Genomic DNA, 69,918 nt, shown 5'->3' with positions numbered 1-69,918 from the left:
CAGATAGCCAATTACCAAACACTCATTAAGTAACCTGCTAGCCGTCTTTGAACGACGGGCCCCCTCCACATCATTACCAGATTCTCGACTCTCGTCTGATTCCTCGGTCGTGCCCTCGGGTCCATTTCCCCCCCCCCCCCCCCCCCCCCCCCCCCCCGCTTTCTTTAGCGTTAGCTTGTGAGAAGAGGTCACGTCAAAATAATCACATTTCCCCTTGGATAGGATTGTGAGGGGAAAATTAGCATGCAAGGAAAGGCCGGGTGTTTTGACTGTGTCACATAGGGGAGGGAGTGGGTTTGTTTGTTTGGGGGGGGGGGGGGGGGGGGGGGGGGGGGGAAGGAAAAAGGAAATTCATGTTAAGTGAATGCTAACAAACCCAGCAGAAGTACATTGATAAACATTAGCAAATTAGCATGTGTGAATCTGGGTTAAGAGACGTTGTTTGAGTTCTCGGTGACAGACCAGCAGCTGGGCTCCCCAGTATGAGGTTGAGAAGCAGGAGAGCTGGCGGGGGAGCTGGGTGGATGGGTGGGGAGGGAGGGAGGTGGGGGAGAGCCAAGCGAGGGAGGAGTTAGGAGGACAGCGAGGAGAGCTTGCTGGGGGGCCTATGAGGGGGGAGGGGGGTATTATGGGAACTCCCACAGTTCACCAGGGGGCAAGGCATAGGAAGATATGCGGTTTGGGGGGGGGGACCTGCATTCACCATCACCGTGTTGACTAACCTTGACTGCATTCACCTCCTAGCTTTCCGCCACACGGCTCCAGCCTCCTAACAAGCACTACACAACCACCCTCTGGGGGAAACAGACAAACGACAGAACAGAAAAGAAAAAAAAACATGGATGAGGAACAAATGTGGAAAATGAGATGACAGTACAGTAGCATGACAGCGCAGGTGGGCAAAAAACGGACACTGACAGATGAGGATTTCCTAGCTTCACAATGACAAACTACATGATCTGTTCATTCATACAAGTGAAAAAAATGTATGTACTTTAAATGGCCAACCCAGTGACTTGACTAACCAAACCAATAAGATATTCTAAATCTTCACCCTCCCCCATAACACATCGCATACAACATTCATCCAGACACTTACAATACAGAAACACACACACGCGCACACACACACACACACAAGCCCCCGCACCAGCCCCATTATCCCAAGAGTCCTCTCTCTTCTCCGCCTCGCTCGGAGAAAGCTCTGAAATAAAAACATCACAGGTCTGCCTCACAGCACCTGTTCAATAACGTTGACATTTCACATTCAGCATCCACAGAAGGGGAAGAGACACCCCACTTGTGCTGCCTTACAGCCAGACGTGGAGCCTGCCTGGGCCACCCTCACAGACGCCATCAATCCCCCGCACGTCACCATCACAACCGCAGCGTGTCTAGTACGCGCGTGTCTGGAGCGCGAGCGTGCGTGCCGTATTTTCACACGGCGTTTGAATGTCGAGATTGGGGTTTACCTCTCCGGAACATTGAAGCATGCGTTGTTGCCTGCGCTTTCTGCCAAACTGCGCTCCCTGTCACCAGGTGCACTCACACTTCACCGCCTCACAAGGGACATCTGTTTGACGCCATTAAGCCTCGGGAGCGACTCAAAAATCTGAGATTAAACGCTATTAAATCTGTGGATTATATCACAGTGTGAAAACAGGGATTCCGCGTGCCTTCCAAAACCTGCGTTCTGTCTTCATGAGACAGCGTGGGATTGGAGACGCAGACTTGAGGTGGAGGTCATTACCGTCACAGGGTAAAAGGCGGCGGCAAACTTGTTGAGTCCAACTGCACAATTACAAGCTTAAACAGTCACATGATCAACTGTAAAACGTCTACCCGACCAGACTTCCTAATGTTCCATTGTAACTAAGGAACTTCCTAATGTTCCATCGTTACTAAGGGACAGAGTAGCTGATATGTCCTCGTCTCCGTACCACGTCGCTACCAAACCAGGTGGAGCTGCATCTCTCGACACTACTTGCGCTTAGTCTGGGTAATGAGCTCTCCAAGTGAACATTAAAGGCTGGAAACACCAGCCACATTACTATCACAGAGGTACACAGTTCCACTAACTCTGAGTGTGTGTGTGTGTGGGGGGGGGGGGTCTCTCTCTCTAATAATGCTCTTCGTGAAATGAGAGTGATTAGATCTAAGGAGCACATGGTACTGTGGATGATGACTGACTCAGTCCGGGCCTTTTTCTTCCTCAGTGGGCCTCAATCGTATTAGGCAAAGAGGGCTAACAACACACACACACACACACCAACCTCCTTGACACCGCAGCCCAGACTTCCCGTGCTGAAACCCTAATCCCCCTGACCACCACTGCCCTCAGTGGCTCACTGACATCAAAGCCGAGCGGCCAGCTTTCATGACTAAGCCTGCTTCTCAGCCTGCCATGTGCCCTTTACAGAGTCGCTGCTCTGAGAGGCGGCTAACGCCGACAGCTTTAAACACCTCGTCATATAAGCTACACCATTAGCCTGGGCTCTTTGTTTTAGTGCTGCATCATTTCGGACAGAGTCAGATGCAGCAGGCCGGGTGTTTAGGGCGGTTGAGGTCTGTGCGACGGAGAGGACGGTGGAAATACGAGCGATTCAATCTAATCTATTCCACCGTCAGACGCTAGGTTTTGTGAGGTAAACACAGTTGGGGTGAAAACGCTGCTCACTTTCATGTTCTTTTCAGCCTTGTTCAGTCCATTTGATCAGCATTTTTTGGTAACAAGGCGGCGCCTGGTTCCACCTGCCCCCAAATTGGAAGGCGTGGCCATCATGGCTGACCTTAGCTGCGTGTCAACCTAAAGGAAAGCGATTACCTGGTGATTAGTGTGCGTTATGAGGCAGCTCAATTAACCTTTGGAGAGAGACGGAGAGCGGAGGAGACTCCGTGGTTAGCAGAGCGTGCAGCCTCTCTCTTTACCACCTCAGAACAGAGAAAGGTGGGCGAGAGAGAGCGAGGGTGAGCAGAGAGCAGAGGGAGAGAGAGCAGAGAGAGAGAGAGCAGAGAGAGAGGGGAGGCAGAGGGAGAGAGAGCAGAGAGAAAGAGAGGGGGGGCAGAGAGAGAGGGGGGGCAGAGGAAGAGAGAGCAGAGAGAAAGAGAGGGGGGGTAGAGGGAGAGAGAGCAGAGAGAAAGAGAGGGGGGGCAGAGAGAGAGAGAGAGAGAGGGCTAGAGAAAGAGAGAGGGCTAGAGAAAGAGAGAGAGAGAGAGAGAGAGAGAGAGGAGGGGGAGGGCTAGAGAAAGAGAGAGAGAGAGAGAGAGAGAGAGGAGGGGGAGGGCTAGAGAAAGAGAGAGAACTGCAGTGGTGTGACATGAGCAGGTCCCATTAGGTAAGCACATTGAGCCGTCAGACCGGCACTTTATCAACACACTCCACACTACTAGTCTGCAGTCCACTCTCCACTCCAATGGGCTGTTAACTGCAACGAGGACGGAGGGAAGAGGGGAGACTGGAGATAAGAAGGGAGGGTAATTACTAAGCACATTCATGCACAGGCCACATCTCCCTTGTGTTAACTGTGCGAACCTTTAGTGCAAGGGTCAGGGGGTTTTAGTAGCATTTCAGCTGCCCTTTTAGCTGGCCATGAAGTGTCATCATTTACTCAATACTGCAATAGTCTGGGCCAAGGCAGCATTAGGCGAAGATCAATTGATTGTCCATTTGCATGTACTGGGCTAACTGTAATCTTGTCAATCTGCAGAGAGAATCGAATCTATTGCAGGATGGAGGGAGATAGAGGGAGATGGGGACAGAGAGGGAGATAGAGGGAGACTGTGGTGTTGTGAGAGGCAGCCAGATAGACAGCACAGCTATATTTGCCATGTGAGCCCTGATCAGATCTGACAGTGAGAGTGCAGCTCTCTCCAGTCCCCTCAGTGTCAGGCACATCCAGCCCTAGCCTGGTCTAACTACTCCTAACCACACCCATCATAGAGATGGACATGTTTACAGTTGCTCTAATGTAGATAACATGCTTTGACAGGCTACAACTTGCCATGCAGACTGGACTCTAAAGAGCACAATCAGTGCGTCTCTAATCATGGTCAGTAAAGAGTCTGCATAATTTTCCTTTAATAGCACTGGGAGCTCTGAAAAACAGAAATAGGCGTTTGAAAACAATGGGTAAACTAACAACTGCATATTTATGCATAACGTAATCTGTCCACCTACATGCCAAAAATAAAAACGTAAAACGTGATTATAGTGATACATGTATTCCGAACCTTCCCATCAAAATGGTTCCTTGGCCAAAAACAACATCACTCTGGTGTCACTCATTTTCAGATAGCCTATTTAGTTATTGACGCGAAACTACTTTGGACTCGGCTTTGTGAACGAAAGACCCAACATGAAGCAGTGGGCTATCATAACATTACATTTTCCCCCTCGATAGTCACAGCAAAATGAACATAAAATGCTACTACCCATTTCTTCCCACTCCACAGGCTACAGGCTAATGTAGGTAGAATAGACTCGGAGGACTTTTGACGGTTGACACTCGGCTCCCCCGACTTTCTCAGCGGCAAGCGGGCGAGAAATGAACCTTGTTATGTCTCCTGACACCAGCGCCCCGCAACCCCGGCAAATAAAAACATGGCTCTCACTTACTGGCTGCCGGCGCCCAGAGCCCATACATCAGCATTATAGAGGCCCCAACCAAGGTCAGCTCAATTTCCTCCTCCCGTTATGGAGTATCAAAATCACACAGAGGAAGAGGACCGGGACGGGCACCGGTGGGAGATGTAAAGAAATGATTTGGAGAGGGAGGAAGGATCTAGGGTGTGAAGGAGAGGAGGATTGCGACCCCAAAAAAACGACTCAAGCAATAGCGACTTCGCTTTTGCTTGTTTGAGTCATTTTCCACCTGAGTCCTAGAGAAAATGCAGTTACAACTGCGCTTGTGGGCCTACGTAATGAGACTATTATTCACTTACAAGTGATTATCACTATATCGTGTGGAAGAATGAAATCTATGCTGCTAATTAAATGCTGCTTTTTCATATGTTCTCTGTCTCTGTTGAATAAAAGACAATCAATACTTTAGCTATACAAAATGTGTAATGACAATGCTGAACATATATTCCAAATATAATCAATACTTCAGATAGAATAAGTAATGATAATGATGAACATAAATGTATGATTATGCACCAAGATGTGACTGCATCTGTGAAAGTGAGAAGAGGGCCGTGCTCAGGAGACTGTATCCTTTACTGAGAAGAGGAATGCAATAAGTCAGCTTACTGGCAGGGAGGGCTGTACGGGTTGATATGATTTGCTGCAGAGCATGTGGACGTCAAGGCCGGTGAGGGGTACCGGATGGGGGGTGGCCACACTACAGGACAAGGAGAGGGTACAATGAGGATCACAACTCTTCAGAGTGAGAGTCAACACCAGAAGATAAGAAGATTCATTAGACCGTGGAGAATGTATCCTTTTGCATCTGGACATTATCAGACCTTTGGGTCCCCCCCCCCCTTCCCATGAATGGCCTGGTCTGACCCCCCCACCCGTTTGGACTGCCCACAAACTCCTTTTGAGACCCAATAGGATGAGGACATCCTCTCCCCATTGTCTTCTGACCAATCACCTGACAAACACCTCTCAGGAGGTGTACAAGACCCGTGTGCCCTGCACAGGTCAGGCAGAATTGAACTGGGCAGAGCTCTCTCTCTCTGACTTCTGTCAAGACTTTTCTCACGAGGGCCTTTGTTTACTCTACTCTGTGAAGCCAGACTGGTAACATCGACTGGTATCGCCAATCTAGATTGAGACACCATGGTGTATTGTAGTCTTTGTTTGATTGAATCATTTCTTATCTTATTAAACGATAAAGAACTTGGTCTGGCATTTAACCTTGTGTTCTTCTCCACCCAAATTAGAACATACACGACAATCGTCGTAAACAACCGAAATGGGCATTTCAAGGTGTTCCGTTAGACGCTCTTGAGAGCTGCTTGTAATTTCATGTTATTTCATTAATCGAAATAATCAAATAAACTATTTGATAAATGACAATTAGCCTACACAAAGGTTTGTGTCCGGGTGAGTAGGTATGGCTGTTTGTGTATGTAGGACTAAGCTATTTGTGTAGGAAGTCATTTCAGGCAGTTTTACCAGCCTCACATCTCAAGCTAGAGACTCTCACTGGTAGAGAGCGTGCCAGGGGAAATAACATTTAGACTGCAGCAAATTAATTTAATAGCACCACATCTCCACTTCTTCATACAAGGGAACTGCTTGAGGAGGCGCTACAAAATGGTAGCGTCTTGCTCTCCAGCCCATCTCCTCTGTCCGGTTGCCGTGTGGGTAAACAGCAGACACAGATCCGTCCTCCGCCCCAGTCAGAGGTTCAGCTGTCATTTGCTGCAAACTCTGACCTATAGCGACAAGCCAGGCTGACACTGATACTAAGCTTTTTACAGTGACAAAGCACTCCGGTGTGTGTGTGCGCGTGTGTACATGAAACTGTGTGTGTGTGTGTGTGTGTGTGTGTGTGTGCGCGTGTGTACATGAAACTGTGTGTGTGTGTGTGTGTGTGTGTGGGTGTGTGTGTGGGTGTGTGTGTGTGTGTGTGTTTGAGAGCACAACGAGGCAGCAGTGAGGGAGCGTAAACAGCCATGTGACAAACACTGCACAGCTCCTGGACAGCACCTCCAGCTAACGGCAGGACTGGGCACAGACACAGACCTCAGGGCTGCTTGAAGAGGCCCTGACCCCCAGCATGGCCGGCTCAATGACTTCCCTGTCCGAGGATCAGGACGAGCCAGGCGGATACAGACACCACTAACTCCTCTCAATCACAACGCTCAATACTTAGCCAGTAGCGCTACACTGTCTCCATTCACCAGTTGCCATAAAACACGTTTTTTTTTTTCTTCCGGTGCACACTCTATGCAAGTGAATGCTTCAGACGATCGCTTTCTTGAGACAGTTCAAAAGGAGCAATTTAATTAAAGCAACCTGAAAATTCAATGAATCAAGCCAGTAGGTCCACAATGTAGAGTGTTGTCTAGTCAATAGGGTGAGGGATGAGCTCATGAGTGATGAAGGAAAGAGAGAGACACGCACACACACCCACACACACTATGACTTTCTCTTCCTCTCTGGCACATCATTAAGTCGGTGCAAATCAATGACTAGGCTATGTGAACTACAGTACTATCAACCAACCACAAGACTGTATCAACTGAAGGCAGAAGAAAGCTTGTAGTCCTAATGTGATATCATGTGGTTGTCCTGGAGTAGGTCTGCTATGCATCTGATGAGCTTATTAGTCCTTCACAGGCCGATGGTGGCTGGCGTTAACAGCTTATGTGGTCACAGTAACATGACACAGGATTGTCCCAGAGTGTGGCTCCTGTAGTCACAGTGTCCTGGCACACTTTCTCCCATCAGTGACAACCCCTTCTCCTCACCTCAGCATCTGACACCTCTGTCTCTTTTCTCCTGCAGACCCCCCTCCTCCGTCCCTGGAGGAATACCCCCCCCTCCCCTGTGCCTCCCAGCAGCCCCTGGGGCAGGATGCAATTAAAAGCCAGCCAGGAGCCCCAGCGTGTGTCACAGGGTCTCAGGTGGGTCCTCCATCTCAGCCCTGAGGTAGGAATCAAGACGGGGCTAAGAAAACAACACGTACGCTTGACAGTGTGTGTGTGTGTGCGTGTTCCTGAATCAACATCCATTCCATCTGGCAGGGTGGTAGAGCATGCAGGCAGTGTGCTCTGCGAGATGGTGTTCAAAGCGACGACTTAGAGGTGCTGATCCACTCGGCCCGATGGAATTCACAGACTGTGCCAGCTCTGTCACACACACACACACACAGCTCTGCTCCGACGTGGACCAATTACAAGGCTGCCCTGACTGCCCTTGACTCGGCTCCCATGTCTCCCTCAACAATCCATGTCAAAACCTCCCGCCCTGGATTTCCATCCTTCTCTCTCTCTTTCTCTTTCTCTCTCCAATTCTCTCTCTCTCTCATTCTCTCTCTTTCTCTCCTCCCTCTTTAGAGGCTCTCTTCTTCTCCTGCCACTGAAATATTTAGCACCTACATTTCAGCACACCTTTAGACTGAAAGCCAGACATGTCGTTTCGACACCGTCTCCCTCTACAGATAAGAGGAGTGATAGACATCTGAGGGGGGGGGGGGGGGGAGAGAGAAGCAGTGTGGTATCTCTCTGCCATCAGCAGTATTAAGACCTCCCTCTGCTGTCGTCCCAGTCCCTGGCTTTCTCGTTTCCGTTGGTAACTTCCCAGTCAGGGTTCAGCGGCTTCCTCTCTCGGGTTCAGGAGTGTTAGCCGCCTAGCGCTGCGCCGAGCAGGTGTCAGGGGAGTTTCCCCTCAATTAAGCTGAGGTAAAGTAATGCCTCTCAGTGGCAGCGCCGTGCATACATTAGTCCTGCTGTCGCTGGGCCGGCCTGACAGGACGGCTCGCTACACACGGCAGACAGACGGGTTTCTACCTCCAGCGCAGGTGAGGGAAATCGTTACAGTTAGCTAGGCTAAACTCAAGGGGGGGGGGGGGGAGCGTTTTCACAGTTGGAAATGTTCTTGAAAATGAGGTCAAAAGTACCCAGTGGAAAATCCTTGTCCAAATACACGCTTGATGCTATACGGGAAAACACTTCACATCCTATGCAAAACACCAATTACAGAGCCGGCCACTGTGACAATCGGTGTGGGGGTCAACTTAGTCATTTTTAACGGGATACAAATGACAGGGCCTTTTCCAAGCAGTCGGAGGAAACCATCAGCAGCACTGTCTGCAAGCCGCCACAGCCGTCCTCTGGCAGGGCTCGTGTAGGGGGGATTGGTGTTTGCTGGCTGCTGGATTGAGAGGGCTGATGATCGATGGCTACATTACCGTGTGTCGGTCCCCTCACCCTGATGAGACGTGTCAATATGAAGAGCAGCCCGGCGTTCCACCACTCTGTACCCCTCTCTGTCTCCAGCTCGCTTTCCCCTCTCTCCAGCTTTAAGACAAGCTCTCTCTCTCTCTCTCTCTCTCTCTCTCTCTCTCCTCTCTCTCTCTCTCTCTCTCTCTCTCTCTCTCTCCCTCTCTCTCTCCCTCTCTCTCTCTCTCTCTCTCTCCCTCTCTCTCTCCCTCTCTCTCTCCCTCTCTTCTCTCCCTCTCTCCCTCTCTCCCTCCCTCTCTCCCTCCCTCTCTCCCTCCCTCTCTCTCTCCCTCTCTCTCTCCCTCCCTCCCTCTCTCCCCCTCTCCCCCTCTCCCCCCCCTCTCCCTCCCTCTCCCTCCCTCTCCCTCCCTCTCCCTCCCTCTCCCTCCCTCCCTCTCTCCCTCTCTCCCTCTCTCCCTCTCTCCCTCTCTCCCTCTCTCCCTCTCTCCCTCTCTCTCTCTCTCTCTCTCTCTCTGCCCTCCTCTCCCCTCCCTCAATAGCTGGGACAATGACGCAACTCTAACAGATGCTGTGTGCACCAAAATTCCCAGGCTCTGTGTGTGTGTGTGTGTACGCGCGCGAGTGTGTGTGTTTCATCAGCGGTGACAGCTTAGCTGCTGTCGAAAGCAAACACGGTTGGCGTAGGTAAAAACGCTCTCACCTTCTAATAAATGTTCAGGTGGTGCCAGGCAGAGTGTGAGGGTGGCTTTGGGGCTGGGCGGCAGAGGGGCTGGGCGGCAGAGGGGCTGGGCGGCAGAGGGGGCTGGGCGGCAGAGGGGCTGGGCGGCAGAGGGGCTGGGCGGCAGAGGGGCTGGGCGGCAGAGGGGCTGGGCGGCAGAGGAGGTGGACGGACGGGGAGAGCGCTCCCTCCAGGCATTAGGAGGTATTATGCTGCTCATGCAGGCTTAGGGAGCTCCTATCATCGCACCTACCCCAGAGGCGTCACAGCCAATCAGTCAAGGGTCTGGGGACCGGGGGGGGGAGGGGGGAGGCGCTTTGCGGAACCACCCATCTTAGGACAAACACCAGACCTCACACTGTGGAGACACGCATGCGCACAGGCGCGTTGCACGTACACACACACACAGGCGTGGACACATGAACACAGCCACGAGCTGTGGAAGCCGATGCAGTTCCTCCCCGTCTCAATGCTCTCCGTCAAGACGAAGGGATAAATAAATGCGTCCGTCTGACGATGGGGAGAAGCTCTCAGGGGCAGCTCATCGACACTACATAACGGCTTGTGATGAAGCCCTCTCCACCTCCCTCATTGGAGCTGGGACACACAGGTCCTATTACCCAGGGTGTGTGAGCGAGTGAGCAAGACAGAGAGAGACAGAATAAGGGGTGGGGGGGGGGGGGGGTCTGCTTTGGAAAATAGGGAGCTTTTTGTTCTGACCCCACAGCTGTCACTAACAGAAGAAAGCCAGTCACCAGCAGCTCATGCAGTCACCTTACAACACACGCACACACACTTACTCACTAGTGCAAGGGGTGGGGGGTGGGGGGGGCAAGACCCTGAGTTTACTGTTGCTATGCACGGCCACATGACAGGAGCCACAGAAACAGAAGGGGGTAGGAAACACTAAGTACGTGATAGTATCAGAGCCCAGCCCAGCCTGAGCCCAGCCAGCCCATTATGACATGCCCTCCACACCATGAATGTCACTCCCATTCACTCCAATCAGGGAACATGTGTGTCCATATCAATCAGCCATTTTGATTCCTGCAGGCTTGCGCTTTGGTTGATCATGGCTAATACGGAATGATGGCGCCAGAGAGTCGACACAGTTTACCTTCATCTGAAAGGTCAAGAGGAACGTGCAATTGGTTTGATTAAACCGCGCTGATAAGGACACCTCTGAATATTCAGCCCTGATTAGGCAGACGCCTCACTGTGGGGTCTGCAGGCAACGTAAAGAGCCGCAGCCTGAGCCCCTAACCCTAAACAGCCCTCAGCCTAGCCCTAACCCTAACCCTCAGCCTAGCGTGCTGTTCAGCTGCAGTGTCCAACCGACAATTAGCTAGCTACCTAGCTATATTCAAAATACATTCAATTAGCTAGCTACCTAGCTATATTCAAAATACATTCAATTAGCTAGCTACCTAGCTATATTCAAAATACATTCAATTAGCTAGCTACCTAGCTATATTCAAAATACATTCAATTAGCTAGCTACCTAGCTATATTCAAAATACATTCAATTAGCTAGCTACCTAGCTATATTCAAAATACATTCAATTAGCTAGCTACCTAGCTATATTCAAAATACATTCAATTAGCTAGCTACCTAGCTATATTCAAAATACATTCAATTAGCTAGCTACCTAGCTATATTCAAAATACATTCAATTAGCTAGCTACCTAGCTATATTCAAAATACATTCAATTAGCTAGCTACCTAGCTATATTCAAAATACATTCTACATTCCATGTCATGTTTTACTACCGCAGGTTCTACATTCTCCTATCGACTCTAAATATGAAATACAAATCATGTTAAACCCTTTCAGACCATCCGAGTCCAATATACAAGCTTAACATGACATTATTGGAGACACAGAGTATAGACTTATTCTTCAGTACAGCCTAAACTCATAGAGCAGGTCTTATCGGAGTGCTACAGATCCTCATCACCCTCAAGGTAACCCTCTCAGGCAAATCCCTGATTGCAACATAAATTAATTGCGCCCAAGACAGGATCACTAAAGACAATAGGCAAACCTTATCTTAAGGCTACACTAATGATAACAATGAGCAGAATGAAAACCTGGGTGTAGCAGCTGAATTGAGGATGATTTGTCTGTGAGAAGGAGACTGGCCACAGAGCTGATCATCAGGGGAGAGAGAGACACACATGAATAAGTGATACACAAAATGGCTCCTCTAATCCCCTTGTGGAGATGCAAGCACTTTTTCCTCATCAGTGAGTGTGATATTTACACAGAAACTGGAGTGCACTCCTGAGAGAGGAGGGAGGGAGGGACGGAGGGAGGGAGCATGAGGAGGGGAGAGAAAGACAGACTAAGAGGAAGGGAAAGAGAGAAATAGGATGGGCTGGAGGAAGGGAGAGAGATAGTTTAGTTGGAGAGGGAGGAAGAGAGAAACGCTGTGTTTGCAAAGGTGTTTAACTAATCCCCAATAGGAAGGTGAAACTGATACCTTTTTTTTTTTTTTTTTTTTTACCAAACCCTGCTTTTCCAGAAGAAGAAATCACAAACATGTCTCATCAGATCCTCCTCTTGTCCTCTGAGAAACGTCAGACACATCTCTCTATCTCCATTCCCTCTCTGCCCCCTCTCTCTCTCTCTCTCTCCCTTCTTCAATATTCTCCCTAGCCTCCTAAAATGCCACACATTCTGTGACAGATGTAGACACCACCACTGACCTAAATCACTCTTTTCCACCACATTAACCCCTATGTTCTACACACACACACACACTTTTCCTTTTACAAAGAGGCTGGCAACAGTTTGTCTTTGATAGTCAATGCAATCATCCACCTGTCTGAATGAGAGCTGCTCTTGAAAAAACACTAAATGTCAAAATCACACGAGGGTGAGGTTGAAGGAGGGGGCTGTTCAGGTTTCCAGGGACCCTCTGGTTATGAGGGACCCTCTCAGGCAAGATGCAGACAAACAGGATGTGAAGTCAACACTGAAAAGAGAGGGACCAGATTCAGGCGGTTTCTCCTCTCTGTCTCAACTTGCATTAAGGCTCAATCCGACATTTTTGAATGCAATAATCATTCATTAAAGATGCAGGCGGGCTTGCGGGGTGCGAGGGTGGTGGCGTAAATGATTCATGATTTGATATCTCTGCTGTATAATAGCTTTCTCCAGGGAGCAGCTTCACTGCAGTGCTGCTTGCTACCTCCTAGTCAGCCAGCCTGATGCTAATGTTGCTAAGGCTAACACTGGCGGAAATGAAGCAGACCTGGCTGCCAGGAAACAGCATGGCCGCTGGACTCAGAGGAGGGCGCAGGAGGGAAAAACAGACTACATTCAAAATCATCTTGTGAAGTGTGTGTGTGTGTGTGTGTGTAAGAGGGGATTTCCTTCTCTCAGGGGAGAAAACATCTAGTGGGGTAGAGTGGGGCAATTTAACAGTCCCACCCACCCTCCAAAACATGTACGTCCACTGTCCGGCCCCTGTCCCCCCCCCCCCCCCCCCCCCCCCCCCCCCCCTCCACCTCTTCCTCGTAGTAAAAGAGGGATAGAGGAGATTAAGGTAGTAACATGTCCGGCCAATCATAACATAGGCAGTTTACTGCTATTTTGCATAAATAAATGCTTTGCACTTAACACCTAATGCATACTAATTCTGAACCATCTACTCCAGAAACTGCCAGACCATGAACCACGTAGCAAGAGAGTGTGTGTGTGTTAGCAGTGTGAACAGTCTCTTTCTCGCTCAGACACACACACACGCAAGCACACATTTTTCCCCATTAATGTTGACGGTAGTCGTGTCGAAAGGTCAAGGCGTAGACCAGAGTGAAAAGGTCAAGCATCATTACTAGACAACTAAATAAACAGCCGCTCCCAATCCCCTCTGCAGCTGTTCACCATGACGGAGTCTCGGGCTCCTCTGATTCTGTCTGATCTGTCTTTATCTCCCTTTTCCTCTGTCTACGCTTCAGACAAACACACACACACGTCACATTAGGACTGTCATATCCTGCCTTGATCCTGATCTCCCTCTGCCAGCTTCTTTATTGCTCTTTGCTTACAGAATCCCAGGGCGGCAGAGGGCTGCTTTAAAGCACATTCATATGAATTGCGACACTAGCCGGAGCGCTAGCAGGGACCAGCAGCCCTGTGCTGCTGCGTGTGTGAGGGATCCCTGTCTGGCAGGGAGCCCTTTGTTAGCGAGGCAGGCAGGGAGACTGCAGCAGGGGGAGCGAGATGTTGAACGACTCCCATTTCATCTCTGGATCAATAGTTTTGTGTTAAAGAATCTCAGTCGTTCTGTCTCTGTAGGAATTCCTGTTTGTGAACGATTGTTGGGTGTAGCTACATTTTTGTGTGTGTGTGTTTGTTTGAAAGGGGAGGGAGGGGGGGTGGCTGAGGAGCTGATGCAACAAAGGAGATTAATTATCAAGCTAGTAACTACATCAGCACCAACACAAACGTGTTTACATTCAAATAATGGGTACACCTTTCCTGGCTGACTTATCTTCCTACTGTAGCGCCTCACGGCTAAGTCTGCCTTTCATGAGCTCAAACTGAATTCAATGGTGTTTGCAACAAAGCAGCGCTAATGAACACGTCACCTAACTCATTTTCTGTCTGTGGCTGCATGGATCTCCCTTTTCTCTGTTGTGTAGTGTGAAATAGGAACACGGTTTCAGCCCGGCATCAGCAGCAATCTCAACCTCTTAGCCCTCGCGCTCCTTCAGGGATAGCACACGGCTGCAGGCATCAAAACCCATGACAGCTACATCTCATTCTTTGCCCCCTTTTCTCTCTCATTCCCTTTTTCATCCTCCGTATTGAGGGACCTGACAGCATATTTAACACTGTTTTTTTCCCCGAACGCTACCCCCCCCCCCCCCCCCCCCCCCCCTCCCCCCCCTCCTTGGGACGATTCCCCCTCAGACTCATCAATGCCCCATTACCAAGTCAAATCAGGTGGTGCTGCAGAGATTTGCTGAAAGCAACACTCCACATACACATACACACACTCGCACGTGTGCACATAGGCACACACAGTCACACCGCCCTCGGAGGATTCATTCAAATAGCCGGGAGGTTTTCCATTAAAGGCTCCACAGGACAGTTAAAAGGGCGTTAGGTGAGGAGAGAGGAGAGAAAAATCACTGCTGGACAAACATTAGTGAGTGATCTACTGGAGAGAGAGGATGATGCTGGACCAACTACGTTAACTGGCCGGGCAGACTCACAACTCCCATGCCCACTGGTTACACAACATCTTTTTTATTTATTTCAAGAGTCGCAAGACAATCTTCATCCAGACCTGTCAATTCCTGCACCCCCTCAACCACGACCCCCCCCCCCCCCCACGAAACCCTGCCTCCACAACCGAATTCCCAGAGAAGGTCACGTGTACCTACTTGCTTTCACCATCTCTAATGGCGAGGAGCCGGTCAGCGTGGTGAGGTGAAGGAGCTCTCGAGGTGTGAGAGTAAAGTGAGACAAAGACAAAAGACGTGTTCCTTTCATTCTCTCATCCCCCCCCCCCCCCCTCGGAGCTGTGGTGGCGGCGAGTCCCTCAGCAGCTGCATAGGCCAGACAACAGGCCTCGGGGGGGGGGGGGGGGGCACTCTGCATTGTTTTGTTTTCTTACAGGTTTTTCTCCGAGTATGCTGTTGATTAGGAGGAGACGACGGAGGAGTAGAAGCTAAACACAAAGAGAGAGAGAATGAGACGGAGAGAGAGAGAGAGACGGAGAAGGAGACGGAGAGAACAGAAATCCAGAGAAAAGATGGAGGAGAGCAGGAGTAGGACAGAGAGAAAGAGACCTACCCAGGTGTTTGTAAGCAGCAAAGGTCTCAGGCTGGCAGACTGAGTGGGCGACAGCCTGGAGTGAAAAGTAAAACGCCAGCTGTCCAGAGAATGATTGGGCTTTCATTACAGTGCAGTACAGAGAGACGAGAGGCAAGCACAGCCGGATGGGTGCTAGCTCACCAAGCGTCTGACAGTCCATTTTATGTTTGCAGATACAGATCAGTACTGACAAAGGCTAAACAAAGACTGCCTGAGAAAAAACTGTAAGAATAGACAACAACCTCAACAACACTGGGTGCAGATTACCTGAGGTGCCATCCAAGGGTACAAGAAAATATACATAAGAACTACTAAACAAACAACAAAAAAAGCCAGTGAGAAACTATTTATGACATATCTCCACTCGATAGTTTAGGAATTACTTTCACTGAGCCGTTTGAAAGCCTGCAGCCTTTTTTGGACAGAAGAGAAAGGGGGGGGGGGGGGGGGGGATCAGGAGGCCGCACATCAGTAAGTTAGACTAAGTGACAGGGATTCAACAGTGAGTTGATTTGCCCCATTTATGAGAGCAAAGAAACCATATCAGAAAGTAGAAGTGTCGTGGGAGCACGAGACAGGGGAGAACACGACGAAAAGAAGGCCTCCTCTTCTTCCTCTACAGGACTGTCGATCCCTCCAGGCACCTGGAATACTTTGCACAACAAAGGCCAGAGCGCACAGAGGACGGCCTCGCACGGATCCAGAGCGCGCAGAGGACGGCCTCGCACGGATCCAGAGCGCGCAGAGGACGGCCTCGCACGGATCCAGAGCGCGCAGAGGACGGCCTCGCACGGATCCAGAGCGCGCAGAGGACGGCCTCGCACGGATCCAGAGCGCGCAGAGGACGGCCTCGCACGGATCCAGAGCGCGCAGAGGACGGCCTCGCACGGATCCAGAGCGCGCAGAGGACGGCCTCGCACGGATCCAGAGCGCGCAGAGGACGGCCTCGCACGGATCCAGAGCGCGCAGAGGACGGCCTCGCACGGATCCAGAGCGCGCAGAGGACGGCCTCGCACGGATCCAGAGCGCGCAGAGGACGGCCTCGCACGGATCCAGAGCGCGCAGAGGACGGCCTCGCACGGATCCAGAGCGCGCAGAGGACGGCCTCGCACGGATCCAGAGCGCGCAGAGGACGGCCTCGCACGGATCCAGAGCGCGCAGAGGACGGCCTCGCACGGATCCAGAGCGCGCAGAGGACGGCCTCGCACGGATCCAGAGCGCACAGAGGACGGCCTCGCACGGATCCAGAGCGCACAGAGGACGGCCTCGCACGGATCCAGAGCGCACAGAGGACGGCCTCGCACGGATCCAGAGCGCACAGAGGACGGCCTCGCACGGATCCAGAGCGCACAGAGGACGGCCTCGCACGGATCCAGAGCGCACAGAGGACGGCCTCGCACGGATCCAGAGCGCACAGAGGACGGCCTCGCACGGATCCAGAGCGCACAGAGGACGGCCTCGCACGGATCCAGAGCGCACAGAGGACGGCCTCGCACGGATCCAGAGCGCACAGAGGACGGCCTCGCACGGATCCAGAGCGCACAGAGGACGGCCTCGCACGGATCCCCTGACAAAGAGGAGGCCCAAAAGGACACGTTCACAGGTAAATAGTCAGGAGAGCTGCCAGGAAAGATGCAGCCAGTTCAGGTTTCACACTCCCTTTCTCTCTCACACACACACACACGCGCGCACACACACGCGCGCACACACACACACACGCACGCAGTACTGCCACACAACACTAAAAGGAGTCCTCACCCTGGAACCATGGAAAATGGCTCAATTCTAAGGAACATAAACATGACCTGATTCCATTAATCCCTGTAAATAACGACAGAAGGCTTTTGAGGAAGGAGTCGGGTGACAGGCCATGGATTTGAAAAGCAACACTTAAGGACAACAAAGAGAGACAACTTCAGTGTCATCAGAAAACACTGTCGCTGATCTGAGAAATCAATGATGGGGACATCCATGCTTCTCTCTCCCTTGTATTCTCTCTTGACTCCCCCAACCGTGCCCCCCCCTCCCAAACACACCACAAAATGTATAACAAAAATATACATGAGCATTGATAACCATCACAGGGGCGGGCCATCTCTTCAACTTTGACACCACCAGGCAAATTAGTTTCTCTTTCTCCATCGATGGAATGGGTTTGTGGGGGGGGTCAAAGGAGGGGGAAACAACCTAAGGAAAGCAAGTCAGAGCAGAGACGAGAGAGTGAGAGTAGGAGAGAGGGTTGGGGGATTAAGAGTTGGAGGCTGTGTGTGTGGTGGTGGTGGGGGGGGGGGGGGGGGGGGGGTGCTATGGACCGAGTTACAGGAAACATATCACGTCTTCATTAGAGCAGTGTCTAGCGTGTGCCTAGCGTGTGCCTAGCGTGTGCCTAGCGTGTGCCTAGCGTGTGTCTAGCGTGTGTCTAGCGTTTGTCTAGCTAGCCAAGCACTGGAGTCGGCCTCGCCGTCCTCACACTTCATTAGGATTTCTTCTTGAGCCGCTTTGTGCCGGGGCCGCTTGGTGTCGGGGCCGCTTGGTGTCTGGGCCGCTTCGTGTCGGGGCCGCTTCGTGCCGGGGCCGCTTGGTGTCTGGGCCGCTTCGTGCCGGGGCCGCTTGGTGTCTGGGCCGCTTGGTGTCGGGGCCGCTTGGTGTCTGGGCCGCTTCGTGTCGGGGCCGCTTGGTGTCTGGACCGCTTGGTGTCTGGGCCGCTTCGTGTCGGGGCCGCTTCGTGTCGGGGCCGCTTGGTGTCGGGGCCGCTTGGTGTCTGGGCCGCTTGGTGTCGGGGCCGCTTGGTGTCTGGGCCGCTTCGTGTCGGGGCCGCTTGGTGTCTGGGCCGCTTCATGTCGGGGCCGCTTCGTGCCGGGGCCGCTTCGTGCCGGGGCCGCTTGGTGTCTGGGCCGCTTCGTGTCGGGGCCGCTTGGTGTCTGGGCCGCTTGGTGTCGGGGCCGCTTGGTGTCGGGGCCGCTTGGTGTCGGGGCCGCTTCGTGTCGGGGCCGCTTGGTGTCTGGACCGCTTGGTGTCTGGGCCGCTTCATGTCGGGGCCGCTTCGTGTCGGGCCGCTTGGTGTCTGGGCCGCTTGGTGTCGGGGCCGCTTCGTGTCGGGGCCGCTTGGTGTCTGGGCCGCTTCGTGCCGGGGCCGCTTCGTGTCGGGGCCGCCCAGCGTCAGGGAGGATGTGGAGGCTTGATTGCCTTTTATTTGCAGAGCTAACGCCGCCTCCGTCTCTTCATTAACCAGAGATCCAGACGATTTATGGCGCTGCGGCAAACATCCATTTCAATAATTACACCTAAACTGTTAGCGTGAACGCAACAAAGCAGTTTCATCTTCCCCTTCAAACCTGCCCACCCCCAATCCTCCACCCTCCACCCCTGGCCCCATCTCCTTCCATAGATCTGGGTCTTCCTGAGAAGTGTCATGGGCATTGTAAGCCTGTCACACTTTGCACTCAGAACCGATGACTGAGGAGAATCGGCACCCACCGCGCAAGTAAAACCATTGACATGGTAGCACACGACCAATTGAGACCAACCCTTCTGCAGAGCCACTGCATGAAATCCACTCTTGAGCACCATCATCAATTAATATGTTGTTCAACAGAGCAACATTGGTTTGCATCAGTGCTTAGGGCTAATACTCTCAATGAGGACTGATTACTGGACTCCCTGTAAGCCCTAGTACTGCATACCAAAAGAACAATAACAACCTTGTTAAGCCAACCCTATTCCCTGCTGTACAATATGGCAATTTGCCCTTAGAAATATGATTCACTTTTAAAATGGATTCAAACAGCCTGAATATTTGAGACAGACGTGAACAATGGTCTGACACAATAGACCTAATTGTGATGGCTACAAGATCCCTAACGCTTCAGATCCACCACTGGAACACTTCCATTTGAATAAAATCAATAATTGTGTTGACTTGAACTGCATTGCCTCCCCGTCTCCTCATCTCACTTGCTAATGTTTCTTTCATGAGCCAGCCGAGCGCTGGTGACATTATAGATACAGCACTTTGCCAAATCCCCAAAGGATCCCTACAAACGGTTGGCGTAAAACACAATTAGTCCAGCCCATATGGCTGCTTGAGGAGACCAGTCCTCCCTGCTTCCCCTTATAGGTTCTCTAAACCTTTTCTTTTCATCAACGGTTCAATCTCACAACAGCCACTACACTGGTTCTCACAGGGCAGCCTGGCCTTTAGAAGGCTTTGATAGAGTTATCCTTTCTGAAATGAGTCGAGGTAAATACATCGACTCGGCCAGGCCAATAGCCTGATCAATATCTGCTTCATGGTGATTAATAGCTGATATTAGATGATGAGAAGTTTTTATGTGAGGGGGAGAGTTTCTTCCTCAATTAAACCATCAACCCTATTGACCGCTTGGAGCCCCTCGTTTGACTGGCTGTATTTGTTAATGGGATGACAAAATGGGAGCGCGGGCCCGGGCGGGCCGCAGCCAGACGTGTTGTTGACTCGAGGTGAGCTGAGATATGCAGGGCGTTAGCCATCATCCACTGCTGCTCTGTCCAAGCCAACAAGCGCTTCCCATCCCCAGACAAGCAGACACCTTTTACTGAACAGAAGCAAACAATAACAGCTTGAGGCAACAGATTTATTACAAATTGATCCATTAGATAGCACTGCTGTGCTCTATTCTCCTCCCCTCTCCTCCCTCCCTCCCTCCCTCTCTCCATTCTCCCTCCCTTCACTCAGAGAGCCTTTCCCTGATAGCTGCAGCCATGTGTTAAACTGGGAGTGCTACGGTGACAAACATCCGCCTGATCCACACACTCACACCTCATCCTTTCCCCTCCGCCCACCGCAGAGCCCAGGCCGAGCGAACAACATGTCCCTCTTAGAGCGAGTCGACCCCCGCGGCTCAGCACCTGAGGCAGCGTGGCCGGAGAGAGGGGCCGGCCTCCACCCTGACAAGGGCGAGCAAGGACAGAGACACGGGGAGTGTGGGGCGCTCGGCGGCGATAAGGTCAATTTATGAGCGCGAGTTGATAAGGGAGTCCAACTCCGTGCGGGTCATTTCCTCATGACCGGTATGGAGCCGAGCGGGTTGGGCTCTCATGTGTTGCCCCGTTAACGCATCTGTCACTGTTGTCCTCGCTCTGCGGCACCACGGCCCTGTGCTGCAGGCATGCACACACACACACACACTAACTCACACACTATCTCACTCACACACTATCTCACTCACACACTAACTCACACACACACTAACTCACACACTCACACACACACTAACTCACACACACACACACTAACTCACTCACACAATCGCCCACACAGCTCTGTCTTGACCGCTTTATGACCGAATCCAGAAAGACACTTCCATACCAGCATGAAAGGGCCTGGTGTTTAGACTTCCTTCTGTGATACAATAGCCTCAGCCACACATGTCAGGCCTTAGCCAAAGCACAGGCCTATTAAAAGAAGACGCTTACAGACGAGCTACAGTTCTCCAGCATGCAGGAATCTAATGAGAAAATGAGTGAAATGATCGCTCTTTCTGCATGGACGAACCGCAAAGGAGAAATGTAGCCTTGTCTGATTGTTTGCCAGATTGCTATGTGTCGCCGGCATCTTTCTTATTGATCCCTCTCTCTCTCTATGAAACGAATCAATTAAATACACCGCATCATTCAGCAGCTGCTCGCACACACGTACGCACACACAGGCTCCCTAATAATTACTGATTAGGTATTGATTATTATTCATCTTTAATTAGGTGTCGGGAAACTGTCGGGCCAAGTCTTTACACCTATCTGTCATTTTAGGTCTTTCGCGACAACAAGATGAATTGGACGTAAGGCAGGTGGAGAGGAAGAGGGCATTTACACTGCTGTGTATCGACACCACTAAACCAATGTTTATTTCGCCTGCCCTGTGTCAATACATCAGATAGGAGAAGCCCCTCCCCCTCGAATGTCTTGAGAGGCTTTACTATCATGCAGTAAAACGGCCCAACAGATGCGTCTTCCACAGAGCGTGACCTCAGGTGCAGTTCTGCGGGAGGCTACGGCGCTCTGATAGGCTACCCGACTGCTCGGATCCTGTCGTACTGTCATCTGTATTCACTCCTACAATTCCCCTCACTTCATCAACAGTTGACAGATTCTAGAAAGACAGCAGACTGCAAAATAGACCGTTGGCTTGTGTCAACAATACCGTGTGTGTGCTTTGCTTCTGTTGACAGAACCGTGTGAGCGTGGGCTATATGTTTGGCTTCTGTGCACAGCGCCGTGTGCTTGTGTAGTAGGTGTGTTCAGACGGGCGTGTGCAGCAGTGGTAAAGGGAGTCATAAAGCCGCTGTAATATTGCAGGAGTGTCTGCATTACAAGCCTCTCCAGGCAGCAGCGGGGGTGGGGGGGGGGGGGGGGGGGGGGGGTGGTCTTTGTAAAACACTGGTGTGCATTGTGTGCGTTTCTGCACCACTAGCGCCATGCCGTGTCATTACATGAGGCAATCTCTTACCTAATCAGCACTGACACACACAGCGGCTCCACACACAGCGCTCCCCCGCTCTGCCCAGGGGGGCTGGCGCTGACACACACCATTTCATTTGCCTCTTCCACCGAGAGGGCCAACGGACAGATCTCTTGACTAACGGCCGTTTTGTTGAATACGCCCGAGCCGCATAGCACGGACCCAGGTTGCTTGATTGCCTTTCTTACGTTTCACATGAGGAATTCTCTCTGCTCGGGTCCCTCCCTTCACTCAGGCCTCGCACACGTCACTGTCACTCTGCTCATCTGGAATCGCCAGGGGCAACGGCTTGTACTGCTTACAAGCCATCACTCAGAGACAACGCTGGAATGAAGCGATAGGCTCAAGACTTCAGTTACACTCACTGTTGGATCAACTAAAAGGCTGCAGGAAGAATAGGCTGCTGTCTATTTCCTCACATCTGAATCACATCACAACAAGCCCAGCGCTGGGCTAAATTTGTGCTGAAAGAACATGGATAATCAAGTTAGATGGGTCTCCCACTAAATAATACGTGTTAAACGTGACCGCAGACCACGAGGGGATCTTCAATCACGTGGCTTTCTTATTCCGAGGAAAACCAGATCTGATTCCGGCGTCAGGACACCTGCATGTTGCAAGACCCTCTGGGTTAGTAAACATATACAGCCATTAGTGATAGCATCGCCCCGCACCAGCTGTATGCCAACAGGACAACCTCGGCCAGCCCCTTATCAAACGAGATAGGATGCAGCTGCAAGCCTCGTCTTGCATCTCCTGTTATGAGAGGTGAGGGGAAGCTGTCAGGGAACACAAGACACATCCACCATCTCACCTCAGACAGGGAGAATTCAAGGAGAGAGAAAGAGAGATGAGGGTGGGGTGGGGGCGCGAGGGGGAGAAAAAAAACAGTGAGCTTGTCTCCTTTCTGCTAGTGCGCTTACCCTGCGTGTGTCAGCCCAATATCTTAAAACAACACATGCAAGGCTCAGCTACAGCCAATTACCCTGCTTTTGGCACGCGCAACTGAAAAACATCTTTGGAGAACAATACGAGAGCAGGCTTGTTGTGCCTGCTGTCAGTAAGTGCTGACAGATTGTTACTTTTAATGAATATACGACACTTCAAGGACCCATCAAGAGGTCTTTGAGAGAACGTTGTTCCCTTGTCCAGAGCATTAATTTCCTCTGTAACCAGATTCACTGAAATGGATTTCAAACACGTGCCGGAAGGGGAAAACAAATAAAATCATTCAGACCGAAACTCTCTCCGACATGTCTAGTGCTGGCTTTCATACTGGCGTTACAAAGCCTCACAAGAACTCGCAGAAAGAACAAGTGTGTGTGTGTGTGGCAGATTTCACTGTTGATAAATAAGCCACGTCTGAAATCCACTGCCTTGTTTGGCAGGAGACGCTCTGATCCTGACCTGATCTGACCCTCAAACAACTAGGACTAACTGACTTTCATGGCGCCGTCATGTTTCACTGGTAAAATAGCTGACATTTAAGATCCGTAAAATCTCACAACAAAAATGACCAGGCCCAGGCCTACTGGTTACATCTCCCCTGACTAAAACAATAACCATCTTAGAAGGGTGAAGAATGCTTCTTTCAATAGAAAAACCGCCCAGTGGATATCATCTCATTCACGGTAACAAAATAACTCACTGGAGCCTTCAACTGGGCCCAGGCATAATAGTGTTGGAATCTTTGATGATAATGTGTGCAGCTGAAGGTAAGATTCTCTGTGGAGGGAATCTAGGTGAAAGACAGCAAGAGCTGACATTCCAGCTCAGCATGAAAACATTGAATTCTCAATCCTGCATATTGACAAATCAGCCAACAAAGAGGAGCTAGCACAGCACAGCAAACAGGCAGGATCTCACCGGGGATGGGCCCTCAGCTTGTCTGATACTTCAGAGCAGCAGGCAATGTCTTCCACTTGCCACAATTCTTGTCGCTCAAATCAATCCTTAAGCAATTCCTAACCACCCCCCTCGGGTAAATCTCAAGCCTTCTCCATATCAGAGAACCTCAAACACTCGTCAGATGATTCTTATTCCGTCAGAATCAAACCCCAGACATTGCCAAGACGCATCATTCTCGAAACCTACTGCGCTGCATCATCAGAGGCCTGTTTGATTGTTAAAAGGGAAATCAATGTATTGTAATGGAACGTTGAGCAGGAAGTTGTCTTGAGCAACAATTATCAAATTGACAGAGTTATTCAAGTGTTCTAGCTATCTAGATCAACCTCACTGCTGAATACAGATTGAGTAATTTGATGTCAGAATACATGCCAAAATGCCATTAGATTCCTTCATGGTGCAATGACCTGAAAATAGAAGATTGATAGACTGTTTTGTCTAAGCTCAAATCAACACCGGATATTTGAGCAGGGTCTCGGTACCACCAATCATTATTAATTATTTCAAATGAAAAAACTACCACAGACAAAAAAGCAGTCTATCAAAGATATCTCCAGACAGGTAGTTGCACAGGTTGCTATCAATTTTGTAAAACTACCTCCTACCTGAATACTTCTTCCCTCCTAGCAACATCACAAGACAAACACAACAAAGCATGATAGGCATGCTGCTGCTCGTCATGAACATTTATATCTGACATGATGGATAGCTGTTAGACGAGCTCAATCAGAACGTCACATCAAACAATGTGGGATTACGCTGGCAACTGCATACGTGAAACATTTTCAAACTAGAAACAGTTGATACTATGTAGCACTGGATCAAATTGCTAACAGCAAACAATGTGTCTAGAAGCATTCTAGCTGCTAACGTTAGCAAGTTAGCTGATGCGTCTAGCATGCTAGCTAAAACTAGTACTAATCAACCAACGTTAGTGTTGCTGATTGTGACAAACCAGCCTAGGTACTAGCTACACCCCGTCAGAACACCTTGGTTCAAATGTAGCCACGTTATCTAGACCAGAAGTTTTTTCCCTCAAAACAATGTAGCAAGATCACTACCACCGTAGCTTGCTACCCACCTAGCTAGCACAGCTAAGGACTAACGCTAGCATTGCTGCAACCGCACTGCTAGCTAGCAGCTAGTCACCCGCCCCTATCCACGCTAGCTAGCTAATGCTAACTACATTGGCTAATTCGTTGTCATCAACTGCAAGAAAGTGACACATCCAGCTAATTCATAAGACTAGCTACCTATGATAGCATCGCTAACACTAGCTATATTTTATTTGTCAACATTTTAGCTAGCACTAGTTACATGATGTACACAACATTACAGCATTGCTAGTTAGCTTGCAACACTTACCTTAAAAATCTTGTTCTACAACATCTGTGATTTGTTTGAGATATGAGGACTGCAACAACAAACAATAGCACACACGGGTAGCAAAGCCAAGCACCGCAACCACTGGGGGAGTAGTCAGATGCAAGCCACTTGACTTCACTTGTGTGGCTTTTTTACTTGAAATTCGCAACTGACCACGTTTGCTAATGCTGTCATAAATAATGGAGCACTGAGTAAAGAGGGAGTAATCTGTGTCAGGATGTTTTTCCTTCAGGTATAAAGAGGCACAGACAAGTGAGAGAACCTCAGCATGACAGCTCTCGCCTTCTTCATCTTTGATGAAGGTATAGGCTTTCTCTTTCTACTGGTAAACTACTGTCATCTACCGAGCAAAATATGTACATTCTAGCAGCAACGTTGTCTTCAAACAATCGAGTGTCTACCGCCATCTAGTGGTAGTAGTGTCTACTCCGGCGTCTGGTATGTCCTTTTTTTATCTCTTACATTATCAAATGCAAAATGTTGACAAACTATCTCTGTATGCCTTCTTTGTATATTGAATTTTAGCGTCGTCTTTTTTTCCTAAGCAGAATATAAGTTAACTGCAAAGCTTTTGTGGTCAACTTCTTACGAAAGGTCCAACCTCTCCATTAGCGAAACTAAGAAAAAACTAACAAGATGTGAGGGACAGACGTTACCACCAGGGTGATTCAAGGAAATACATAGTCAGCCATGTTTAAATAAGAAAGGTTTTCGTTAACTGCATTAAATCAATTTAAAATGCTCTAATTTAGAATCTTCAAAAAACGCCCATCCCAATGCCAATCGGTGTACTTTTAGCTAGCCCTATGATATAAACTGTGGTTAGGTGCAACTGCTACTTGCAGGTCCATACAAATAAATATTCAGTAATTACCTGGTATGGCACAGAATCAACTAGCAATCACCTAGGGCTAGTGAAAAGAAACATTGCCCCACACAGCAATAACTCACATGGGCCTCAAAGCAGTCATGGATCCATTTACCTACAGGAGGCCAAAAATGGTGCCTCTTACTTCAGGTTATGTTTCTACTTTCTACTGCCCCTCAGTGGCACTCCTGTTACAGCACTTACTCACAGGAGGTCATTTGTGTCCCTTGTATACTGTTGACTAAAACTACATTTAAAAAACTTCCCACAATGTTTCCGTTTCATCAATCATACATGATGCGTGTGATTAAAAGTGGAACATCTATAGCGAGTTAATATCCTCCCTTTTAATGACATCATAGCCGACACATAATGTAAAATCTTACCAGTTCACAAGGAATTCCTGGTCTGTGTGTCCATGATCTGGCCTGACAAGGAACAATGAAAAGGCACAGACACTAGAATATCTTGTCCATTTCATATGAGATTGTTTATTTTGAATTCCGCCAACGCTTACAGTAACACTAAAACTCATCAGAGGCGACACATTGCACATATGGTACTCTTATAACTGCTCAAAGCAGCACAGTACTAAACTTACAGTAGCTCTTCACTAGAATACTCAGAAGATAACCAGATTCACTACAACTCACAAGAAGCAAAAACAAAGCTCTCTCGCGCGATACACGGACACAAACAAATAGACCAGTACCAATTGGGTAGCCAAAGCTTAGTAGAGGATGGGTGGTACAATGTGGACAACAAGGAAATACAGGTTTCAGTACCACAGACCACAGACTTGGAACCTTGGATTTCACTGCCGATCCACCTTCCCTCCAGACAGGGGGAGCAACCTAGCGTGGCTAATGTATGGGCAGTATTCACCATGGAAACAGACAGGCCCGAGGCAGGTGAACTATTTAGATTGGGTGCCTGAAGTTCTGGCCAGCGAAGCGGGCCTTGTCGCCAAGCTCCTCCTCAATCCTGGGATAGAGAAAAGAGAAAAACAAACTATTCGTTAACTAGTTATAAGAATGTATTGAAGATTATATATACACAGGTTTAGTGATTATCATTAAATCTTTGAAGAGATAAAAGTCAGTTCTCACCTGAGCAACTGGTTGTATTTGGCCAGACGCTCAGATCGGCAAGGGGCACCAGTCTTAATCTGGAGATGCACAACATTGATATGATATAAGATATTGGCAATCTAAAATCTCAGTCAGTAGCATTTACAAAAGGCATCGAAGATGGGTTACCTGTCCAGTGCAGAGCCCAACCACCAGGTCAGCAATGAAGGTATCCTCTGTCTCACCAGAGCGATGGCTGACCATCACTCCCCAGCCATTAGACTGGGCCATCTTGCACCTGAAAGTACAATACAAATCCATTAGCCGGTGCTGCTAACATAGGATATAATACTGGCGCGAAATCGGACACCACCGGACACTTACGCCTGCAGGGACTCTGTGACGGAGCCGATCTGGTTGACCTTGAGCAGCAGACAGTTGCAGGCCTTCTCATCCACACCCTTGGCGATGCGCTTGGGGTTGGTCACTGTCAAGTCGTCACCCACCACCTGGATGCTGGTGGATGCCGTGAAGTTGGACCACGCCGCCCAGTCATCCTGGTCAAAGGGGTCCTCAATGGAGACCACTGGACCCAAAACATGTGTGTGGGAGGGAGACTTAGTCATGTTGAAAGACCCCTCCCCCTCCTAAATTCTTTGTTCAAGTGTCTCTAGGGCAACGCAGTAAGATGTTGGATGTAGTTCTGACTGACGAAATTGTGACTTATTGGTGTATATACTGTGTATGAGTGATTTGCCTGTGACTTCCTATGTGGTATTATGCTGATAATAGTTGTTGGTATTTGTTTTGTATTACAGGGCTTACAGGTATTACATTATAAAAATGACTTCCATTCAAAACAAATCACTCACTTTTAAATAAATGAATTACCCAATAAATCATTCAATTAACTGCATCCATGCTGGCGCACACTAGCCCTAAAGCCAAGTTCCAAAGCCCCTTAGACACACCCCAGCGAGTGAAGGATAGACCAGACTTGCACACCCCTCCAGTGATCTTCCTGGCCTCTGAGAGGTAACAGAATGAGCCAAACGTTGGCAGTAATGGGGATGACTGAGTGCTTGGAAACAGACCTGGGTAATCCTTGACAAAGCTCTTGTACAGGTCGGCCAGCTGGTCAGGACTGATGTAGCGGCTGGGGTCGTCAGGGGACTTGAAGTCCAGGTCGTACTTGCCCCCCTTATAGAACTCAGAGGCAGCCACGTCCATGCCGATGACGATCTTGTCAGTGTAGCCGGCTTTGGCGATGGAAGTCTTCAGAAGTTCCAGAGCTGGGAAGTAAACATGACCATTAATAAAGCAACTATTTTGTAGGTTGTTAATGAACATCAAATCCCTTATATGTCATTAGCATTCCAATGAGACATCAACATTGTTTAGGTGCACAAGATACATCAAAACAGCTGCACCTTATGATCACATACAGTACCAGTCAAAAGTTTGGACACATTTTTCCATTTGTGTCCAAACTTTTGACTACTCTATGTGATCATAAGGTGCAGCTGTTCTGATGTATCTTGTGCACCTAAACAATGTTGATGTTTAGGTGCACAAGTGTATGTCCTGTATGTCTATAGGAATATAACTAGCTAGTGATTTGTTTAAAAAAAGGGCATCCACGCTCAGATTACAGTACTTGCACAAGTACTGTAAGCTTCTGTTTAAACAATCTATGGTCACCTGACCTGCCTTCTGCCCCACTGGGGCATTTGCCATATCACTATCTTGATCTGTAACTGAGCCAATATGCAATGGATTCAGAGGCTTAGAGTCCAAGCCTTAATTTGGAAAGCATCTGTCAGCACTAAAGGGACATTCCAGTCCAGAGAGCTCCCTCACCAGGCCATGTCTCAGGCCAACAAGATAGTGCTGGGGGAGGGAGGGAGAAAGGGAGGGAGGGGAGGGGAGGGAGGGAGGGGAGGGGAGGGAGGGAGGGAGAAAGGGAGGGGAGGGGAGGGAGGGAGAAAGGGAGGGGAGGGGAGGGAGGGAGGGAGAAAGGGAGGGGAGGGGAGGGAGAAAGGGAGAAAGGGAGGGGAGGGAGGGAGGGAGGGAGGGAGGGAGGGAGGGAGGGAGGGAGGGAGGGAGGGAGGGAGGGAGGGAGGGAGGGAGGGAGGGAGGGAAGGAGGGAGGGAGGGAGGGAGGGCACATACTGTAGATAAAGCACTGGGGAACTAAGAATGCAAAGCTCAGTAGATAACACATTACGTTCCTTAAAAACATCCTCAGCGAGTGTGTTTTTCTCAGAGTTGAACCTACATTTCTTAATTGAGGAACTATTCTTCACTTTATTTTTTCACTAAAGTACTACCATTGCTAAATCACGTTGGTGTTGGCCCAACTTCCTCCCGTCTATTGGACGGGTGCCATACTGTTTTAGCATCGCTCTGCTGAACGCTTTCCTCCTGGTGCCCTCTCACCTTCCTTGTTCTCCAGGATGTTGGGTGCGAAGCCGCCCTCGTCTCCTACGTTGGTGGCATCTTGGCCGTACTTCTCCTTGATGACATTCTTCAGGTTGTGGTAGACCTCGGCACCAATGCGCATGGCATCCTTGAAGGAACTGGCCCCCACTGGCAGGATCATGAACTCCTGCATGGCCAGTTTGTTGCCGGCGTGGGAGCCTCCGTTGATGACGTTGAAGGCCTTCAAAGAGGAACGTTTGAGGGTCAAACAGAAGAAAGGTTTGGATGACGATGACTGGAGGGACATTCGTGTTCAAGTGGCCTTACGGGGACAGGGAGGATGACTTCTGGGTTGCCAGCGAGATCAGCTATGTGGCGGTAGAGGGGAACGCCTTTCTCTGCAGCACCAGCCTTGCACACAGCCAGGGACACGCCCAGGATGGCATTTGCACCGAACTTAGCTGATGGGAGATGACAAAAATGTAAATAAATAGTACACTAAAACGATCATGTCAATTATTATTATTTTTCAACCTCAACACTTATTTTGTGCACCAAACTATATATTAAGGTATTTGTCATATTTGCACTGAAGTCACATCCAGTAAATCCATTTGAATTACGTCAATTAATGACCTCAACTGAACACAAAGCTTACACTTGTTCTCTGTGCCATCCATGTCCAGCATCAGCTGGTCAACCTTCTCCTGCTCCAAAACGTTCACACTCTGTACATGGCATAGGTGACATTTATTAGGCGTGAATAACAACAAACCCAGCAGAAGATTAGTTCAAACCAGTTAATGCAAACCACCAGCCTCCAATAGTTTTTAATTGACACACAGCCTCCCAAGGCCTGGCCACAGTGTAAAGGTCCTACCACTGCTATAAGGACCACTGCATTTATTACAACTCTGTGGTTACATATGTAACATGAGTACAATATATCCAGTAAACTTAATGCAATACACAGGCAGACTGAATTGCTGTGTTTGGCAGTTAACTTCATTCAACTTTGTGTCTTACCGTTTTTATTACAATTTAAAAAGTAATAGAATCTACTTCCAGGGCAAACTAAGATGACTAATATGACAAGTGTAAAGGCCCGTCCACATCAAAAACGATCACTATAACTATAAAGGTTTAAGAATCGTTCTATATTTGAAAAAACAGAAGTCCACACCACAACGATAACGACAACTATATAGCGGAACAATAATGTTGAGATCACTTTCATATCTTTTTCCCAGCTGATGAACGATAAAACATTGACAATCAATCAGAATCCATCTGAATTTAAAGCGCCCGCACATTTGAAATGGAAGACAACATTCCGATAAGCTTATAGTCGAGGTTGGTGTGGACACAAATATAGTTATCGTTAACAGTTCTTGGTGTGAACGGGCCTTAACACCTCACAGGTTTTGACACTTTCAGGTTAGTCACACAATAAATGTTCCTACCTTTCTAACCAATGCAGGTGCAATAGTTTTATTGATATGATCAACAGCTTTAGAGACACCTGCAAGGGACAAGCACACCATCACTGACCCAGAGAGTAGAAGGCCAAGCAGAACAGGCACCACAGACGATCACAGAGCAGCCCAAGTCTACTTGGCAGTAAAACGCTTCATTAACTATGAGGGAATCTTTGGAAGGCATATAAGGTAGAATCTACGATACAATACAATCATGGTTCTTCAGGAGATCTGTGATCGTCTATTGGTGCCTACAGGTTAGTTTTCAAAAACAAAATCCACTCCACATGCTGTTGTAGACTAGAGAACACCCCTGCTGTTTTACTTGTGTTATTCCACACTCATTTACCTGGTTACACAAAGCTGGAGCCAAGAACTCATTTATATATTTAACAGCTCTTTTCACCCCTGACAGAGGAGGAGAAAGATATGAGGTGTCAGACACAAAGAAGGATGGAAGGCCAGAAAAGTACGGGAAATGTACAGAGGGAGTTGAAATGGAAACCCATTGGTTGACTGGAACGTTACAAGAGCTCTTCTCAAACAGACTGTGTGAATACTCCGAGTCGTACCTTTGCCCATGTAGCGTGTCTTGTCATTGTCACGCAGTTCCAGAGCCTCATAGATGCCAGTGGAGGCCCCGCTGGGAACTGCAGCTCTGAACAGACCTGCAGGACAGACGCAACACAACATTGAATGATGCTAACTGATCCTGTATTATTTTGTGAAAAGGTATCCCTGCTCACAGATACCCTATTCTTATTCACTGATCTAAGAGTTTACAAATTTTCAAACAAATGAATAAATAAATATAAGCATTTGAGAAAACCCAATGTGTTCTTGTAACTGGATATAATGGCTGCTGTGTAAGTTCTTTGTCTGCTGGGGGAGACAGAGAGCTGCTGCGATGCGGTGTGCTGTGATGTAACAGGAAGTCCTGGTAACTGAGCATGTGCAGCGGATCTGAGGATGCGATGGCACACCCGTGTGCTAAAGTCTCCCATTTTGGATTCAATCATGTGAGGAAAATCTGAACGGGCACATTTCTATTCTGTCTGCTCATAGGACTGGAAGTCATGGTCAAACCAATGACAGAGTCTGCAGGTCGAAAGGGATTTAAGGCTTAACCATGAAAACACATCAGTGATTTAGGCCATGGGCCCAGGCTTACAAAATCATCTGCAAATTCACGAAATCATGAAATCACATATCTGCACTGGGAGGCTTTGGCTAATATTTGTAATTGTAGTCTAAATAAACTAAGAAATTGTGAATGAATTGATTCTCAATACAAAAGTCCGAACAACATTCAAATCTGCAGATCTTCAGTGAAACTGAAGGACTGGAAAATGAAAAACTTGCATATTTGACACAGCATCGAATACTCAACACGACATGAGTCAGTATTACAGGATTACAACTGAATCTGAAAATAGAACAATACACTGAAGAGCAACTACAGGCAAGCCGGTTATGTAATATGAGAGACACATTAGATCTGGGTGACTTGCCACTGCCAGCTCAAACAATGATCTTTTTTTACTGAAGCAAACCATGCCAACAGATGGAAAAAGGTCAGGGACTCTTCAAAAAAAGGGAAAAGTTTGAACTTGAGTTGAAACTGCTATTTACAGTAACTTTGAGCACCCAGCAACATGCTATAATGAGAGGAATATACCAATACGTTTTCCAAAACGGTTTCTTGGGACAACACCCTTTTAGTCTCACCATCGCTCTTTCAGCTGCTTCATTAACATTCTGGACATTTAGATGAGTTCAACGAGCTGCAGCTTTATTTTAGACCGTGAAGCAGAACGACACAAATACCACTTCACTTCAGCAAGTCATCCAAAAAGTGCTGCACTTGTTGGCTCCATTTGAGTTATGGATTCACTGAAAACATAAAGCCTGCAGTACTGCATTCATATGTCATTGTTGAAAACACTGGGCAGGAATGGGTTGGCCAGATCCAAGGTATCACGGCTTACATACATCATACAGGGAAGGAAGGTACTGTTTACACAGCAGCAACAGTGTCATGGTATTTAGACATTGAATGACGATCCTCTTACTGTACGTCCTTTCTCTAGTACCCTGTGGGAATCATTACAGCAACAGAATGCTGTTGCTGTAATGTGTGCTGTTACAAGAGCTATTTTCACTCATCTACCATTGGATCTGTATACCCTCTGAGGAGCTGGTATGAGTGATGTAGACCAGACGAGACATAGCCACGCTTTGAAAAAGTCACAAATAATTTTAACTCATCTAAACTGTGATATTCTATCTGGGATGTGAAGCATACGAGCATAAATATTCTGTGTTGTTCCATTGGATTTGTGTTGTTATATTAGTTCTCCAACAGGGTCATTCCTTTATTCTGAGAAGTGAATTCAATTTTTGAACAATTCATCTGATGAGGGGGTGCTTTGCAGGGGACATCCTGTCAAATGTTTAGAGATCATATTTTCTTTATTTCATCATTACCTTTCTTGGTGTACAGGTCGACCTCCACTGTGGGGTTGCCACGGGAGTCAAAAATCTCCCGAGCGTGAATCTTCAGGATAGACATGATGCTGGGTCTGCAGGGGGCTGACAAAAGGTAAAAACAGCTGAAAACATTTAGTGTTGTGCTGGTACAGAACAGTTCCCTGATTGACCAAGTCAATAGTCAGCTAAGCTGCATCCATGTCATTGTGGCCAGGGCAGTGAGTCAGCATAATTCTGCTGTGTCAATATAATCAACATTGACCAACACACAATTTATTGTATCCTGGAGTTAAGAAATGAACATTTCTGGATAAAGCATAGTCTAAACTGTATATCATAGATGTACAGACTGGCTGTACTTGGCAGAGTAAGCATGGCAGTAGCATGCCATACTGTTGGCAGAATAGGGTGTGGCTCTTGCAGCATTGAGATTGCGCAAAACACCTATGCAATGAAACATAGGAACCATGAACATCATACATACCCTTATGAATCTGTAATATCTACAAAGTAACTACAGTTATGTATTATTTTAGTGTATGTCAATTTACTATAGCGTCAAGCAACCAGAATACAGACTGACATGTTAGGCTATATATGCAGGATAGAAGTTGGCACAACCGTTAAAGTATTAGATAAAGTTGTAATATTATAGCTTGACTGATGCAGTCATATGCAACTTTGTTGATATCTCATCAGATTCTAAGCAGAGATGGGACAGAGTATAAGATATGGATTTTCCATTCATATTGAGTTTTCCTTAATTGCTTGTCTACTGACTTTTGAATGCATGAATGAATTCGGTTTTCAAGCCCAGTCACTCAATGTGAACGTTACAACTGCATCAGCTCCTACTGGACCAATGGAAAATCCGATGGCCATTAAGGTCTGACTGGAAACCATTTGCTTGCTGTGGAGTCTAATCTCAAAAAACTATTCAAACACTACATTGTTGTTATGCCTAGAATGTAACCTAACCCATGGAGGCTTAATATAGGTATATACAAACTTGCTATGACTTGGTATTAAACAAAGGTACAGACGACAGATAGACAGTCTACTGATAAAATAAAATGGCTTCCACAATTAATTAAATAAATAAACGTCTGACATTGGATTATTCTTTGAAATTTGCATCGATCTGTCTCTTAAATCTGTCTGAATCATCTCTGTCATTCACATTGAGAATAAGACCCGTACCCAACATTATATTGATTCTACTTGTGCTAGTTATCGTTACATGCAATTAAGAATGACATAAAACGAGTCAAGCTTTAAAAGCAGACACTCCCTTTTTCAGAACACAAATTAACGAATTTGTTGACAAATAAACACCTCGATGAGAAGCAAAAGTGTGCTGCAGGTACATTATAAACCGAATACACACCCCTTTTTAGCTCACAGCTAGTTCGCACTCAAGAGTTACACATAGGCTACCGATGATTTCAGTGGGATCAGTCGGCACATTTAATTCATTTTATGTATCACAAATGTAATCGCCTTGCTTTTCCAGTGAACGGGAATTTTCAGTGTTGGAGAGGGGACTGTTTTGTAGTTAACTTGCAACATGATGCCTTTTCCTCTCTGGATGCACTGCAGTTCTAAATGGATCTCGCCAGCTGACGGCCTGGCGTAAAAATAGTAGTGATGTGTCGTTCGTGAACGATTCGTTCATTTTGAACGAATCCTTATAAGGACTCGGGAGTAACGAGTCCTCTCAACGAGTGATTCGTTCATTTCCCGACTCGGTCTTTCTACGAGTCTTTGGATCATTTTTCACGTGACCTGCATAGGCTCTGTAGCTAGAGGAAACGAACGATTCGTTCCTTTCCCGACTCGGTCTTTCTACGAGTCTTTGGATCATTTTTCACGTGACCTGTATAGGCTGTAGCAAGAGGAAACGAACGATTCGTTCCTTTCCCGACTCGGTCTTTCTACGAGTCTTTGGATCATTTTTCACGTGACCTGCATAGGCTCTGTAGCTAGAGGAAACGAATGATTAGTTCCTTCCCCGAACCGGTCTTTCTACGAGTCTTTGGATCCTTTTTTCACGTGACCCGCATTGTATTTTTTAGTAGAGGAAACAGTTTCCTTATTCCCTTTCGCGTGGCCGCTGTTTTAGTAAGACGTGAATGAATTATATTCGCTCAAGTCATCATACTGACTGGTTTTGTTATTTTCACTTTAAATTTACACTTACAGTTTAGTGCAGTGTAATTGTTTGACGTGATAATTAAATGCTAGTGTGATAATACATGACCAAATCATACAAACTCATGATACATTATTTTAATGCAGGAATTTATTTTGAAATAGTATTTGCTGGTGCACATGTCATGCACTAACCTACAGTGGACGTATAGGGGCTATACGTCCTTTGCAGTGGACGTATAGCCCCCAACCCCCCCCCCCCCCCCCCCCCCCCCCCCCCCCCCCTCCTGAAATGAACAAATGACTCGAAAAAAGATTCGTTCATTTTACTGAACGAGATTCAAAGAACCGAATCAGTAAAAAGAACCGAACTTCCCATCACTAAAAAATAGACTTATCTGCAAGCCACCACCATCATGTCATGAATTCTAGAAACTTAAATCCAGAAAATATGTAATCGTAAGAATAACGGTTTAAATAACTGACTTAATATATCGACGCCAAATAGGAACATAATGTACAATTTTACTTTGCAAAAGACACATGACCTAAAATAACGATTGTAATAGAATTTGGTTTAAGTATTTTAAATAATACTTATTACATGAACCACTTAGCAAAAGTTAAATAAAAAATAGATGGATATTTAATGTCTTACCTTTGTATGGCCTAACTGTGTGCGAGAGTAGTGCTCTCTCTCGTGCTGGCAGTCAGAGAAGGCGCTCGTGACAGTCTATGGTGACAGTCCTGGCTACTGATAGAATCAGGAAGGAGTAGGAGCGAAGCTTCCCTGCAATGTGATTGGCTAGAATCACCTCACGAGGTACCAGAGTGCGAGGAACACTGCACGTTCACCAGGATCTCGATTGCCTGTTGAATGGGATGTGGATTTCATCACAACTCAGCATTGCTTTTAATTTTTCAAAAGATACACTGTTATAATATATGATGTTGAATATGTTGAATAATTAAAAGCTTCAACGCTTAAATACTCTGTAGAATTTACAGTGAAAGGAAATGCATGACGCATTACTGCGGTAAATGACGCAAAGATGTGTACGTGCAGAAAATCAACTAGCCTACGAATCTCACTTTCAGTGGTTATGTTCCCTTGGATGTGAGCGCAAGAAAAAAAAAGTGTATAGAGCTCATTCGCTATAGGTCTATTTGGGAACCAGTTGGTGCGATGGGAACTAACTTCAGTTAATCATTTCTGCCGAGTGATAATCGTACATTTATATTGATGCCCCACATCTGCTGGCAGTGGCACAGATAAACACAATATAGTATTATGAATTATCCCGGGGAATCTCCTTCAAACCAGGGGATTAAACCCCAAAACTATTTAAGGCCACCAATGTCTGCGGACTAAAAACTTTAATTTGGCAATGAACCAAAAGTTACTATATTCAACAGTACACTTAAGCTTCAGAAAACATTAAAATTACAAAATATTTACTACAATGTTTACACTAAAATACACAAGTTGCACCATAGCATGTTACGTTTTTGATAGATTTTCTGGGTGCCAATGTCTGAAGACTTTTTCATCGGTTCAATACGTTTCATCACAAAATAATAAAAAATAAATGTAATTTCATAGCAAAACTGCACATCCATTTACCAGAATATGCCGGCAGTACAGTAGACATAAACAGGTCTAATAGCGCTCTCTGTTCTCTCGTTCTTAAGAACTGCAATAACTAGAGACGTCCACACTTTTTCCTAACTTTTATTATAGGCCTGGCCTACAGTGTGGTATATATTTCAGATTGAGATTGGTTGCTATTTCTTGTAGTAAAACAGACAGAATGCGCTCTCTTTTACATTTCCTAAATTTCAAATGAAATCTCAGTGCTTGCGGTTTATAGGCCTATCTCAGATTGTGTGACTGTTTTGGTTAGTAGTTCTTCTAGTTAGACAGAATGTGCCTTATCTCGTACATTTCCCAAACCAGAGTATCTAGTTAGGTAGTTAACGCTGTGTGGTGATGGACTTAAATTTGCTTTTTACCCAGAGAACAAATTAGTCTTTACTACCAATTACTCTTTGTACACAATGACTTGGTAACATTAACTCCCCTCCATGCCATCTTTCGGTCCATCTTATCAGAATAGTGCACCTATCTTCTGCCAATGTAGCCTTGACTGTATGGAGAGAACAGGGCAGAGTGGGGCAGAGGATAGTGTCTCCTCTATTCAGGGATGTTTTGACTGTACAGATTGGCAGTTTTATTGTGATGCTTTTTTGTGCAAATGAGACCAAACAATCCATCGGTGTAAATGGGGTGGATGATACTGATTTACCGAAAACTTTAAACAAATTTTTCTCTTCTTTGTTTTTTTACATTCCATGACGTTATCAGGGATTTTACAGCCTAAATGTCTGGCAGAAGTAGGCTATCCAAAATATTTAAGGTCATTTGGTTTGTCTGTTAAATAATGTGTGTTGTCTTGTCCTAAGAATTTCAGTGCCCATTCTGACCTTGTGTTGTTCTGTACATCTGACAATAAAAGACTTGAATATGTTGAATGAGATAACAAACCTGCTCAGGAGTCTGCAATATGATTCAGCAGCTGCTGTCCTTTTACTCATAGCTGAAAAGGTGAACAGTTACCCTCAGAAGACACTGGATGTTGGTCCCATGATTTGTCTGAACAGCTGAAGATGAATTATCTGAAACCTCACATAATAGGCACATGACATAAGTCTTCATCGGGATCCAACATTCTATTTGACCAATATTCTATTTGAGTGGTTAAATTTGATATATTTATACAATGTAATGTTAGGGTACTTTGGTCTAGGTCCCCAGGGTTGGGTATGGGTCTACCTTAATTTGTATCCAGAGTAGGGGGACAGAAACTTCCCTGCATGCCACCGGTCGGTTCATCTTATCAGAATAGTGCACCTATCTTGTGCCAATGTAGCCTTGAGCATATGGAGAGAACATAGTGTCTCCTCTATTCAGTGTTGTTTGTGATGTTTTTTTGTTCAAATGAGACCTAACCATCCATCGGTGTAAATGGGGTGGCATCAATATTGAAAAGAGGACATCTCATAGAGTAGCCAGGAAGAGTTGAGCGGAGGGCGGTTCGGCAACTTGTAGACTATAAATGGCCTACCAATCACTCCTTTCATGCAGGTGTTGCTGTTAAGTGAACGTCTTTGAGGTGTGTCGTGCTTTAGAGTTCCACAGAAATGAATTGTTTCTTTGTTGTATTTCCGCTTCTCTTTAGTCATGTCATTGCTCAAGAAAATTCAATACATTGGACATATTCAGGTATAACAGTTTTCCTTTTTTTGTTTAGCCGACATAGCCTAACCTATTGAATCGAACCTATGCAATTCAAAAAAGAAGACGATGATTGGAGGATTATTATTAGTAGTAGTAGCTCAATTGAGCTACTCTGAATTTCAAACGAAATAATTTGAATAAAACAAAAATCTATTTGAAGTCTGCAGTCTGCAGTTTGAACGTCAAAGGTAATATCAAGTAGCCTATCAGCACACGCCAAACGGGGTTAGATTCGCACAAAGTCTGGGAAGGCTGACATCCAGCTGGGTTGTGAGTGAAAAGCTGACTTTACAAATATATTTACCAACCACGGGACACGACAGTGTTCTGTGGAGGTACACAGAGAACAGCACAACATAGTTTAGGCTACTTTTAGTAAAAAAAATCAAATTTTAAAAGGATTTACTTTAATTTCCATAACAAACTAGCCTATATTGTCGGCTACGTGTACATCGAAATACGTGTTCGATGTGTGGACAAGAGGGTTGTGGTAGGCTATGTGTTATGTTTGGTATGTTTATCCTTTCTTTAATATCTGTGTTTTTCCCTTTAAAGAAGGGGCACTGGACCAAGTGCATTGGGCGGACAAGTATGCTGCTTGCGGCGGCCAAAAACAATCTCCAATTGACATTCAGCGGAGGAACGTACAGTACAACCCATGTCTGCTGCAACTGGAACTCGGTGGCTATGAAGCGCTAAAAGGGACATTTCTCATGTCCAACAATGGGAACTCAGGTAAATAATCATTTTTTTGTTATGGTGATTGTGATCAGCTCATTGTAAAAGTTTACTTTTAAGCTTTTCATCCAAACAAAATACAAATACTGGAGCCAGTATCAAACCAATCGTCTAAACCACCACTTGAAATAGACTGTCACATACATTCAATACGAATATTTTTGACAGTTCAAATCAGCCTGCCTTCTAGTATGGCGATCACCAAGGGTCTTCCAGACCGCTACACAGCGGTCCAGATGCACCTGCACTGGGGGGGCTGGGACATGGAGGCCAGTGGTTCTGAACACACTGTGGACGGCATTCGCTACATGGCAGAGGTAGGCAGCCCAACACTGAAAACCAACTAAATTGAAGCAAACGTTTTATACGTTTTATCTGTGTAATTGTCCTCGCTTTGTACTTGCTATTTTCGTTGTTATATCTCATAAAACAACAGAATATTCGAGATTAGAAGGAATTATACTACTGCTGTTCTTCAAAATACCTATTAACCCTAGCGCACGTACGTTCTGAATTGTTTTGATAAACCATTGGTTAAAGGCATGAAAGTATTTTTTTAGGGATGAATGTATTTTTTTTTCACTTGATAATGTGATCATTTATCTTGTGATGATATGGGTCACTGACAGTTGTGCATGCTTTGTGGTTTTAGCTCCATATTGTCCATTATAATTCAGAGAAGTATAAGAACTTCAATGAGGCCAAAGATAAACCAGATGGACTGGCAGTTCTTGCTTTTTACTATGAGGTGAGATACGGATAATACTGAAATTCAGGTCAGTGCTGAAATTGCTCAACGAATACTGGATTATGACCAAATTCTGTGCTAATCTGTATGACAGCAACTTACAAATAGCATAGTCTTGGACCAATTTTGAAATGACCCTTCCCAATATGTATGATAGCATAACTGTGCTAATACTAAGTTGCACTGTAAAAGGCTCTATTGACTAGGAGATTGCGTGCAGGCACATCGAGTGAGATTTTGGTTACACAGGAATGCCTTAAGGCCATGGGCAGCCTGTGGCACTTTCAGTTGTGGGAGGTCATTGCTGTAGCAGCGTAGCCAGGGGGCATGGATCCCAGCAGTGTTAATGTGGTGCAGATAGAAGCTGGTGTGCTGCTGCTTCACAACTAACAGGGCCAGCTAGGGTTTCCATCTGGGAGGTTGTTCTATCTGAACTTTTTTTTAAAACATTTAGAGCTATTGTTCAAAACAACTTCAATGTGCTCTGTTCTTGTTTGATGCAGTATTTTAACTTTTTTGCTCATATGTTTTTAGGATGGACATTTTGAGAACACGTATTATAGTGAATTCATCAACAATCTGTCAAAGATCAAGTATGCAGGTGATCAGTTTTTTGTACGTCTTCTTTTCTTACCTTATTAACACAACACGTGTGTCCTGGAACACATTGATTCTCTCATCCCACATTTGTCATTTGTCTACACTTCTCTTACAGGGCAGGCCATGAATATATATTCCATAAACGTTCGATCCATGTTGCCTCAGAACCTGAACCATTACTTCAGGTACCAAGGCTCACTGACCACTCCCCCCTGTGATGAAAGCATTCTATGGACTGTGTATGACACACCCATCCTCCTCTCTCATAATCAGGTATACATGTAGGTTTTATATCAAAGATGTTCATCAAATGTCTTTGAATTCTACATCATTTAATGTAGAACAAGGATGATGGAGTAGATGTAGTAAATATTTCCTTTCTTTAGATCAGGAAGTTGGAGAGTACTCTGATGGACCACCAGTCCAAGACTCCATGGAATGTCTACCGCATGACTCAGCCCCTCAACGACCGTGTGGTGGAATCCTCCTTCCTGCCTCACCTGGGCAGAGGCAGTATGTACACCTCGAAGGGATTAATAATAATAATATTACAGTATTATTATTAGTAACTCAATACCAATTATCCTGCCCTTTCAAACTGAAATAACTACAATAGATTTATATTATGAATTAACCAGTGAAATCTAGCCCTTGATTTTAAGGAACTTCTCATGAGTCCTACGTGAATTAAAATGGACCTGTATATCTCTACGTAATTCTGCCTCGGAATTTAGCCTTCTGTCGTCAAGAAGAAATTGAGTCAAAGCTCCTAAAGATTGAGGGTCTCATCTCTTCACTAGGAAGGCAGATTGAGTTAAGTAAGTGGAACACTTTCACTCCCTTAATAACATGACATGATTGAGCTTGTTTATATGATAGATACAGCACCTCAGATGCTAGTTGTTGTTGCTAACTTGTCTTCTCTTGCACTATTAGTTGGGGATTTACGCCCCACCAAAAATGGTAAGTATACCTGGTATAGTATAAGCTAGGATAGGTATTGCTATGTTGTTTTTTTGAAATAAATGTTTTTATTAGAATAAAATTCAAGTATGTTATTACATGTACCAACTTGTTTTTATTCATACTACAATGCTGCAGTTAGTTAGTAGTTTAGGTTACTAACCCTTGTCACCTGTCTTTAGAGCACCAAGCTCTGTCTCCACCAGTGCTATATTTCCCAGATAGGACTACTGGGAACTACGTCCTGGCCCACCTGGAGCATCCCATGAACCTGCAGTCCTTCACTGCCTGCATGCGTGTCCGCACACTGCCTGGTGGCAAGCACACAGTTTTTTCCTACTCCAGCGTGGACAATGAAAACGAGCTGATGATTACTATGGGTTTTGAGGTGGGGTTGTGGATTGGCAACGAGTTTGTCAACCTGCCACACAGCTTCCATTCACAAGACTGGGCCAACTACTGCATCACCTGGTCCTCCCACTCCGGAGGGGCAGAGCTCTGGATTAATGGACTGGAAGGGGAAGGGCAGTATCTGAGGGGAGGGTACATGATAAGCCCCGGGGGGGTGTTCATCCTGGGGAAGGACCAAGATGGCTTCCTGGGCATCACTTACTTTGCGGGCCAGATGACGAACGTGAATGTGTGGGACTACGTGCTCAGTCGGGCAGAGATAAAGGAGCAGATGTTGTGTGGGAATTCCACAATGAGGGGCAATGCCTTCAGCTGGGGAGTGACCCAGCTCAGCTATTATGGAAAGGTGCAGCTGCAGATGGACCAAAGGTGCCCTTAACTTCACACCACAAGATCATGGTGTTGAATTACATCACCAGATCCACAAGCACTATCAACACAATACAGAGCTGTGAGAGTGTTGTGCTAATGGGTGCAGGCAATATCAAATTCACTCTTTGATGATCTGTAAAAACTCCCTCTGACATTGTAATATGTTTAATGAATAGCAGATTATATCCTAGACGTGGAACACAGGGAGAGAGCTTTCAATATATCTTCCAATTATAATTTATAATCCTCAATAAAATTCTAAATTACTTGGGTATTCACATTGTTAATTTATTTGAGATATATTGTCCATTCCATTCCACATTCCACCAGAGTTTAAAGTTCTGTGTCTGGTTCCGGATGACAAGTGATAAGTGGTCTTAGAAAGATGAAAGATAGAAAGATGTATTTAGTAAAATACGACTGTAGATTATTCTTGCTTTTTCCAATGCAATACTCACCACATCTCTCTCAGAAGGTAGAGACCATCTCTACTTCCTTCAGACATCCTGTCGCATTGGTAGGACTGTTTTCATCGCCCAGCTTGATCTCTACCTTGTTTCTCTTGGCAAACATTTGGCTAATCTCCAGGAAGGTGTTGTTCTTGGTCTCTGGGAGCACCAGCCAGGTGTAAATCAGGGTAACCAGGCAGATCACAGAGAAGATGAGGAAACTGTATGGTCCAAGTCCTTTCTGCAGGACCAAGGTTAAAAGAGGGAAAACATGAGAAGTATGTTTAATCTTCTTTATTTGTTTGTCTTGACCAAATGTTAACTGTTTAGGTCTCTTTTCGTAAAGGCTAAACAAAAATGAGCACAGAACAACATGGGCCTTTTTTACTGGCGAGTTGCAGATTTGAATCCCCTCCACCCCCTTCCACCACTACCCCCACTGTGCATTACCTTGGATAAGTGCATTAGATAAATTCATACCTCCATAAAAGGGAACACCAGTCCTACAGTGAAGTTGGACAACCAGTGTACAGATCCTGCCACCATGAACGCAGCTGACCTGGAGGACTGCCTGAACATCTCTGTGGTCACCACAACTGGAATGGGACCTGCAAACCACATGTGGTGAACTTCACCCCACAATTCCTGGCCCTGACATCAGCGGACTGCATCAGAGTAAAGCTCTGACACAGCAGTTGGCCTTCTCAGAAAGTAAATACAACTTGAATTTAGACACATATCATCACTTAACTAATATCTATAACAATTAAGCAATCATGATAGCTAAACAAGCCTGTAGGAGCCTTACTTACTGGGGCCAATGGCGTGTCCAATGACGTACATGATGACACAGGCTATGCTGATGTAGGGCATCCAATCCACACTGTCCTGTCAACACAGCAGAGCAGCTGGTGATGTTTATTGGCCAGCGAGTGTGTCATGATTATAACAACCCACAATTTCTTTAATAGGAAAAATAAATAGCAGATCTACTCAAAACCTCTCAGCGTTCAAGTCCCGGCTGACTGTGTCTCAGTGTAAATTGTGCATAGCGACAATCCTGTGGGGCTTAATCCTTTGGCATTAGCGTAAATAAATAAAAACACTGCAGGTGTGCAAAACCTGTGCAATGCTTGGGTACTAGAGATTCACGAGATAGTGATGTTTTTTTCAAATGACTACGTTGTGTGATAACTGTCTACTGGTGGCTCTAGTACCTGGAGTCTGAGAGCCACAGTCAAGACAACACAGGCTCCACAGCAGATCCCGAAGCCGATGAGGAGGAGCAGCTTTCTCCCTGAAGCCTCCACAATGAACACCTGAGGATCACACAGCTACTTTAAGGGCCTGGGAGTCCCTCAATGTTATCTCAAAGCAGCAATCCAGAGTAAGTATAGCTGTGCTGACCTTTTGAGACATTTGATGCAGGTAAATAGTGTGCATGGAACAGTGGATACTCACCGCAGTTATGGTCATAAAAACATTAACAGCCCCAGTTCCGACAGTCACATACTGGATGTCATTTTCCTCTACTCCTGCAGAGCCATAAATACTATCTGCATAGTAATAGATCTGAGGACACAAGTGCTTTTATCGTCAAGTCTCATGCTTAACACCCTTACTACCTTAATACTACCTTAAAAAAACTGTTTCCACATCTTATTATTTTACGTTTCATAATATATATTATATATTAACCTAACCTACATACACTATATACAGTATAATGATCAAACAGTATGCAGACCCTATGCCAATGAATAGGCTGAGCTTTGGTGGGTACACTCACAGCATTGACCCCTGACAGTTGCTGGCCCATGTTCAAGACTATGATGGAGATGAGCTGCCAGCGAAGAGAGCGCTGGGATAGGAGAGAAAACACCGACAGACTGCCTTCGGCTTGCTCTGATTGGTCCTCCAGACGCATCTCATCCAGCTCGGTTTCCACGTCCTCCCAGCCTCGTAGGCGCTGCAGGTCTGAAGAGACATGCATATGCATACTTTATACTTTACTATACATTATTATACTCACACACATCAGAGTTTGAGACAAAAGATTTCTACAGAGCATGATAAGTGTTGTTCAAAAATATGTTTCTCTCAAACACCCTCTCTCCCTTCATGGGTCTCACCTCTCTTGGCGGTCCTCTCATCCCCCTTCTGGATGAGCAAGTACCTGGGGCTCTCAGGGAAGAAGGGCAGGAGCAGCAGCTCTACCAGGGCAGGGATGCCTGTCAGGCCCAGCATCAACGGCCAGCCTGGGGGAAAAGATACCCACACATGCAAATATATACCAGTAAGGTAGGATTGTACAGTCCCGCACAATAACTAAGCTCAACCTGCAGCCCCAATAGACTGTACAATTTGTGACTCAACCAGCCAGTTAGGCACAGACAAGCCTGATTGCGGGGGTCGTGGCATGTTTGTACCTGTGCTGTTTCCCAGGATGTTTCTGATGCCCAGAACCTGGGCACTGAGGATGCCTACGGTGATGAAGAGCTGGGGCACGATGCCAATCGCACCCCGCATGTTCTTAGGGGCCAGCTCTCCCAGGTACATGGGGACAACATTGGATGACTGCCCTGTGAATGTTACACTAACATATTATAGTAGGAACTGCCTTTTGAACTCATCTCATGATATGGACTTTGATACATTTGTGTGATTTTTGTTTTCATGACCTGCACAGATGCCCACTAAAACTCGAGCAAAGATGATAATCTCGTATGATTTGGCAATCTCGCTCACTCCCATTATGATGGCAGGGACGATGGAGAAGATGTTGTTGAAGAGGAGGGTTCCCTTCCTGTCATGAGATCATTCATAATATGTTTATCCATTACTAATAAATAAACCAACCACAAACAAATCGTTGTCAGCCCATTTAAAATCAAATGCAGAACAATGAAACTAGCAGCCGTGGATAGCCTGTAACTTTTAAGGTACCTTCCCAGCTTGTTGACCAGGGGTGACACCAGCAGAGATCCTAGGAAGCCCCCCAGAGGGTACATGGACACAGACAGGGACCATAGAAGAGTCAGGAAGGTGTCTTCCATTGGTCGTCCGTAACGCTCCAGGTAGGTGGTGTTGTAAAACTGCTTCATAAACTGGGTGACAGCAGGACAAAAGGGATTCCTTTCAGTAGTGTTTGCAATTCAGTGCTGGGTTCTCAATATTTATTGTGGACCGCTTCGGTATTGTTTTGTTGGCTGAGAAGGGAATTACCAGCGATGGAGAGTTCACAACAGCTACGTTGTAGCCATACTGGAAGGAAGATCCAAAGGCTGATATGAGGGTGGCCAAAGCCAGTACAGCAGTTAGCCTCTGTCCTCGTTAGGGAGAGAAAGATGTGTTAGCAATGCTGTGAATAAACAACTAATTCACGTCTAATGTAATAATTTGCAAGTGCTGTAAAGTCGCTCACCCCTCTCCTCTCCTCAGGTTTCTCCAGACTCTTCCCTTCAGTCATCACTGTTTGAGGTTGATAATATCCCCGCTTGAATGACAACAAACTAGTTCAACGCCAGTGGATTCTAGATGCCCTTTGGACTGGTAAAGAGGTAGCATAAAGTATAGTACTTTGTTCCTATCTGCAGTATGACCCAAACATGCCCTGAAGATGGAGCCATATATGTACTTAATCACCAACCCCAAATTTACACACAAAAAAACTAAATGATTAAACTCATTGCAAAGCCATGATTCCACTTCAGGACATTAATTACTGCTAAAGCACTTTGTTCTTTTTAGGCTAGTCATTGACAGAGACACCTGATTTATCTCAGTCTCAGTTGAGTCTTATCTCATGCACCTTCCTCACCAATAGAATTGCTCGGTACAGCACACATGTGAGATTGCATACTGAACAATGATTAAGAGACAGCCTCATCCTTCTTGACGATTAGTGAAACATCAGTCACACTCGCCGTTTCCCAATGAACAAGTTGTATGTTTTGAACCATACCCCTTTCCAACCTTCACATGGTAACACATTTTGACATGACCTCATGGAGCGAGTAGCATGAACCTGCAGAGCCGGAGACCATGGAGCCGTCAGTGTGTAAAGAGAGTTCTCAGTTACAAATGGGGCCCCTCCTTTACTGCGGCTGGTGTATGGTCATCTTAGCTGGCAACTCCTCTCTCCATACGATAATGAATTAGGTGGGCATGAAGCCAAGAAAAGGAATACCATACTCAAAGCACCGTTCTTTCTGTTTGATCAAGATATTTCAATATCATCCAAATTCCTCCACTCATGAACGAATGGATTAACTCTAACTCATATTTACTGTATTAGTCCGAAAAAACGGGGTCGTCTTTTACACGAGGTCTACACTTTAAATGTCAGTTTATTGTTACAACAACAGATGGCACTGTGACGCCAAAAGCAGTACACCGTAATTTCTTCAAAGCGTTCCGACTTTTTTGTGCTCCTGGTTGAACTTTCAAAACAGCGGACGGTGTGTCTCGCTCCTTTCAGCTAGCTACATAGGATACTAGTTGAAAACGTCCGTTAATTTACATTTACATTTATTCATTTAGCAGACGCTTTTGTCCAAAGCGACTTCCAAGAGAGAGCTTCACAAAGTGCATAGGTCACTGATAATAACAACAAGATAGCCCCACAGCATTGCGGGTAGTCAAAGACAAGAAGTACATATTGTGAACAACCAAAAAATAGTGCTAAAGGGAAGAGACCATAAGAGCATGTAGTTAAACAAGTTAAAATTACACAACATTGATCTCTAAGTGCAGGTGTACCTGTAGGAAAGCAATAAAAATAGGATTAACTAAAAAAGAAGAATACAACAGTTTAAATCAGCTACCACTAACCAACAAGAGCAACAGTCTAAGCAAGAGTCATTGTGAACCTTGAGGAAACTAGCGTTGGATTCAGCAAACCATTCCTAAGTACCATTGTACTCCCGGAACAAGTGCGTCTTGAGCCTTCTCTTGAAGGTGGAGAGACAGTCCGTGTCTCTGATGGAGGTGGGGAGTTGATTCCACCACCGGGGTGCCAGGCAGGAGAAGAGCTTGTGCTGGGACCGGGCGGTCTTGAGAGGTGGGACCACCAGGCGGTTGTCTGAAGAAGACCGTAGGTGGCGGGTGGGGGTGTAAGGCTGCAGGAGAGACTTGATGTAGTCGGGCGCAGTTCCATTCACTGCTCGGAAGGTCAGTACCAGGGTCTTGAATCTGATGCGGGCCGTTATGGGTAGCCAGTGGAGGGAGATGAGGAGCGGGGTAACGTGGGAGCGTCTGGGTAGATTGTAGACCAGACGGGCCGCTGCGTTCTGAATTCTCTGAAGAGGGCGGGTTGCGCATGATGGGAGACCGGCGAGCAGCGAGTTGCAGTAGTCCAACTTGGAGAGGTTAATGACTATAATTCTTATTTACACATTAATGTTTCCCGTATTTATTGTAATCTTACACAAAACATAATTTTATGCTCAATTTAATCCACACTTTTGTTATGCGTTACCGTAAATATCATGGCTGTACAACTAAGAAAATGTCCCTCAGATTCAAAATTCTAATACATTTAAAGCAAGTTTTGATAATAAATCAATCATTAAAGCTTAATAATAATTTAATGGCTCTGGTCGGTATACAGACAAGAAAGATGTTGCCAATGTAAAAGGACTGCTGGGCTTGTATGGATTTCAAAATCAAATCTGTCCTACATGACGGAACGTGTAGTGCATGGGCAAAGTAACAATCGCAAACTACGCGTTGTAGTTTGCATAGTGTGCATTGTTTGCATGTTATTTATTGGAGTCATCTGAGCTACATACTTGTGTGTAATTACACATTTCCAATGAAGAATATTGACACATTTATTTTACGGACAAACGTTCTGTATAAAAAGTATGTTTGAATGCTACACATGATGACGTACAAAAACGTCATAATGGTGTATATTCATACTTAAATGAAACATTACACAGCTACATCACATTTCTTCTGAACAAGCAGGTGAATAGTAACTTGAAGACTTGTAGTACAAGCTTTCTCAGAAGACTTTCTCAGGCTCTTCAGACAATTTTGTGCTTTTTGGTGAGTAATTCTTATTTACACATTAATGTTTCCCCTACTTATTGTAATCTTACATGTAAAACTTTTGTAATCCACACTTTTGTTATGCAGTTACTGTCAATTTCATCGCATCAAATACATTTTAAGCAAGTTTAGATTTTTTGTGTGTTTTGTTATAACTGACCACATCAATAAAAAGAGACTCAAGACTCAGTCTACAAATGGCCTGTAAATCAAACCTCAACAGCATTGGAGTTACAAAAGTTACAAGTTTTCTCTCTCAATTGCTTCACAGCCAATCATTGTGTGCCGAAACCAAACTCTTCCAGTCAGGACTGGTTAGAGAAATGGACAACGCAGAAATGGTAAGAGCCTAATAATATCAACTTAAATGTCAATGTTTAAACAGCAAACATGGTCAAATACCTCTCTGAGTGATTGTGTCTCTAATGTAGGAAGTTGACCATGATGGGAAAACTATCCAAGAGGTGGAAACTAATTGGAAAAATCAGGATGATCTTTCACTTCATTCCTTTGATGAGGCAGATTATCTGGTCAGTAATTTATGCATAGCGATAAGTGAAAGGAATGACACAGAATTGGTAAGATCCTTTTTTTACATAAACCTAAATGGTTAATCATCAAACATGGTCAAATACCTCTGAGTGACTGTGTCTCTAATGTAGGAAATGGAACGTGGTGGGAACACTATCCGTCAGTCCGTAGATTACGATGATCTCTCTCTATGTTCAGTCAGCGAGAGAGATTTTCTGGTCTGTTTGTGCATCAAAAGCATGAAGGTACATTACATTTTGAAGATAGACTGTGTGAACAATATGTTTCCATCTGACTCACAGTCTGATGAGGACCGTGACCGCCAGCAGAATCCACTTCCGGATAAACGCCTGGTAGGTGTATGTGTGTGACAAAAGGTCAATGAATTGGCTTTTTCTGCTAGTGCTGCATCAGCTTTTCCCTCATTTACATTTAGTCATTTAGCAGACGCTCTTATCCAGAGCGACTTACAGTAAGTACAGGGACATTCCCCTGAGGCAAGTAGGTTGAAGTGCGTTGCCCAAGGACATAATTTCATTTGGCACGGCAGGTAATCAAACTGGAAACCTCCTGATTAATAGCCCAATTCCCTAACTGCTCAGCCATCTGACCCACGTGACCTCCCTCCCCATATGGATCTTCATATTTTAACATTTTCCCTCTCCCCTGTTCCTGCACATTGTACTCTACTTTTGGTCTCCCTAGAATCATGTTATGGATTACGAAGCCCAGGGCCTTCTTCCTTCTTCTGTGAGAGCCGTGACCGAGCCTTGCGTCTCTAATGACGTGCACCCCCCCATGCTACAAGATCAGAAAAGGCGCGACAGGCAGTCCCATGACACAAGAGTCATGAAAAGGTTCCAAAAATCCCTGGTTGCCCTGGAACAGGACCTTATGAAAGCCAAGGAGGAGCTCCTGGACACCAACGAGTACTTCGAAGAGATGTCTCGTGTGAAGAGCCAGGGAAAAGGCCTGATGGGTGCATCTCTGAGAAGACTTGTTTATAGAGTCAGAGGGAGAAGGCTCCAGAAGATTCAGGTGCAGAAGTATACGCGGGTCAACAAAGATTTCGATGCGCTGATCCAAGTGGTGATGGAGGACTGCAAAGATGATATCAATCTGACGGGCCTAGAGAACTGGCAGAGAGAGGTTAAGAGGCTGCACATGGCCTGCAGGGCCTGTACTGAGAGGATCCCATCACCCGAGGTGTGTCGTTCCCCACCACAGATCCAACCCTCTCAGGAAGAGAAGTCCTCCATCCAGCGCGTTGTAAGTAATTAGTACAGACCTACTATACGTATTCATTTATTCAGCTATTGTTTGATTCACGGTGTGGCATGGCACTGTTTGTTGATTATCATCCTACAGAGCAATATCCCAGGTCCCACAGGCCAAAAGGTTATGTCTTGTCTTGTGACTCTGTCCCCCCAGGATCTATCTGAGACAGAGATCACTCCTGTGGTCCCCCGCATTGAGGATGCCATTGAATCCCTCCCTCTGACTCCTCCTACTCCTGAGGCCCTCCTGCCCAACCTGCAGCTTCCCCGGGCTTTGACTCCCCTCCACCGTGTCACTGTTGGAGTTGTGACTCCTACGTGGCCTGAGTCTCTGCCTGCTGTGGAGTATTTACCCCTTCTTCGTCTGGCACCAATTACCCACTTGAGTGCTGATGTAAAGAAGCTGCTCCAAGGAGGACTGGAAGGGCTCCAGCAGGTAGGTCATTATCATCACAGGCAAATATATGATGATATTCACTGTTAAAGCATAAATACATTTAAGTTAATTAAATACATTGCGGACTAATGAGGCTGGAAAATAACCGTGATTTCATTGGTTATATTTTTTCTCAGCTCAGTGATTCATCCATGTAAGCTTGTGTTCTGCTTTCAGGATGTGATGGAGGAGAAGAAGACTGGCAAAGGGGAGAAGAAGAAGAGTTGCAGAGGGGAGAAGAAGGCCAAAACCCAGCGGCATGTCAAACCACTGCTTGTGTTGGAAGCCAGCAATAAACAGCCAGAGGAATACTCTGAAACTAATGTGAAGGAGGAGAAAAAGAAAAAGAAGAATGTGGGAAATAGGTGAGGGCAGATAGCAGAAAGGCTAAATGGAGGGGGTAGTAGAATGTGGGTGAAGACAGTAAGACCCTCAGTGTAAGGATGAGAGAATGCGTACTGGTATGGCAGATTACATTTGATGTTTTTTCTTATGATTGACAGGTTTCTGCAGTGGCTGTCACGGAAACTCATATGCGGCTGTTGTTCAGATGTTTAACAAACATCATGCATGCATGCATACTCATGCTCTTTTTCTCTCTCTGTCTTTCACTACATAGACATCATGTAGACATACACACATATGACATCACACTCCACCCTTACACACACACACATTCACTCTAGCTTTCTCTCTCTCTCTCTCTCTCTCTCTCTCTCTCTCTCTCTCTCTCTCTCTCTCTCTCTCTCTCTCTCTCTCTCTCACACACACATGCACTCTCTCTCTCTCTCTCTCTCTCACACACACACACGTGCACTCTCTCTTTCTCTCTCTCTCTCTCTCTCTCTCTCTCTCTCTCTCTCTCTCTCTCTCTCTCTCTCTCTCTCTCTCTCTCTTTCTCTCTCCCACACACACATTCACTCTCTCTCTCTTTCACTACACAGAGATCATATAGACATACACACTTATGACATCATCAGTTACACACCAGACTTTGTTTTCATATCACAGATGCTTGACAAAACGTTGTTCTCAATAAAGTTAGCATTTTGTGTTTCATTTGGTATTGCTTCTTGATGGTTACAACTTGATGATTATTATTGCACTGCTTCAAGTGGGCTTGCTGTAGTGGAGATGGACTACTAGTGTTTTCTTCTGGGAGTCTGATAAAGGAAAGAATAAAAATGAATGGTCACACAGAAAAACTCCTACAAATATTGTTTCAATGTAAACTTGGCTAAATGTGTAGTCTAAACTGGACTTTGGGCCGTAGTGGACTTCCTGAAAAATCTCATTTGGCCGTCACCTAGACATTACAGAACCTTAGCAGCGAAAGTTGGATCCCTCGGCATCAAAACACTTCCTGACGTCACAGTTTGGCTCTCACAACGTATGCTGTATCTAGCCAACCAACGTGACCGTGACACATCTCCAATATTATTCAGAGGACTGGTTTTAGAACTGCTATAAGTCCACCAAACAGTCCCCAGCCGGCCTGTCAGTTTGACACAGAAAAAAGGCTAAATTTGGACACACGCTTATCGGCCAGAACTTGTCGAGATTGTCAAAAGTGGAAGAAAACACGGTTATCATTCTCAACGTTACTTTTCAGAACTAGTCTAGAAGAGGACGGCGGGGAGGGGTGGTTATTTTATAATCTGGTGGATGGCTTTACATTCGGACCATTACGAAACGTCCAACACAACACTGTTTTATATTTGGACCATTACGTCATACAGGGGTATCATTCAAGCGCGGTCTCGTGTGTCCTTCAGGACAGGAACCATTAGGCCTACTGCCTGCTTTCACTTCATCAGCATAAACTGCCCCTGTCCATCGGCCTAAACAGAGCTTTGTCACCTTGACTGCTGACAATATGTAGGCTTGGTCAACAGCATTCTGTCATCCGGAACAAGTAGCTTTATTGTAAGAGAGATATGTTGAAATGCAATTCCTCAAAATGTTCAGTGTTTTCTTTAGGGAACTGAATTCTTGTAGATTGAATTGAAGGTTCTCACCAAAGATTTTCTACTACATAGGCCTTCTCTCACCTCAGAGGAATGCAATTTCCACGTCATACACAACTGTAAAGCCTCCATCCATCTAAATTAAGATTGCAAAAATAATCTATACTGTAAATACACTTACCACTCTTACAATAGATACCTCAACCTGACCTCTAAAAGGGTCAAGCAAACAATAATCACATCTAGAAAAAAACATTGACCCTGCAGTTGCAGCACAATTTAGTATGTCCCACCACTACCAATCTACTGCACTAATTAATCTTATTGATTACACCTCGTCAACTAAACAGAGAGAATCATTAACGTTTTATTGGAACTTGAAACAAGAATGAAATGAGTTGGTGTAGCTCTGATGAAAGATCCACCTTGAACATTGTGCGTCTAGTGTAGGTATATAGGATAAGAGAAACATGCCATTCACTGAAGTTCAGTGGGGTCACTCATGTTATTGGTATGCATTCTGGCTCGTGTGTGAGCTGTAGCTAAATTAGAGTAGGGAAGCCAACGCCTTGATGGTCAAGGGGTCCCTGAAGAGGGCTTTAAAGGACCAGAGGACTTACAGAACCGTCAGCTTCTTTATCTTACCTAACAAACAGGGACACAGTTGTTTGATAAACATGGCAACTGCAAATAAACTGCTGTGGTTATGTCTGGTCAAGTGAGAGTTTCATAATACCAGAGTCTTGAAAAATATATTTGCACCATCACAAAAACACTCAGTGTTAGGTTTTTATTAAAGATCATTTGACATAAAATATATTACATGTAACAGAAAACCTTGCTACAAACCACTACAGTATATAGGTATGATGTTTATTATTTACTCTCTCTGTTAAGTCTAGTGATTTCTGTCCAGCAAAGGAATTTGTGAGAACTCGGACAGACTATGACAGAGGTGCACTTTGTCATCGTCCTTTGACTGTAACAAGACAGTTGGTTGGAGTGCATACATACAGTACTTGAACACAAGTTGTAAACTTAGGCAGGAGGGTTTAAAAAAAGGAAATCAGGGTGCTTTGCTATTACTTTGGTATGGATGGTACATACAGTATTACACTGACAGTATAAAAGTGGGGTATTGCACTGCATTGTTCCTTTTGTTCTAGGTATTAAAAAAGCATCACAGATAAATACAAATTGCCCTTTAAGTGCACTTATTGGTTCACTCAACAAAAAACAAGTAGCTGTACATTTCAATGTGCAAGTTTACTAACAAACGCTGGAGGACCATGAAACATTAGTGACCACAGTTCTAAAATGACACACCAACACTGGTTATCCTCATCCCCCAAAGTGCATACGTGTTGTGTGACTTGCCCTGGGTTGTGCATGCTTCTGCAGAATTTCCCGACCCTTCTCACAGCCACTTGCAATAATGAGGCTGCAGCAGAGGGTATCCTACCTCCTTTTAGCTTCCCCTACATTATCCCTCCCCTCTGATCTGTCCATCCTAGCGTCAGCACTGATCTGCACAGACACCAGGGGTGGCGTTGGCCTCCCTGCCGGCGGTTCTCCCGTGGGAGGGGGAGAGCGGCTGAGAGGATCCCGTTCTGCAGAGACAGCAGCAGCTACACAGCAGCATGAACAGGCGTGAGCGGATGGGTTGAGTACACAACACAAACATGATGCAGTTGGCTGCCCCCTGGAAAGTATTTCCAATGCCCTGAAAACACACGGACATTGTGTTGAGGCAGGTTGTAAAACAGGATTGAAGATTGAAAATGAAGAACAGTCAAAAATATTGTAAATAAGCATAATAAGAGGCAGTTCAACTGTAACTGAACTTACATGCAGAGTGACCAGCACTGGGTTTTGTCGGGCAGGGGAGTCCACCAACATCAGTATGAAGCGGATGGTGCTCCATATACGCAGGACGATGAAGATGATGGGGATTAAGGTCAACTTCCTGTCCGCCATGGAGGACAGGGAGTTGGACAGAGGGCTGGCGGCCAGGATAGGCCTGTACTCTGACAGTGCAGCATGCTGCATCATAAAACACATATGATTTAGGTTTACTATATTTACACACATTAGGTTTACTATATTTTAGATTATCATAGATCTATGTTCTGTGTACTTATATGTCATGTTATGCCAGGTTGTTGTGAATTTTCTTGTACTAACAATTTCAGTGCACAGTCTAACCCTGTGTTGTTCTGTGCATCTGACAATAAAAGACTTGAACTTGATATGAACTTTAGTAACTAGCAATAAGGATGATAGACAGACTCACTTAAACTTATATGACCTGTTAAAGGGACATTACACTCATCATTTCAGAACAGAAGCCTTTTTAATTTGGCTGTTATTTCATTCTTCTGAGGTGGAGGCTCTCTGATCCAGATGTAGCTAAACTCAGAACATACTGTGACAGGAGAGTGAACCAGATCCTCACCGCTCTGTAGATGTGTCTTTTGATGAGGACGTAGAGGATTGGCAGTGTGATGTATGCCAGGAACTCCCAGATCTTTCCCGTTAGAAGCATCCACAAGACAGGGTCAGGAGCACTGATGCTCACCCAACACCAGCCCACAGACACCTCAGATGCGTCATAGCCAATCCTGTGGAGGCTCAAGGCTGCAACAGTGATGCCCAGGGGAATGCCCCAGCTGAGTGAGAAGCATTAAGCAACAACATGAAGTACTCTGTCTCTAGACTAGCATGAAGCATTAAGCAACAACATGAAGTACTCTGTCTCTAGACTAGCATGAAGCATTAAGCAACAACATGAAGTACTCTGTCTCTAGACTAGCATGAAGCATTAAGCAACAACATGAAGTACTCTGTCTCTAGACTAGCATGAAGCATTAAGCAACAACATGAAGTACTCTGTCTCTAGACTAGCATGAAGCATTAAGCAACAACATGAAGTACTCTGTCTCTAGACTAGCATGAAGCATTAAGCAACAACATGAAGTACTCTGTCTCTAGACTAGCATGAAGCATTAAGCAACAACATGAAGTACTCTGTCTCTAGACTAGCATGAAGCATTAAGCAACAACATGAAGTACTCTGTCTCTAGACTAGCATGAAGCATTAAGCAACAACATGAAGTACTCTGTCTCTAGACTAGCATGAAGCATTAAGCAACAACATGAAGTCAACTCTTTTTGGGTGGCGAGCTTATACTGGAGAACAGGACAATCAGCACTTCATATAACATCATCACTACGATTAAACTATCCTAGGATTTAGGTTTCTACACAATTTTTTTTAAAGCTTGAGAATTTTTTTTATTGTGACCAACTCTGTCTCTAGACTAGCGCCTACTTCACAGTCGCCTTTATTTATCGATTTTGTTTATATGGGTGGATATGGAGACTTTATTGGGATATCAATACTGCATGTTTTATTCTACAGTTCAGATGGAGCTAAAGGTTTGAATACAGAGTGTGACAGCATGCAGCCTCTCTTTTAGCAATAATGTAAAATAATAAGACTCCTTGGAAAATTATCATTGAAGATCAACTTGAGTTCAGTGCTTTAATATTTCATAGCCTTCATTTAAAAGTAAATAATTGAACATGATGTGTATGTGAATGTTGCACTGCTCCTGTTAATAGGCAGATTTACATCTTTCAATCATAAAAAGCAGCATGACTGTTCAGCATGTTGAGTTCAGTGAATGGCTCTGTTGTGCTGATTCACTGGCCTCTTAAAAATTCAACATGATTAGAATAGCACAACAAAGCATGCTTTGATTTAAACTGTGTTATGTGTCATTCTATATTTATTTGTAAATGCACTAATTTGAATACGGGTTTGTACGAAATAGCTCGTGTTTACTTGGTTTAACTTGTAAATCAGGATTAAATAGAATGTATGCAGGGGATCAAGGATGATCTGGGCTCTCTTTTTCTTAAGTGTTTAAAGAGTCAACCCGACTACTACTTGAAGGTGATTCAATGTAAACAGCACATGATCAACCTTTTGAGTACCATGTTTGACATAAATACAATAAATTACAAATTTAATACAAGATGAGCAACACTTAAAATAATTAATTATGAATGTCAGATGCAAATCAACAACAATGTACTAAATCCATGCTTGGATTAAATTAGGAAAAGTAAAAAATAAATAAATAAAAACATTAATACATTTCGCATGATTTGTCAGATATTGGACCTTTAACATAAGACCATGATAATTATTACAATCACCTATCAAATGAATATGTGAAGTTGTTAATATCCTACAATAGTGTGTACGCAGCAAACCCACCTGATAAAGTGAAAATACAGCACCAAGCTATCAGCAAGTCTTTGACTGGTCTTCACGATAAAAATGTACAGGTAGATAGCGATAGCCACAGTCCAGAAAAACGAGCTTGTGTTTGAAAAAGTGGAAATTGCTCCTTGCACGATACAGCCAACAGAGTCGGTCTTAAAAACATTCCAAACTCCGTACGCGTATGAGACGGCAGACAAAAAATCTGCGATCGACAGGAACACTAAAAGTTTTCGTGGGGTAGTTCTCAAATCTGGCCAAATTATGTATGTGAAAATTATAAGGAAAGATCCCAAAGATGAGAAGGCACAAGAAATTAGAACAAGTATCTGCTCAGAGACGTACACAACAGTCTGATTTTCAGCAGCCATAACTGCGCGGCAGGCTACGTCTTACCAACTGAACTCCAAACGAATCAAATCAACTTCACTCAACAAAGCTAACAATCCTCCAAGACAAAAATCATCAAAATAGTCTACTGTATAACTGAGATAAGTACTCCATCTTGCATTACGTCCGTAAACAATTCCCCCCTTTTTGAAACAGAAACTTTTTAAATAGAGAAACTCTCAGTCTGATGTGTTAATCTGAGAGAACCTATATTTTGGCCAGTACAATTTAAAGTCATTCTGAATCTAAAGAGGAAGCTCGACAATAGTTATACGCGAATGTTAATTTAACCCCTTCCTGCCACTGCCACTGAGACATTTACCCGGAACACAAACTCGTCTGACTGGTAAGCCAGTTGTTAGAAAGCATGGGACAATTGTGGCATGTTTGGATGTCGCTCAAATGAACCAACGCACAAAATAGAAAAGTGTAATCGTGACTTCTGGTGAAAACAGATTTTCACACCAGTGACTCTACTACATTTTCACTACACATAACTAAAGTCCAAAAACTGTTTAGTGAAGAAGTGTTTATGCATATAATAACATTCTATGGGTAAATAAACTCTAGTGTTAAATTACCACAAATGTTCTGACAGTACTTTATTGATCCTTAAGGGAAATTGCTGTTTCAGCAGGCAAGTCGTTTTTACTGATCCAGTAGCCTACATAGAAACATTTGGATGTAAGTGTCTGCTAAATGACTAAATGTAAATGTAAGTAATATATCACTTTATGTTACATAAAGCTGCTCACTAAAACACTGTATTGTGGCTTTTCAAGACATTATTGTCAAACTTGGTGTGACCATTTTTATTGCAAGGCAGCCAAAGTCCCATTTATTGTCATAGGCAAGTAATCAGTTTGGAATCTGCGCCATTTCTAACAAGCGACTTAATTCCTCCCTTTATAGTCTTCAAATATGTTACCCGATAGATACCATTGAGAATCATTTTGGAGCTGTTCCTTCTGTCCTAGACATGCTGCAGCAGAGTAAAACAGGCTTATTGTGCTTGCAGCAATGCAGTGCCATTGTGGTTTGCAGAGGACTGCAGTGTTCTGTTAGCCTATATGTCTTATTCTGCAGACAGCACGTCTGAATAACGATCTAATGCCTGAATCAATAATCTTCTTACAGCCCTGCTTCCACTTCATTTCACAGTCCCAAGACTAAAATACAAGCATGTTCTTGATTTGTATTGGGAAACCACAAAGACTGTGGCACGAGATACCACAAAGACTGTGGCACGAGATACCACAAAGACTGTGGCACGAGATACCACAAAGACTGTGGCACGAGATACCACAAAGACTGTGGCACGAGATACCACAAAGACTGTGGCACGAGATACCACAAAGACTGTGGCACGAGATACCACAAAGACTGCGGCCTCAGAAGGGTTGTATTATTTTTATAACTTGTATTATTGTTTTTATGTATTTTATGTAAAGCACCTTGAGCTGCAATTCTTGTAAGAAATGTGTTATATAAATAGTCTTATTATTAATTATTTATTTTGAAAAATAGTTTTTAAAGATACTATCCTCTACCTACAGCATATGTATTAAGGAGATTCTTCAGAAATTTCACAGACAGTGCCTGTTTCTATTCTCATACTTCTAATTTGTTTTACGATAACCTTTCAGCCTAAGTATGTCTACATCTGATACTTAAACAAACTCATGTAATCGTGACGTTGGACTGATGTCGATGTTAGCTGTGACTAATCTACACTCAGAGAGGGTTTGTACCTGTGATGAAATACTCTGCACTGACTGAATGTAGCCACATTTTATCATCATACAAAACTGTGCCAACATTAGCTTGAAGGAAAAGGGAGAAAAGGACAATTGTAGATACAGTCAAGAAATAGCCAATTGAATATTTTTATTTTACAATGACAAGCAAAACATATATAGTTGACAAATACATTTAAGTCTTTAAAAGCACAATTAAATAATACAATCTGATAGGATAATGTTAACAACAATACTATTTATGACATTTAGCAATGCAATTGAAATGATTGCCTGCTGATTATTATTATTATTATTATTATAGATACAGTTTGGGTGTGTACCGTATTGTAGAAATTGTAAATGTTGATCAAGTATCAGTAGTATAGAAAAATATGTCAATATCAGGTTGTTTGACTTGTGTCACATTTATGTTTCCAGCAAGTGCTGTAACAGGTTAAAGTGGCAGTGCCGACACTCTCTCTCTTTCTCTCCCGACACAAGATGGCACTAGTGAATTGAACCTTTCAAAACACAAATGTCTGTAATTTGAGACAATGAGTTCGGACCATTTGAAATGCTGAACATTTAGAAATACATGATTATTTGGTTCCCAAACAGCATGACGTAAACAATTCATGTTTACATATTAGCATGACATAAACGTTCACCAACTTCAGTCTACCGAGCTTTGAGAATCGGAAAAACATTCATTCGTTCCATAGACGTCATCATCAGACGCTCTAAAATCTGTTTAGGAGCACGGAAAATACGTACCACTCTCCTCCTTTCTCCGCTTCCTGTTCTCCCTCTCTGAGTGATGGACAATGACGGCCTTCTCAGTGCGAAGAGTTTCTGCGGCAGTATACTTGCTGATTGCTTCGTTCTCACTCCTCACAACAACCAGCTAAGACACTGCCAGAGAAACACCCACAAGAGCCAAATCCAACAGCATCTCCTCCTGTCTCCCCTTCTTCAGGCCAGGCCGTCTCCCTGCCACGCTACCAGCAGGGAGTCTCTGAGGCCTGTTCGTCATAGACAGGCATTACGGTCAGGTTTCACCTGATGTGAGGGATGTAAGTGAGAGAAAGGGGGATTCTTCTGTGTCCTTCAGATCCTTTGGCTGGCAGTCTGACACACTTTTTATTTTGGGGTTGTAGTCCTATGCCGGGGTTTTGTAGTCCTATGCCAGGGGACAGCAGATCTGAAAAACATCAAGGAGGTAATGGTCCATTATTCATAGTATCACTAAAAGTTTTTCTCATAGGCCTGATTTGAGCTTTTATCATAGGATAATCAGAACCATATGCCAGGTGGACTATCTGAAAACAGTGTCAACATGTATGAATGCATCATGGAAACATGATGAAATGAAGACAAACACACATACATTTTTAAAATGGTGGGACTTGAGATTTGTCGAAAATCAGGTACCAGACAAAGTGGTCCTCTAGTCCTTTAGAATAGAGGAACACTCTTTTATAGCATCACTGTACACCCCCTGATCTAAGAATAGGCTTTTCGTGAGTTACATTCTTGCAACAAGAGATTACTTGGGTTCAGCTATTATTTTCCGCATCTGTTTGTGTGTGTGTGTATTGAGGGAAATGTGTGTTCAAATTTGTGTGCAAATGTGTGTGTGTGTAGTGTTGTTGTTAGCCACACTTCACCAGAAAAGCCACACTTATACAAAGTCTGGACTTCTGGCTATCTATCTTCCATATAGCAGAGTTATATTTAGAACAGAACAGCCCCTGTGGAATATACACTTCGTTGAAGGGACAGCAGCAGCACAGATGTCACAGAGGGCCTTCACACTGGCTAGAAAGATCCAGAAGAGGAATAACTGAAGAGGGAAAAAAGAAAGGAGGATCTCGTCCTTAGACTGAGAGCCCTCCTATCAGCTAGAAGGGAGTCTACATGACAAGCATAGAATCCTATGAGGACGTTAGTGGAGAGCTATGCGGTCACTGCAATGCTGAAGCAACGTTGGAGATTGTGACCATGTGACTTGGGAATAAGAGAATTGAGGCAGTTGTTTGTGCATAGATTTTCTGTCAGGTGTTGGACCTTAGGCAGGAAGTTCCTCTTGGGAAATGTCACAGATAGTCAAGTGTTTGAAATGAGACCAAGGATCCGGTTCTTACTGTCTTCAAAAAAACATCAGGGAAAAAGTCTGTCATAAGTCAATCAGTTGCAGTTGCACCATACCACACACACGTGTAGACCTCGTGACACGCTTTCTGCCACAGTTGCTAAATGACTGCGCTGTCCCCATGTATTTTTCTCGTGAGCCAGAAGCTGGCTGCCGTGACCACATGATCACAGGAATTCCTTCCTGCTCGGGCTTGATGTAATCCCTAATACAGGATTGCAGAATGCCAGGAAAGAATCGCTTGGTAACAGGCTGCCTGCCTGCTGACTGGCTGACTACCTGCTGACTGGCTGACTGCCTGCTGACTGGCTGCTGACTGGCTGACTGGCTGCCTGCCTGCTGACTGGCTGCCTGCTGACTGGCTGACTGACTGGCTGACTGCCTGCTGACTGGCTGACTGCCTGCTGACTGGCTGACAGTCCACCCAGCTGACTGACCAGCAGACTGTCTGCCTGGCTGAGACAGAAGTCAAACCGGCATGAGGCTGCTATCAAGCCCACCATGTATCACAGATCCTTACACACAGTCATCAGCCAGAGGTTAATTTAGCCAGGCTGAGAGTTAGCAATGTTGAGCTAGCCAGGATGTGGTTCAAATGTGTTGTGAAGGCCCGTCTGGACCCTGTGGTGGACAGTTTGGGCTAGTTCCTCTCCTGCCTGAGTGGGGTTCATGTGGTGAGACTGAGGGGTTTTTTGGTGGCTAACATTTGTAATGCTGTTTTCTGTGATTTTCAGTCTAAAATATTTTGCTGAGTAAGTTTGAGGTTTTGAGAGAGCGCGTGCTACATGAGGGATATAAGATTACAACAGGACTGACCTACTGTTCACGTGCTTATGTTTCTTGTCATCAGGGGTGACCTTATGACAAGAAACTAAAAGACTGGCGAAATATATAATTTACAGTTTTGTAAAGTATCCTGGTCTTAAGTTACCTGTAACATTCACACAAGCACAGAGCGTGATGAACCCACCTCCGCTGTGGAAGATCTGTCGTCATCTCTGTCAGGCTGCTGGTTATGTGCTGAGGAGTGAACATACACATGGCTGTGATAAGACAATCTGGTTCACTTCACTTCAAGTCCTCTCTCTCTCTCTCCCCCCCCCCTCTCTCTCCCTCTCTCTCTCTAGCTTGGCATGTCTGAATTGTTACTCTGTCAGTTAGCAACACTCAGGCAGTCATGCTTCCACTCTCTACTCCTATTTTTACAGATTAATTTATCTCACACTGAACACTGACGTCACAAAACCCTCTAGACCAGCACTGCATTATTAGGTAGCTCTTCCAAGGCACATTTCAGTCTTAGACATGTATTTATTTCCCATGCAGTTTAAAGAAACCAAATGTGGACATTGCATCAGTTTTCAGTCGTGGGCATTGTATGTCAAACCGTCTTACGTGAATTATTCAGAGGCTTTTACTCACAGGCACGCACACACGCTGACTTTGACTCCTAGTTACCAGAAAACAGTGTTGCCCCAGCAACAATCTGTTACAGTGTATAGGTTACATTTGAGTACACATAGGTTGCCAGCGCTGGGCAGAATTTATTTTATACATATAGATCGAATTTGTTATAATATGAGTGAACAGATATCCTAATTAGTGGATTTTTCTTGTCAGTAGCTCACTAACTTCTCGTTCTTCTGTTACATCCAATCAAATACTATGTGTAAGACTAAATAGGACATATCTATATACTAAACTGCATGTGTTATACAAGGACATATCCTTGTAGCGAAAAGAAACAGCATCTCCCGCCCCTCTTCTTGATGGAGGTTCATGTGAGGCTGTCTTCTAAACGGTGCAGCAGTTGGTCGTATTTGGAAATTCCCTCAGAGCGCCTCCATTTTGCAAAGTATAAAACTGAATTGAGAAATGCTAAACATTGAACTCTTACCCAGTTTTTCTACATTTCCAATCCAAACTCCTGAGGTAACTGAAACAAGGCTGGATCTGAGGACACAGGCAATGTTTCAGAGCTGAAAGAAAAATAAAAAAACATGTTATTTTTTTCAATCAGTTCCTAGTATGTTTGGATCAAATCTGAGTCACTCAGGGGACTTCTGAAATGATGTGAGTTGTAACAAGATTTGTCTGTGTGGAGGTCACTGTGTCTACGTGTGATCGGTGAGTCCTTATTGTGTGTGCATGTGTGTGTTGGATGTGCATGGATTAGTGTGTACATAGTGACACTCACTATGGTTGTTACTATGGTACCCTTGGAATCAATACATTTGATATGACAAAGACATGGTCAGAAACACAAAACCGATACATTTGTATCCCACTGACACAATTCTTGAGATGTCAATATTGCCAAGAAAATAAAATAATTCATTACATGGCGTTTAAAAGTTATCCTAAAATGTTTAATCTACCTCACATACAAAATATTTTTGCCATAGACAGCAGCAGAATAAACGGTTTGTTTTAAACATGTACTATAACCAGAATTAGACAACTCACCAGTTTAGAAGCAGTGGGTTTCTATGTGTTTTCAGAACTGGAGGGGGTGGTATGCTCCATCCTCATGTTGTGACTCTCATGTTGCTGGGTTCTCCCTGTTCGGATCAGATCACACTAGCATGATGAAGTTATTGACCACAGGCCTCTCTCTCTATCTCTGTGTCTATCTCTCTCTCTCTATCTCAAGCAAGCCAGTACAAGTCAAGGCATGTCCTAACACGCCTGCCGTCTGCCATCTGAGTGTGTGAGATCTGCCTCACAGGCCACAGTGGGAGGAGCAAAGAGGAGAGACACAGAGAACTTAACATGACTCAGCCTGGGTCATTCACTGTGTTATAGTATTAGCATAGCATACATGAGGTACATGACTGGTTGCCTTGTTTGGTTACCATATCCGAGCCATGGTTACCATTACCACTCTCAGTATCTTCATGATATAATGAAAAAAAGATAAAGCCTTCTCTAAAAATGAGTCTTTAGCTGACATGCTATCTTAGAGTGCTGTGTATTACGATACTGTCACACACCATGTTCTTGTTCAAATCCAGCAAAAACGAGAAAAAGGAAAGATACCATATATGGCACGAAGGCTATCATGCAATATTTGATTAATCTTAGAACATGGTAATAAAGTGCACGTTGCCTGGTGGCATTTTCATGTGGTCTCCCTCTGCCCCCTCTACTGGCTTGTTCCATAATGCGTGGAGCCCACATCTGCATGGCACTGATGGCCTTGGCTCACTCCAGGTAACCTTCCTCATCCCCCCCCCCCCCCCCCCCCACAGCTGACATAGACTGAGTAGATGCAGCTTCAGTGAATACTCTCAATCCCCCCTTCACTGCAGCGCTGCTTAGCAAGCATGATCAGCCTGGAGGCTCAGTGGAGGCCTGGGGTGCGTAGCCTGGAACTGGAGCACTGCACACGGCAGTGGCTGCTGATTCATCAGAATTCCCCCTTTTTTTTTTTCTCTCTCTCTCGAAAAAAGTACACATTAAGTTCATGAATGATGAGAGTAGATCAAACGTGTGAAATATTAATGGTGTGAGTAAAAATGTCTAATGATCATACTTGGAGAGATCCAAACCCAGCACCAGCTAAGCATCCTAGAACGGGGCTGGGGAGAGTACTCACACTGCTACGCTAATTTGACAAATCACTAGCAAGTGAAAAAGTGAAAAAACATTAATACGTGTGCTGCATTTCTAATACTGTCCATGTAAAACGTCAAGGGAACTAAAGTATGAATGATGCATCCATGGCCGCTAGTTATTCACGAAGCCGGGTAGTAGATACTTGCGTGAGGAGGGGGTAATGTTAGTTCATCACTGCACTGGAAGTTGATCACTAGGCAGAATCCCAGAGCAGCAGAGACCAGCTCAGCAAAACTGAACTACAGCATGGTTCCCTTTCTGCTGTCTGAGCATCTGTACAGTGCTGTATATCTCACTGAAGTCACTGTTCTGCATATCCCTCCTGGGACTCCGACACTGTCAAACGTCTTTACAAAGCACACACACATTTACACGCACTGTGATGTATTGTGTTGTAAAACCAAAGCGGTCCTCATCAAAGATGGAAGGCCTGTTTGACCCACTGCAGATACCCCTTCTTTTGAAGCATGCATGCGGCACTGCCAGTAGTTGAATAAATGCCAGTGGATGCAGTTTCCTGCAGTAGTTTTGTGAAGTATATTATAGATTTATTTGGTCAGACCTTTAAATCCCCTTTCAGGGCTTAAAGTATCCTAAGTGATCCACGTGACGCATGAGCTATGTGTTTAATTCTGAGAATAAAGAACAGTCATTGAAGTTAAGTTGATTCGTATTTCTGTGTAAGACAATTATTTAAAAAATATACACATTTGTTTTATCAAACCAATGTAAAAAAACAGCCTCCCATTATCAAATTCCTGTACCATACCTGCTGTACCTGCACAAACATTTTCAGTCATTCAATAGGACATGCTATGTTCATCTGACAGGCGCCGAAGTCAGTAGTGAAGAGATGGGAAACAGGGGTGAAAGAAAGAAGAGCGAGGGAAGACAGAGGGAAGAGAGAGGGAAGAGAGGATTCCTTACCCCAGCAAGTTCAAAGCTTGCTGCATTGATTACATCATCGGGACGAAGGCAGTGGAATGGGACAATGCACCATTAGGAGGGGGGGACGAGAACCTACTTCTCGCCACTGCCTCTCTCTGAATCTCCCTACACTCACAGAGGGCACTGCTCATCTCCCCTCTATACCATACACTCTCTCTTACACACACACACACGCACACTAACACACACTCTCACACACACACACACACACACACGCTCCCCTAACTCACCCGGGTCCAGAAAGACAGCCTCGTCTTCCCGTCCTCCTCGCTCACTCAGCCAGTACATCACGTGACAGACTGGATGAATGTGTGTACTGTACGTATGTTGGAAAGACAGGTGCGCGTGTGAGTTAGTGCGCGTGTGTCCGAAGAGACTGAGAGAGAGTGTGGGTGCATGCATGCCTGTGTGCGTGTGCAACGATAGACCGGCACTGCAGGAAGTCAGTTGCTGCAGGACACTGCAGGATTGCTGCTCTGCTGCTGGCTCGCCGGCTCTGTTTTCCCCCCTCCTCTCTCTCTCTCTCTCTCTCTCTCTCTCTCTCTCTCTCTCTCTCTCTCCCTCTCTCTCTCTCTCTCTCTCTCTCTCTCTCTCTGTCTCTCTCTCTGTCTCTCTCTCTCCCTCTCTCTCTGCCTCGCTCGCTCTTCACTCAGGCAGATTGCTCAAGGAGGAGAGTGGGAGCATGTGCTGCATACTTTTTAGGAGAGGGGGGGAGATGGGGAGAGGAGGAGGGGGAGGGGGAGGGTGGGCAAAAATGAGTAAGGAGAGGGGGGAAGGCATTACAGAGGTGCGGAGCATGCTGGTGAAGCACTGTGCTCGGGGAGGGGGGGGCAGGGGGGGGGTGGCGGTTGGAAAAGGAGGAGAGTTGAGGTGCAAGGAACGTCAGGTGAGTGCGGCAATTTGCTTGCTGGCAGTGCAGCGCTGTTCATCCCCCCCCACCGCCCCCCCCCCCCCCCTCTCTCAGTGAAGAAAAAAAGAGAGAGGAAGAAAAAAAACTGCAGATGTTCACCGTGATGTCAGGCTCCCAGGCTCTGGTGTAAACGTAAGGCGAGTGTTTCGACATGTCTTTAAAGGTTACAGACTGGGTCTGCAGCAGAGAGAGCCGCACCGGAACAACTCGTCTCATAGGACGGCCTGCTGGATAGCGGCTGTGGCTCATTTTCTTTTTCAAGGTCTTAACACAGTAACCTGAGGTGAACCCAAAGATCAGGAAGCACACACACACACCACCAAAAAGACCACCGTCACAATGATCTGGATTCATCATACGCAGGTAAGCGACGCATTTCGGGAAGCCCCGGTTCCCCCTACGACACAAACTTTCACAAAGGGAGCCTACGTCATTTCATTTTCACCTTCTGTGGAGTCGCATAGCAGTTCATTCAACATGACTGCTGTCATAGGGAACCTTGACCCCACACTAGACAGAGATCACAAGGAGAGGTGGGCAGAGATCTGCGACTGTCATAGAACACATGTCTGGAAGCCTGAGTTCTGCAGTACTCTGAGAATTATGACCTCTTTCGTCTGCCTGGTCTTAGACACAGACTCACTATGGACACTGCACTATCTGTTGTACATCCAGGACACACGCACTTCAAGCTCTTTACAGTGACAGTTCACAAGCAACTCTTTACAAGTTTTCCTTCACTGTATCAAAGTAAATTGTATTTAGCATCTCTCTCTCCTGCTTTCTCTCTCTTTCTTTCTCTCTCACACACACACAGACACACACACACTTTTACCCCACTCGCATGTTTAAAAACTTCATCAAGCTTTTTACTCTGTTCAAGACTTACATTTCCTGGTATACGCAGAACCTCATTTGACTGTAATACAACTTCTAGACTGCAGTCTCTCTGTCCCATGCAGGCCACTGTAACCTCATTCTCAGAGTTGCTTCAGCAATGATCCTGTACCGTCAGAACACGTCTGAGAGGGCTAATACTACACATGAAACACTCTACCTATGTTCCACCCAGAGACCCTCGGCAAATTATATTTAACCAAAGTCATTAAGACATTGACACGAGACACTCTAGGACAACTGCACTTTTCCAACGCTTGCAAAGGTTAAAAGAAGGTTCTCTCATTGTTTTATCTCAGTGTTTTAATTCTCTATGTCCTGAGTCATTCCTAAAGGCCAGTCCTATCAAATGGCCGGTCCCCTCTGACACGCTCCTTCTATTTAAAGCCTGTGCCATGTGTTAAACATGGATGAGAGAGCAGTTGAGGCGAACCGCTAACTGGCTGGTGCAGGGACTGTGACACTGATCAGACCGAGCCTGCTAGAGGCTTACACTGCAGGCATAGATACAGTTACCCATCAGTCTAGGCCCCTTTAAGAACACAGTATCGCATACACACAGAGAGAGTGAGAGGTAAACAGAAATGATAACAGCATTAGAGGAGAATAAAGCTGTCTCTAAGCAACCACAGTAAAGAACTGGCTAAGATGAGCATAAATAATGGGGATGCATCATGCAAGCCAAAAGAGCTAGGAGACAAACTTCTCTATACTCACTCTTTACCACTTCAGGCTGGATGGAGGATGCTGCCCGGGTTTGTGGTGTGCTTCCATGGCGTGGCAAAGTTGACTGCAGCACTGCCTCCTGAACAGAATGACATTGTTTGCACTCTCCCTCTCCCCCTTCTCTCTCTCTCTTTCTCTGCCTCCTCCTCCTCCTTCTCCTCTGTGCTCTCGCTCGCTCGCCCCTCCTCCTCCTCCTCCTCGCACGCTCGCTGGCAGCACAAACTGCACCGCTCAGCAGTGTTTCCCCCTCTGCCGCAGCACATCCTGCATGAGCTCTGCGTATCTGAGTGGGACGGGACTTTTAAAGGGGAACGCAACCTCCAGGGTCAGTGTGTGTGTCTGTGTGTGTGTGTGTGCGCTGCACATCCTTAGGTCCACCCCCTCCCACAATTCCTCAACACCACCCACCACCCCTACCCCCATGGAGCAGCATCAGGGTTACCGGTTCCCTCACAAGAGACTCCCTCCCTTTACCCCTCCTCCTCTCTTCTCCTCTCCTTTCCTCCACCCCCAACCCCTCCCCACCATCAGCACCTTCACCACCACCACCAACACCACCCCTTTTATTTGTTTTCACTGTAAAGCGAAACCCATCCTGTGTAAATGACAGTTCTCAATGGGCAACAGTCTTTTTCAGCGATGCCACCTCTGATTCTCTCATGAAGGTCTTATGCCATAATATCTCTCACTTCTCCTGAATGCCCCGAATAGACGGTTTGTCTCCA

General features: G+C 45.5%; 5 protein-coding genes and 1 long non-coding RNA gene across 17 annotated transcripts in view; 1 reads left to right on the top strand and 5 right to left on the bottom strand.

Annotated features, from left to right (window-relative positions):
* The window catches only part of rerea (arginine-glutamic acid dipeptide (RE) repeats a), a 107,889-nt gene extending 82,407 nt beyond the window's left edge, over positions 1-25,482 (bottom strand). For 2 of the 9 annotated variants that reach the window (XM_047039541.1, XM_047039539.1), the window contains exons 1-2: positions 25,178-25,482; positions 723-794 (exon numbers count right to left, since the gene is read on the bottom strand). The gene's annotated coding sequence lies outside the window, so the exon portion shown is untranslated. Of the gene's footprint in view, positions 1-722; positions 795-5,251; positions 5,343-25,177 lie in introns of all 9 variants that reach the window. The other 7 variants (XM_047039538.1, XM_047039537.1, XM_047039532.1 and 4 more) reach the window with 6 other exon arrangements.
* Positions 25,483-26,530: 1,048 nt separating this feature from the next.
* Positions 26,531-36,442, bottom strand: eno1a (enolase 1a, (alpha)). Of its 2 annotated transcripts, none has more exons than XM_047039548.1 (12): positions 36,334-36,442; positions 33,522-33,626; positions 31,607-31,702; positions 31,384-31,442; positions 30,215-30,284; positions 29,884-30,017; positions 29,575-29,797; positions 28,231-28,428; positions 27,521-27,722; positions 27,326-27,434; positions 27,176-27,234; positions 26,531-27,050 (listed from the first exon to the last, which is right to left on the bottom strand). In XM_047039548.1, exons 2-12 carry the CDS (start codon positions 33,604-33,606, stop codon positions 26,987-26,989), a joined length of 1,299 nt encoding a protein of 432 aa, XP_046895504.1. In that variant the 5' UTR covers positions 33,607-33,626; positions 36,334-36,442; the 3' UTR covers positions 26,531-26,986. The 2 variants fall into 2 exon arrangements, with proteins under 2 accessions (XP_046895504.1, XP_046895503.1); XM_047039547.1 differs by lacking the exon at positions 31,384-31,442 and adding an exon at positions 31,020-31,078.
* Positions 36,443-39,208: 2,766 nt separating this feature from the next.
* Positions 39,209-43,048, top strand: ca6 (carbonic anhydrase VI). 2 transcript variants are annotated; one of them, XM_047039545.1, is made up of 10 exons: positions 39,209-39,243; positions 39,529-39,708; positions 39,880-40,028; positions 40,364-40,459; positions 40,994-41,060; positions 41,175-41,332; positions 41,446-41,572; positions 41,794-41,877; positions 41,996-42,022; positions 42,205-43,048. In XM_047039545.1, the coding sequence occupies exons 2-10, from the start codon at positions 39,687-39,689 to the stop codon at positions 42,810-42,812; spliced, it is 1,338 nt and encodes a 445-aa protein (XP_046895501.1). In that variant the 5' UTR covers positions 39,209-39,243; positions 39,529-39,686; the 3' UTR covers positions 42,813-43,048. The 2 variants fall into 2 exon arrangements, with proteins under 2 accessions (XP_046895501.1, XP_046895500.1); XM_047039544.1 differs by having other exon boundaries at positions 39,221-39,308.
* Positions 43,049-43,081: 33 nt separating this feature from the next.
* On the bottom strand, positions 43,082-46,766 carry LOC124480345 (solute carrier family 2, facilitated glucose transporter member 5-like). The gene is made up of 13 exons (XM_047039549.1): positions 46,679-46,766; positions 46,480-46,578; positions 46,201-46,361; positions 45,936-46,060; positions 45,684-45,836; positions 45,387-45,512; positions 45,044-45,231; positions 44,716-44,826; positions 44,472-44,573; positions 44,067-44,142; positions 43,735-43,862; positions 43,264-43,495; positions 43,082-43,181 (listed from the first exon to the last, which is right to left on the bottom strand). Exons 1-12 carry the CDS (start codon positions 46,721-46,723, stop codon positions 43,274-43,276), a joined length of 1,536 nt encoding a protein of 511 aa, XP_046895505.1. The 5' UTR covers positions 46,724-46,766; the 3' UTR covers positions 43,082-43,181; positions 43,264-43,273.
* Positions 46,767-54,297: 7,531 nt separating this feature from the next.
* On the bottom strand, positions 54,298-58,637 carry gpr157 (G protein-coupled receptor 157). 2 transcript variants are annotated; one of them, XM_047040880.1, is made up of 4 exons: positions 57,808-58,637; positions 55,978-56,159; positions 55,371-55,565; positions 54,298-55,245 (listed from the first exon to the last, which is right to left on the bottom strand). In XM_047040880.1, the coding sequence occupies exons 2-4, from the start codon at positions 56,065-56,067 to the stop codon at positions 55,039-55,041; spliced, it is 492 nt and encodes a 163-aa protein (XP_046896836.1). In that variant the 5' UTR covers positions 56,068-56,159; positions 57,808-58,637; the 3' UTR covers positions 54,298-55,038. The 2 variants fall into 2 exon arrangements, with proteins under 2 accessions (XP_046896836.1, XP_046896835.1); XM_047040879.1 differs by having other exon boundaries at positions 55,978-56,191; positions 57,808-58,605.
* A 997-nt stretch (positions 58,638-59,634) lies between these two features.
* LOC124480808 lies at positions 59,635-69,393 on the bottom strand. Its single transcript, XR_006957582.1, has 5 exons — positions 69,185-69,393; positions 64,561-64,655; positions 63,992-64,073; positions 63,065-63,114; positions 59,635-61,143 (listed from the first exon to the last, which is right to left on the bottom strand). It is a non-coding gene; the product is annotated as an uncharacterized LOC124480808 (long non-coding RNA).
* Between the last annotated feature and the right edge of the window lie 525 nt (positions 69,394-69,918).

This window comes from Hypomesus transpacificus, chromosome 18 (assembly GCF_021917145.1).
Source record: "Hypomesus transpacificus isolate Combined female chromosome 18, fHypTra1, whole genome shotgun sequence".
NCBI lineage: Eukaryota > Metazoa > Chordata > Actinopteri > Osmeriformes > Osmeridae > Hypomesus > Hypomesus transpacificus.
This window is presented reverse-complemented; position numbering and strand designations above follow the sequence as displayed.

Excerpts from the sequence above, each read along its gene's own strand:
- eno1a (XM_047039548.1), bottom strand. The coding sequence starts at position 33,606 with ATGTCTATCCTGAAGATTCACGCTCGGGAGATTTTTGACTCCCGTGGC. Across the intron at positions 28,429-29,574 it reads CATCCTGGAGAACAAGGAAG|CTCTGGAACTTCTGAAGACT; the intron begins GTGAGAGGGCAC and ends TTTACTTCCCAG. Across the intron at positions 27,435-27,520 it reads GTCACAGAGTCCCTGCAGGC|GTGCAAGATGGCCCAGTCTA; the intron begins GTAAGTGTCCGG and ends TTGTACTTTCAG.
- ca6 (XM_047039545.1), top strand. The coding sequence starts at position 39,687 with ATGTCCAACAATGGGAACTCAG. Across the intron at positions 41,061-41,174 it reads GTCAAAGATCAAGTATGCAG|GGCAGGCCATGAATATATAT; the intron begins GTGATCAGTTTT and ends CTTCTCTTACAG. Across the intron at positions 41,878-41,995 it reads AGGAAGGCAGATTGAGTTAA|TTGGGGATTTACGCCCCACC; the intron begins GTAAGTGGAACA and ends TTGCACTATTAG.
- LOC124480345 (XM_047039549.1), bottom strand. The coding sequence starts at position 46,723 with ATGACTGAAGGGAAGAGTCTGGAGAAACCTGAGGAGAGGAGAGGG. Across the intron at positions 46,579-46,678 it reads AACCTGAGGAGAGGAGAGGG|AGGCTAACTGCTGTACTGGC; the intron begins GTGAGCGACTTT and ends TAACGAGGACAG. Across the intron at positions 43,863-44,066 it reads TGGACACGCCATTGGCCCCA|GTCCCATTCCAGTTGTGGTG; the intron begins GTAAGTAAGGCT and ends TGTGGTTTGCAG.
- gpr157 (XM_047040879.1), bottom strand. The coding sequence starts at position 58,184 with ATGGCTGCTGAAAATCAGACTGTTGTGTACGTCTCTGAGCAGATACTT. Across the intron at positions 56,192-57,807 it reads CTGTATTTTCACTTTATCAG|CTGGGGCATTCCCCTGGGCA; the intron begins GTGGGTTTGCTG and ends CTTCTCACTCAG. Across the intron at positions 55,246-55,370 it reads CAGTGCTGGTCACTCTGCAT|GGCATTGGAAATACTTTCCA; the intron begins GTAAGTTCAGTT and ends GTGTGTTTTCAG.